Genomic DNA, 60,948 nt, shown 5'->3' with positions numbered 1-60,948 from the left:
TTGGCACTCCAAAGGAAACCCCTACATTTTTGTGCACATAGGTTCTTTTCTTTTTCTTTTTGATGTCTTTGGGGGTATAGACTCAGTAGTGTTATTGCATGCACAGTTTAGTGATTTGGGGGGTATTGTTTCAATTTGCTTTGGAATGGCTGCATCAATTCACAACTCCACCAATAGTACATTAATGTACTTTATTCCCCTCCTCCCAAGCCCCTCCACCATAGCCGATTTTGCCGGTCTTTGTGAAATGATTCTTAGGCTTGCTTTAATTTGAATTTCTCTAAGTACTAATGATTTGGAGTATTGTTTCATGTGGATTTTGATAGCTTGGATTTCTTCCTTTGAGAATTTGCTTTTGATCATTTATCAATAGGAAATGATTCGTTCTTATAAATTTAGATTCCTTTGTAAACGATAGGTTTTCAATACAGCTTATTTTAGAAACGTCACATTTTTTATAGTCAAGTTATAAAAGGGTTAAATAAAGGGTGAATGGGGGTGGGGTGGGTGGAAATAAGAGGGCTTCCTTCCTGCCTCCATTAAATTAATAAACCCAGGGGGCAAACTCTGCCCACCGTAAGGATGAGAGGAACTTGAACTTCAACGGCAAATTGTTTAAAGGTTTTTTTTTTCCCCAAACAAAGATGGCTGACTATACAAACCAAGCAAACCTTCTCCTAACCAATCAAAGATGGCTACCATATCTGATACCATTTGATGGAATTTTTGCCCAAGTCCAAGATGGCGGGAGCCGCCCTCAACCGCCAAAGGGACGGTCGCGGGCCGCGGTTTGGGTCAACAGTGTCACATGACATATTCCTAGCCGGAAGTTGAGGGAAAGGCGCCGCTGGCTGAAGCGCCTGCGCATTAGGGTAAAGACGCTGGGAGGCAGGAGGGGACTTAGGCTCGTCCTCAAGAGTTGGGACCGTTAAAAAGGCCGCCACGGAGCCCGCCGGAGCTAACGCTGCTGCTGCTGCTGCCCGGGTCGGAACCGCCGGGCCGCAGCCGGCGGTGATGCCGCGAAGGAAGGTGAGAGAAAACTGGGTACTTGGCGGGCTCTTGAGGACAGCTTGGTGCGCTGCATGAACTCTGGTCCCGCCCCGTAGCGGCAGCATCCCCTCCTTCTGCACTGCACAGTCCAGCTGTGGAGCTACTTTCTCTGCCCGAGTCCGGCAGGAAAATGCGGGCAAGATACGGGCCTCGGCCTTGGCTTGCACTATTCCCGTTTTCTGGTTGGTTAGAACGGGGGCCTTTTCTGAATTTCAATTGGTCACTCGGATGCGGAGAGCCGCATTCATTGGCTGACCACGCCGCCCGTCTGGGCCCAACGGTCACCTCCCCGCGTGCGGGGGTGGCTGCCGGTCCGGCCCTAGTAGGCCCCGACTGGCTGGTGGCAGCGATTCCTCTTCCACTGATTGGTTGATTCCGGCAGTCTGTCTCGCGGGGCCACGCCCCTTGATTAGCTGCGTGGGGTTGCCTATTGGCTGGGAGGACTTCCTTTCCTCTCTTCCGCTTTGGCGATTGGTGGGGGGCGGGGCTTATTGAGCCTTCATCCTTTCCCAGGTGGAAGACATAACAAAGCGACTGGGTTCTAGGTTGGGGTGAGAATCTGCCCCCCAGGAGAGTGCCCCGCCCTCCCCAGGATGTGGATGCCAAGACTCTTGGCAGCAGCCTAGGCGGGAGTGCTTATTACAGTATTGGGGGTGGGGGAGCAAAACTCCCAAACTCCAGGTTACCTCTTTCTTGGAAAATTGACTAGTAGAGTTAAAGTTTTAGCTCAACGCGTTCATCGTCCTGGTCATCATCACCATCACCATCCTTATCATCATCATTGCTAGCATTTATCTAATTATTTAAGCCTTGTGAAGTACTTTACGACTATCTCATTGGATTCTTACTATAACCCTGGGAGATAGACGCTATTATTCCCATTTGACAGATGAGGAATCTGAGGCAGATAAAGGTAGAAAGACTTGTTCAGGGTCGTACAGCTAGGTTGCGACTGGATTTGAATTCAGTTTTTCCTGACTTCAGGCCCAGCACTCTTACCACTGCACTTTACCACCCAATTTTATTCTACACGTGAAAAGCTGAGTGCCAGAGAGACTAATTTGACTGAAGTCACACATTAGGTACTTCCTGACCCAAAACTGCCTCACTTAACCTCTGGATGTGTTGCCCTGAAAGCATTCTAGGCAGGTGATGGATTCTGCAATTTTTCTTTACGAAATTTTTTACAAGTATATTTGAGTTTAAAAATACTACCATCTTAGAGTTTGAAGGGAAATTTGAGGTGGTTGTCAGCCTTATAGATCATCAAATTTTTGAGTGTCCTTTGATTTGGTGGCAAGTTGGAAAAAGATCGATAGCTTCTTAGGTATTTAATTGTTGAGATCATTGATCCATGTGAGTGCGTGTCTGGTGTGGAGGCAAATATGGTGTTAGTTCTCTTAGTAAAATAGCAATCTATCTTGAAGAGCCTTTTGCTCATGAAGATATTTAGAAAATGCTAATTAAGGGAGGTGAAAAAGGTGCTTTGAGCACCTTTTAACCTTTATGTGGTGAAGCTTCAAGGGGAGAGAGTATGGGGAGGGCAAAGGAATTTCCCTATTTAATTTGGCTTGCGTTCTTTCCCTTGAAATGCTCTTCTACAGAGCATGGGCTCTCATATATTTGAGTTAATGTCTGTTTCCTTTCAAATGTGACAGATGTTTAGAGAGAGTGAGAGATTCCATCATGACACTGTAACATTGGGACTTAAACAAAAGCTGTTTTTAGAGGCACAAGGGAAAGAACCTGGCACTAATTCCTCTTCTCAAACCTGACCCTGTGAGTTCTTGGTCACATCAATCCAGCCTTTTGAAGTTGGTAGTTTTTATTTTCAGAATGTGAAACTGATGGTAAAGTTGCTCAGATCTTCCCAGGGATTTCTTAAAACAGAGTCAGTGATACTGCAATCACAATTTATTTACCTTAGGACTAAATAAAGGACCATGTATTGTTTAAATGAAATATACTAATTTCAGGGAAGTTGACTGTGGGCTGATAAGAGTATTGCTCATAACCTGAGCTTTGATTTTTATATACTTAAAGTAACTATAATATCACATACTGTTTTACTTCTGTTATTAATGCAAATTTAAAGAATAAATGCTCCCTTGCTAATGTCTGGATCTGTGATATTACAGAGGAATGCAGGCAGTAGTTCTGATGGAACCGAAGATTCCGATTTCTCTACAGACATTGAGCATACAGATAGTTCGGAAAGTGATGGGACATCCCGGCGATCTGCTCGAGTTACCCGCTCCTCAGCTAGGCTGAGTCAGAGTTCTCAAGGTAAAGAGCATTGCTTTTCCTGACCACCTCTGGGAAGATGGGTGGCTAGCTGGTTATGATAGTGCTGGCCCAGTGCCAAAGGAACTTCTTCCTTTACTTAACAGGAATCACTGAGTGTGCTATAATGCAGTGGTAAATTACTGTTCAAAAAAATCAAGTCATTAAAAGGGATACTTTTGGGGAAATTCTTTTGCTAATAGTTTTATCCGTCAAGGGACAATCTATAGCTATTGTCTGTTCTAATATATAAAGTGGAAACATTGACTTTTTGACTTGCCCATGGCATCAGTGATTTTAATCTCATTTAGACCATTTCTCCCTCTTCAAGATGGATACCTAATAGATATATTCTTGTAGAACTATTATGCAATGGCACTTTTTCTACAGAATGGAATAGACACACATAATTGTGAGTATGTGTATCTTTTCTGTGGTCAGCTCTGATCATCCATTCCTTTTGTCTTGACCTAGAACTAACTTGGGGGAGGGGAGGAGGGAGGAAGGGGCAGATAGCACAAAAGTAAGGTCTTTTGGTTTGGAGACTAGATTGTGATTTGAGCAGTTTAAAGATAGTACCTTCTGGTTTCGTTAATCTGAATGTGCTACTTTATGGGAAATATCTTCTCATCAGACACGATAATAGGTTTCAAGACTCTTCACAATTGCTACCTTGACTTCACTTTTGTGTTTTTGTTTCCAGCTGAAGTTTATTTCCTTCCTCCTCTGATTTGACTTGTTCCCAAAATGCATGGATCATAAAATGACCTGGTGTTCTTGGAGAGGCCATTGCCCTTGTTCAGGGCAGTTGGCAGTTCACCAGAAGCTGTGGGCATTAAACAACAACAACAGCACAATGACTATGAGATCAAGGCCTCTTCCTAGTTTTACCCCCTGGGGACCACATCATAGTTTTTCTCCTTGAAACATAGGGCTTTGCAGTTTTCCTTTCCCCTTACTTTGGAAAGTTGGGGACCTGCAAAAAAATTGTGGCATTTCTACCTCATATTTCTTTAGCAAGCTTAAAATATATTTAAATCCTGGGTGTGTTTTTCCTCATGACAGGTTTAGACTTTCAGGGTTTTAGTGTCAAGTTGGAGACACATGGGATAATCCAGTTCTGAATGCTCCAGGGCAGGTTTTACTATTCATCAGGATTTAAGTGCTTTCATGTCTATGGTGCTGTGTGAGACACTGTCTGAAAAAAATTAAATAGCTACAGCCCTTGATGTCTGTAAATCCATTAGATTGATGATGTTTGAAAGAATGTCCAAGAGGCTAAGAGCATAGTTGACTTTGGTATAAGAAAATATTTGTACATTATAACTTATGTAGGTGGACTGCCACTTTATGTGAGGTGGGACCAGATGTTTTGGGGCCTGTGGTTGTTTATTTATTTTCCAACTAATAAGCATTTATTGCCTCAGTCTTGAGTTAGGCACTGCATATACCAAGATAAAATTAAATAATTCTTGCTTTCGAGGAGCATTCATTCTATTGAGGGAGACCATATATGTAAATATATCTTTTTTTTTTTTTTTAAATAGGGTAGATTTCTTAAGGTGGGGAGGACAATTGGGGGAAATTAGGAAGAAAAGATAACATGTTGAAGGTGTTGCTTGAGCTGAATCTTTTCATTTACTTATCCATTTTTAAACATTCATCTTTTAAATTTTTAGCTCCAAGTTCTCTCCTACCCTCCAACCTATGTTTATTTGTTGATTTGGGCCCAACTAATAACTTGTGGAAAGAAATGGAACCTACATCAAATTAATTTGGTTTTGATTAGGAGGAATCATGGGGATTTCTTTCTTTAGTGATTTCTCTGATTTTTTTTTAAATGGTCCCAGATTCTAGTCCAGTTCGTAACTTGCAGTCATTTGGCTCTGAAGAACCAGCCTATTCTACTAGAAGAGTGACCCGTAGTCAACAGCAGCCCACGCCTGTAACACCCAAAAAGTACCCACTCCGGCAGACCCGCTCATCTGGCTCAGAAACTGAGCAAGTGGTTGATTTTTCAGATCGAGGTGAGTAGGAAAAGATATAGCTCAGGGCATTTGCAAAGGAACTGGTGAGCTTTTCCTTGAAAAGGAAGTGTTAAGTGTTATCCTTAAATGGATAGCTGGGAATAGCATGATATTGGCTATGGTGAAGAATATGGCTATTTACCAGGTGTCCTGCCTTCCCCTACCTGCAGTTTAGCTCTGGATAAGTTTTGAGCTCCAGAGTTTTTGTGGCCATCCAGCTTATTCCAGTCTGAGAGATCTCAGGAAGATCAGGTTGTTTCACTGGCCATCTGGAGTTTGGTGGCTTTACATAGGGTGCACTCGGGAGACTGGTGCCAACTCAATCTTCTAGAATCCATTCACATGAGGATTACAGTTTCACTGAATGTCTGTGTTGAAACTTATGGATGAATGTTTTCCATCAGCAGTAGGGCATATCAGTTCATTGTGATAGTGACTTTTCTGTCTAACTGGAGGCCTTGGGAGTAAGTTGGACATTTGGGTTGATGCAGACCATGCCCTGTTTTCCCCCCACCAAGAAGTTCCCTATAAACCAATCTTCTGTTCTGAGTGGTTTCTGCTTGTAAAGGTAGTTGATTGAATTTATCTTCTTTCTTGTGCATATTATATTGGAAGGAGAGAGTAGACTAGCAGTAGGTTGTTTTTTTTTAAAACTTCTAACCAACTTCACTTATCTTTGGTTTTTGTGGATGGGGAAGGAGCCAGATAAATAAAATGCATAAGTTTCTAAAACTAAATTTTAGCCACTGGTTAAAGCTGCTCACCAGAAAAGATGACTTTGGTTTCTTTTTTATTTTCCCCTTTCCATCCTAATGATCTGTGAAATAGTCAAAGGGTGAAGTCACAGAATCAGTTGATGTACTGATATATCAGCATCTGCATAGCTGAATGTAGGTTTTAGTTTTGACATTGTGCTATAAAAACTTACTACCTGTTTTTCCATTAGATACTAAGAACACAGCAGATCATGATGAGTCTCCACCTCGAACTCCTACTGGCAATGCACCCTCTTCTGAGTCTGATATAGACATCTCCAGTCCCAATGTGTCCCATGATGAAAGTATTGCCAAGGACATGTCTATGAAGGATTCTGGCAGTGACCTGTCTCATCGCCCTAAGCGCCGACGGTTCCACGAAAGCTACAATTTCAATATGAAGTGCCCAACACCAGGCTGTAACTCTCTAGGTCAGTTCATACCAATCCCGGGTTTCCTTGTGTGTTACTAGTCTTTCTCCTCTTTGGGTGAAGATGAGCCAGATATTTTATCTCTTGTCTTGATCCAAACTCTTGGACTTTTCAGTGGCCATATGCTGATCAAATCAAGTTATGTTGAATGACTTAGTATAATGACTGTTTCTCTAGTCCTTAGTCCGTCTCCCATGTAACAGTACTTTATAAATCTGGTAAAATTAAATTTGCTACTGTAAATTAGTGCAGGAATACGTTTCTTCTGGCCTTTGTCTGTAACACATTTTGTGCCTCTGCAGTACACAAAACTTTTCATTGTGGCAACAGCATAAGTGCCAGGAGTGGTTCTCTAATGAAATCGCAATCCAATTGCTCTGGGTGAAAGGACAGATAAGAAAAGCAGACTCTTTTAAGAGGCAGCAGAAGTCAGCAAAGGCAGGAGAGAGCTGTGATTCCAGAGACAAAAAAAAATGTCGTTTACTTGATTTTCCCTGTCAGGGTAAAATTTGACCTCAGGGTGTGTTGGATCTTGCTATTTTTGTTTAGTCATATAAAAAGATAAAAGGATAGACTTATAAAATAATAGAAAGTTTCTGCATATGTTTTCTTGCTTTGTAGAATTAGGAGTCAAGAGATTTGACTTTATATTATCTGCTTAAGTGAACTGTCCCACAGATGCAGAAGGAAATTAAGGAGCCTTACAGTTGTAGGTTATTGTTCAGATTCAGGCTTTGATTATATCTACCAAGTTCAGTATAAGAGTCGCTGCTTTTTGAAGGAAGATAGATAGTTAAAAGCAGAGGGTGTAGAATTTGCCGTGCTGCTTCAGTGTCTTGGATTTGACTTCATAGTTACCTTCTAACTCCAAATCTGTGACCCATTTATCTGGTTTCTTGTTCTTAGTAGTTTGGTGCTTGATACGTTAGGATAATGGTTCTTAGAATTTTTTCAGAAATGTGAACTATTTTATTGAGGCAAAATTCCCCAGGACCATCATTCCCACCTAGTTCCACTTGCTACTTCAAAACAAAACAAAAAAATAGCATTCACTGGAATGAATGGAAAGAATGATCATGCTTTTTTTGAGAAATGCCAATGAGATGTTTTTAATTATCGTAAGTAAACCATCACATGTAAGTAACCAAAGTGTAAATATTAACATATTACAAATTGTAATATTGTAAAAGATAATCCCATAGGTCACACTTAGAGGACCTCTCTATAGGAAAGTGAGATAACCCTCTCTTTACCATACTTTAATGAAAAGAATTGCTCCCTGGGTCCTGAAAGTATTTAGGTTTGCATCCAGTAATTTGGAATTTTTTGAACATACTGCTTCTGGCCACATATTCAGGTGAGGTCTTTTCATTTGACAGAATTAGGGATAAATTTGAATTCACTGCTTTGTGGGGAGGGAATCCCACAACTTTAGCTCCACATTTGATTCAGATTTACTGATGATTTCGGATGACTGAATTTACCTTTTAAGTATTTATTTGTGAGCTTCTTTGGTGCCAAACAAATGAAACGCCTTCTTTTTCCCTTCTCAGGGAGGCAAAGATGTCTTTCCTTTCTACATAAAGCATCCTTTTTTCAGAATTAAAATTAAAATTGATTTTTTTCCACAGGGCACCTAACAGGGAAGCATGAAAGACACTTCTCCATATCTGGATGCCCACTCTATCATAATCTTTCAGCTGATGAATGCAAGGTAATTTGCTTCTCTGTTACAGAGTATCAGTGTCTAGCATTCAAGTGAACTTGCACATCACAGGTTGCTGGGAAAGCCCTCTTTCCAATTTCATTTGCTTAATAATTTGCACATGCATCAGCTGATTGGAGTAATTTGTGCATCAGATTGTACTCTAAAATGTGCTCTTTACCCTTCCTAGCTACCTACAGTTGATACTTGCTAAATTTTCTGAGAACATCCTTCCCCAGCTACCCGTAGGTACTTGGTTAAAACTTTGAAGTTTTCTGTGTGCTTAGGAATTGCTGCTGCTTCTCAAAATGTAGTTAAAGAACTTTGGTTGGGGCATCGGAGTTTGGCATTTCCAATATAATAGCTACCATTTATATAGTGCTTTCAGGTTTGCAAAGTGCTTTACATAGGTTACCTCACAACAATCCCATAAACTGAAAACATTTGAAAATGCTTAACTATCAGCCTGGGTCCTGAATGGGTTCCTTTTGAAGTATCTGGGTAGATCAGCGCAGCTGGTTAGATTATTGGGTTCTAACCCAGGAGCCTGAGGTCACTTCTTTGATCTTCTTCTGATGAAATTAATTTCAGTTATTGACTGTAAACTGCACCGTTAACTCTAACCTACTGCTTGACATATTTTTTGCCCTTGGTTACAAGTAAAGGTGTAAAATTTCTAAAAATTTTAAAGCCTTTTTATTAACATGAAAAAACAAATTAGGGGAAATTTAAAAATACATTTTTGTTCCCTCTATAGATTAATTTTGTTAGTTTAGAGGCATGAAGTGTATTATATGTGACCAACTTCTTATGCTTTAAAAGTTACTGTTAATAGAATGGAAGGAAGGAGAAAAAGAAGGAAATAAGAATATTTTTTTCAGTTTATTTATTTTTAGTTTTCAGCATTCACTTCCATAAGTTTTAAATTTTTCTCCCCTCCTTCCCTATCCCTCTGCAAGATGGCATCCAACACGTGCTCTACACATACATTCCTATTAAACACATTTTCACATTAGTCATGTTGCATGGAAGAATTATAGTGAATGGGAGAAACTATGAGAAAGAAAAACAAAACAAAAAGGAAAATAGTCTGGTTCACTTTGTATTCCAACTCCCTAGTTCTTTTTCTGAATATGGATGGTATTTTCCATCATGAGTCCTTTGGAATTGTTTTAGGTCCTTGCATTGCCGAGAAGGGCTGTCTATCAAAAGTCAGTCATTACATACTGTGACTGTTTCTGTGAACAATGTTTCCCTGGTTCTGCTCACTTCACTCAGCATCAGTTCATATAAGTTTCTCCAGTATTTTCTGAAGTCCACCTGTTCATCATTTCTTATAGCACAATAGTATTCCATTACATTCATATATCGCAACTTGTTCAGCCATTCCCCAATTGACAGGCATCCTCTCAGTTTCCAGTTCTTGGCCACCACAAAAAGAGCTGCTATAAATATTTTTTTTCACATGTGGGCTTTTTTTCCCATTTTAATAATCTCTTTGGGATACAACCCTAGAAGGGATATTGCTGGGTCAAAGGGTATGTACATTTTTATAGCCCTTTGGGAATGGTTTCAAATTGATCTCCAGAATGGTTGGATCAGCTCACAGCTCCACCAACAATGAATTAGTGTCCCAACTCTCCCACATGTTCTCCAGCATTTATAATCATTTTTCTGTTTTGTCATGTTAATCAATCTCTGATGGGTGTGATGTGGCACCTCAGAGTTGAAGCAAGCACCTATTAAATGCTTATGTGCCAGGCACTGGGGATACAGATATAAGCAAAAAGGTTGTTTCTGTCCTCAAGGAGCTTCCATTCCAATAGGGGGAAACAGCACACAAAAGGGAGCCTAGGGAATGCAGGGTGGGAGCATGGTTCTGTTGTCCAGATGAACAATCTCGATCTCTTCACAAAATGGAGGCTCCAGGAGTAGCTCACCAATGTGGGGAGGGTGAGTCTTCCATGGTGAGGGGAAGCATGGTAGTTTGGGGATAAGGAGACTCTAAGCATTGAAGAAAGTTCCACAGTGAGCTAACACTAGAAAGGGCATAGGTCAGAAGTCTGGAACAGGATTCCTGGGTAGGGATTTACCCTTTTGTTTTATCATTGTATTGCTTAGTGCCTGATGTGAAGTAGGTGTTTAATAAATACTTGCTCGCTGACTTTTGAGATTTTTAATAAAACAGAACAGTTCTTTTCAGCTTCTTGGTAACTCACATTCATGGAGTGCCAGAGAAAACTTGAGTTTTAATTTCGAATTTGAAACTGGTTCCATTAGATCTTTTGACTGAGAAGGACAGGAAGCCCTTTGCTGCTAATCTTGACACATACATCAATGTCTATTTTACTTTGAGACCTAGTTAGAAAAATGAGAATAGATTCACTGTCCTCTTGGTCAAAAGTTGATGGGAAAATGATCTTTACGAGTAAAGGAGGCATGGGGTCCTTTTTGTGAAGATGTAGCATCCCCTTAGAGGCAGGCACTCTAAGTACACTGCTGTTATTGTTCAGTTGTTTTCAGTCATGTCAGAATCTTCATGACCCCATTTGGTGTTTTCTTGGCAAAGATACTGGAGTAGTTTGCCATTTCCTTCTCCAGTTCACTTGACACATGAGGAAACTGAGGTAAACAGGGTTAAGTGACTTGCCCAGGGTCACAAAATTAGACAGTGTCTGAGGCTAGATTTGAACTCAGGAATATGAGTCTTCATGACTCCAGGCCTGGCACTCTGTCCACTGTGCCACCTATCTGCCCCTCACCTTTACTGAAATCCAATTTAGGCATGAAAGGAATCCCCATGATAACTGACATACCCAACAAGTAGTCAGCCAGTCTGTTGGAAGACTTTCAAGGAGTGGGAAACCAGTACCTCTCAAGGCATCCTATTCCCCTTTTGTACAGATCTATTTCTTACAGGTTGTTTTTTACCAGCATCCCAGCTTCCTTTTACCCATTTGCAGCTCCCACCCATGGCTTTTTTGCCTGCCTCCTGGGGCCTCTTCCAAATGTTAACCTTCAAATACTTGAACACATTTGTCATGTTCCTCCCGAGTCAACCCTTCTTTCTAAAGGTTAAACATGTCTGATGCCTTCAGCTGTTCTTTATCTGACCTGGACTCAGGACCCTTCAAGACTTACAGTGATCTGATACTAGAAATAATGTTACATAAAAACATAAGGGAGGCAGAATAGTGGAATGAATCCTGAATTTGGACTCAGAGGACTTTGGTTTTAAATCCCTGCCATGCCACCCACGACTTGCCCAAAGCTGGGCCAACATCTCTGGGCTTCAGTTTCTGTACCTATAAAAGGAAAGGGTTGAATTAGATGATTTGAAACCCCTTGTGGCTCTTAAGTATTCTAGCCTTCCTATTGGGAAGGTTTCCAAAATTATTTGGGAGGCAGTAAAGGCTATATAATAACATAAAAATCTTCCCTGAAACATTTTCTTCATTCTCCATTTCCCCCCCTCCCCTCCTTGTTGTCTCCTCTTTTCCCTGTCAATCTATTCCAGATATTTTTGGCTCTTCTGTTGGAAGGGAAGTAAGAAAAAATTGGAAAAAAAAGGTTTTTCTCCTTGAATTTTCCTGGGGATATTTTTTTCTCAACATCTGTAGGATATTAGAGAAGGGAATGGGTATATGCATATGGCTGAGTATTCCCTATTCCAATCACTGGGGTGGTGGGTGCAGGGATGTAAGACCAGCTTAAGCAGGTAGCCACATTGCAAGTTGATGGCTCCTGGCTTTTTGATGGAAAGGGCATTAGACCACGATTCAGAGGACACGATTTACTGTTGAGTCTTTCTAGTTAGCTGTGTGACTGTGCTCTAATCATTTTACCCCTTTGGTCTTCAGCTCTTCTGTCTGGAAAATAAAAGAGGCCCTTGCCCTGCAGAATTCACAAGCATATGATAACGATAAAATTAGATAATAGAATTGAAAACACTTTGAAAGTAAAAGTGTTATGTAAATTTAGGATTATTATTAAAATTTATTTCTATACTTCAGATGATTTGTAGTCTGAACTTTTTATAACGCCTACTCTCACAGTATGCATAATGGTAGTCGGGGGTTTTTTTCCCTTCCAGGTAAGAGCACAGAGCAGGGATAAGCAGATAGAAGAGAGAATGCTATCCCACAGGCAAGATGACAACAATAGGCATGCAACCAGGCACCAGGTGAGTGCCTTACTAGCGTAATGGCCACTCGTGATTTTGTGACACTTCCTAGGTCTCCTTTGGAGCTTAATATTTGCAGCTAGGTATGGGCCTTGCCTACATTAGATGCAGTTTATATGTTTGATGAACAAGGTACTGCCCTTGTCCATTGCTTCCTATGTGCTTATATTTGATTGGCTTCCAACCCTTTGCTACAGATTTGTTTTAGAAAGAGCTTTGTAAACTGTAAAGCACTGTATAAATGCCAGCTGTCAGTTCTCTACCTCACGAGGCCATTGTGAGAAAAACTGCACTTTAGCTTGGGAGCTTTCTTTGACTGGTAGAATCCATGAGGTAGGAATGTAATTCCATTTTCTTTAGTGCCTTAGACTTTAGAAGTACTTTATATGACCTCATCTGATTTGTATAGAAACTTTATAGAGTAACTAATGTAGTAGTGTTGTTGTCCTAGTTTTCTAGATGAAAGCATAGATGGCAGATTTTTTCAGCAAACGTTTATTAATCTGTATAGAACTGGGAATACAGAGATGAAAATGAGGCATGTCCTGCCTTTGAAGACCTTGGAGTTTAGTAGTGGAGATGAGACCTATATGTAAATAACTAATGCATGCTAGAAAAAGATTAAGTGTATAAGAAAACTAAAAAGCAAGAACAAAAGCAGTCAGAGGAGAGCTGGATCACTTCTAACTGGGAACATTAAGAAAGGTTTCACACAAGACGTGATATCTGAGCTATACTTTGAAGGAAGGGAAGGATGTCAATAAGCAGAGATGATTGGGGTTCTGGGGGTGAGGGGTTAGGAAAGGATGTGTTGGATTTGTTTCAGGCATGGAATCAGAGTATGAAAAAGGTACAGAGGCTAAAGAGGGAAGGGAAGTATGTGATAGGGACAAATAGCCTGGCATGACTGATGTAATGAAGGGTGCAGTGCAGGAGGAGGGTACTATGAGGTAGACCTGAAGGAATAGTTTTGAGCTTGATTGGAGAAGGCCAGGCTGAAGAGTCCGTATTTTGTTCACTAGGCCATAGAGAGATTAGAAGGTTTTTGAACAAGGAAGTAAAATTATCAGCGAGATTAAAATACATAAAATACAGTTATCCTTTCCACATCACAACTTTCCCCATTACAGTTGCAATGTATCGTGGGTCAGCATAAGAAATTAAATCAGTTTTTTTGGGGTTTTGCAGAAGCTGTAGACACAAAAAAACAGATGACAGAGAAAGTTTAGAATCTCAGAAATATGTAAGATATGTGTATGGTATTGTGTAATATCAACATATTTTATCTTTTAATACCACAATAATTCAGACTTCTGATATAAAGGGAGGGCCAAAAAATTTAACATAGATTTTCCAGATTGTGGGGGCACCATGCCCCTATCCCCCATGATGTGGAGGGGATAACTACATTGTAAAATTACTCTGGTATTGACATAAAGGATATAATGTTGAGGTAAGGGATTGGAAATAGGAAGACCAGTTAGACTGCTCTTACAATTAATTTGAGAAGTGAGGATGATCTAAACTAGGATGGTTGAAACAAAATACAAGTGCTAATGTAGGTAGATTTGACAGGATTGCAGGAAGGATAGCGAAAGGGAGGCAGAAGTCAGAGATGGCCCCAAAGTTCTGAGGAAAATTGTGATGAATACAACAGATGTATGAAGTTAGGAGGGAATATTTTGAATGGAAGATGGCATCTTTTGGCCATATTGAATTTAAGGTATCACTAGGAAGTTCACCTGGAAATATCCATCAAGTACTTGGAAAATTACAGCTGAAGACAGAGATTTGGGAGTCATCTTCATACAAAGGGTGATGATTGAAACTGTGGGAGTGAATTAGATCCAACCAAAGGAGAAACTAGAGAGAAGAAGAACAGAGACCACACTTATCAGAGAGTTAGCTGGAGAGCCAGGAGTAAGTAATATTGAGGTCATGGGAAGAAAAGGTGATTATTTGATCATAGCTGGGAATGAAGTCCAGGATTGTTCTAAATGATAGTAGAGGAAGAATGAGAGGGTGTGTGTGTGTGTGTGTGTGTGTGTGTGTGTGTGTGTGTGTGTGTGTGCATCTGTATCTGTATATGTGTGCATATGTATGTTTATTATGTATGTGCATATCTATCTATCTGTGTGTGTGTGTGTGTGTGTGTGTGTGTGTGTGTGTGTTGTGTGCATATGCACAGGTACACCAGTTTAGAATTTTAAAATTTGCCACAGAGATCCACATAGTAACTGTTCTATACACAGTTATCCCCTTGGTTGGATACCACCTCAGTGTATTCCATATCTTCATGGTATAGTGTGATTCCGAATTTGAATTTGTTTAACTTCAGAGTTTTCTTCTGCTCCTTTCTAGGCACCAACAGAAAGACAGCTTCGGTATAAGGAGAAGGTGGCTGAGCTCAGGAAGAAGAGGAACTCTGGACTGAGCAAAGAGCAAAAAGAGAAATATATGGTAAGATATTAAATGCGTTATTTTACTAAAACTTTGTGAGCACATTTGATATCTTTGGGTCTAGGCTTCCCTTGCTTTAATGTATTTTCTTTTTGAAATTACCTAAAAGTGTGTGGATGCAATGCCACTGAAACTCAGCAGAAGTTACTATTATACTCAATACTAGGGCTGCTGATGGTGGGAAAGAAGGTGAGTGGGACACAATGTGAAAATGGTGTTTGGATCTTATGAACTGTGAATGATCAGTGTAAGTCATTGCTAGCATTAAAAAAAATCCTTTCTTGACTGTGTCATTCTCTTAAGCTATTGTCCTCTATCTCTTATTTTCACAGCCAAAGTTCTTGAAGAAGCTGTCCCAACTCATTGCTATCACTTGTTCTCTCACTCTGTCCTCAACACTAGGCAGTCTTCTTTCCCATCTCATCATTCAACTGAACCAGCTCACTCCAAATTACCAGTGATCTCACACCAAATCCTATGGCTTTTCTCAATCCTCATCCTTCTTGATCTCACTGCAGATTTTGACAATGTCGACCACCTCTCCTCCTGGATACTCCCTTCTCCCTAGGTTTTCATGACACTGCTCTCTCTTGATTTTGCTCCTTGGTCTCTTTTGCTGGGTTATCCATGTGCTGCCCTCTAACCTCAAGTCTCTGCCTTAGGTGCTTTCTCTTTTTATCTCTGTACTTTCTTGTTTGGTAACTCAGTTATGTCTATGCAGATGATTTCCATAGTTGTGTTTTCACCTCTAGTTTTTCTCTTTAGCTCCACTTCCATATCACTATCTGACCATTGGACATAAATATTCTATTTATTCTAAGTAGCTCAAACTTAGCGATCCAAAACAGAATTCATTATTTTCCTCCTTCCCCAAAGTTCTTCTTCTGCCCCAGTTCCTTATTGTGATCAAGGGCACCACCATCCTGTGGTTGTCCAGGTTCATAAGCTTGGAGTCCTCTTCAGTCCCTCACTTAATATATGTCAGTTGCTAAAGCTTGATTCCACCTTTACAGCATCTTGGTTATCTTTTCCCTCTTGAATGGACACTCTCAACTTTCACCTAGGCTACTGTAGTAGCCTTCTAATTACTTTTCCTATCTCAGTTGTGTCTCTTTTTTCTAATTCATCTTTCACACAACTGCCAGATTGTTGTTCCTAAAGCATAAGTCTGCTCCATCAACACTCAAGTTGGCTTCCCATTAGCTTTAACATCAAATACAAACACTGTCCTTTGTTAGTTAAAGCCCTTCACACCATGGCTTCAACACACACACTCTTCTTTCTCTTGTCTGTGAATCTTTGCACAGGTGTTCGCTCATGTTTGAGACACACTCCCTTCTCACCAGTGCTTTTTAGAATCCCTGGTTCCTTTCAGAGCTCAGCTCATGAACTGTTGTTATGTGAGGCCTTTTCTGATCTCTCCCCCACGACTGCCTCTGAGGTCTGTCTTCTCCAGAATCACTTAGGGGGGTGACATAGCTAGCTCATGGTGTAAAATCATAAGGCCCTTGAAAAATAGAAAGTTCGATTATTTATGACTGTGGCAGACTTGGATTGAGAAGGCTTGTGGGTCCAAGGACTAGAAACCTGAAGGTGTCATGCTGTCATCTGGTGTCTTCTAGGAGCACAGACAGACCTATGGAAGCACCCGGGAACCTCTTCTGGAAAACCTGACCAGCGAATATGACTTGGACCTTTTCCGAAGGGCACAAGCTCGAGCTTCAGAGGATTTGGTGAGTCTTGTAACCCCCTGGTAGCCCCCTAGGAAATCGAATGGCCACTAAGGGAAGGGAAGGGTACTTGGAAACGTTGATGAGTGAAGAGAGGCTTATTTAATCCAAAGCCGAAACAGACGTTCATATTCTGATTTTCCTCCTTTGGCAAAGAAATACATTTCTTATTAAAATAAAAATTTTGTTGTTCACTACTGAATCTACTGTTGCCACAGAATTATATATTTCCAAGGTACTGTTTTGTTAAGATTTCCATTAATATTCCTTTCACAATTTAGTTTTGATGCCCTCAGTAGAATTTTTAGCAGTTTTAAGAAAATTCTGATAATTAATTTTTGTGGGAGATTAAAAATATATACTTTAAAAAGTAGGTGTGTTCCAACAGTTCCAGCTTCACTTTAGTGTGAAGTAAATTCCCTTTTCCTGTTGTCTTCATGGGGATGAGGGATAGTGGGAGGAATTTCCTAATAGACTCTGCTGAAAATGTAAAGAAGACAGCTTTGTGTTAGCAGCCACATTGCTGGGAAAGGCTTCCTTACTTGCCTTCTTGTTCACGTTTCAACACTTTGGCATCTGGAAGCCAGTCCTATGGCTTGGTAGTTACCTGCTATGATCCTAGAAGTAGGAGCATATCATGGGAGCATCCCGACCATGGCTGTACAATGGTCCTTCCAGAACTTCACATTCTTGCCTCACTTCAGCATCTGTGTTTTCCATTCCCTCGCCTTCTCCATCACCCCAACCTGGAGAATGCTACAGGTTCCCCAACTCTTAAGAATTGCATATCTGGAGCTAGAAGTGACCTTAGAGATGATCTAGACCGATTCCTTCATTCTACAGTTGAGGAAGTTGAGGCCCATAGAGGTGAAATTATTTAGGTTGCAGAGGTAGTAAAGAGCCTCTGGAGTCAGAAGGCTAGTCACATCTCTGACATTTATTAGCTTTTCAACCTTGGTCAGTCATTTAGGCTCCCTGAGCCTTAGTTTCCTCATCTATAAAATGAAGAGGTTGGATCAGATGACCTCTGAGGTCCCTTCTAGCTCTAGATTTTTGAGCCTGTGAGTAAGTAGCAGAGCTCAGGTTTCATGACTCCAAAGCACCTCATTCAACTCCTGTCACTTTAGTATTTAAGTCAGACTGTGACAGTGAAGTCTAGTGGGGAGTTTTTCTATCTAAAATGTTATAAATATCCACATGAGAAGGGGCCTTAGAGCATTTTGTTGATGAGGAAATAGAGGTCCAGAAAGATTAAGTGATTTATGTAAAGCCCTACAGCTAGCTGGGAGCAAAAAGTTATTCAAATTCAGATCACCTGATTCCCAGTCCAGTCCTCTCTACTGTATCATAGCTACTGTAATTTAGCTGAAAATTACTTGGGAACTTAAGTAAAGTAAGTCATTTCCCTGTTTTGTCCTTGTTAAAAACTTGATACATGAAGTTGATTCAAAATGATTCTTGTACTTAGGGCTGTTCTTAAATATGGGGCAATATGATTGACATCTGACCATAGTCCCAAAGCTTTTCCCTTAAATTTTTTGTTTTAATGAGGAAGGGATTCTGTTCTGCTAGTCTCAAGTTTTTTATCTAGTTCATCATGTCAGTGTTAGGATCATCTTATAGGACTGGAAGTTATCTCCTGGTAAGAATTAGTTTCTGAGCTCTGGAGTCTCTAAGTACAATCAAGGAAGTGTCTAGAACTAACTTTCACCTTCTACTCTCCCTACTCTTCCTACTCTCCTAGATCTGGGACCTAGTTATTGGCTTGGAATTAGGTAAAATGCCATCATAACGACACCAAAAGGATTATTTCCAAATGCCATTTCTTCATCTGCTTACAAAAAGATTTCTCTAACCTTATGTTAGCACTTTTCCTTTAACAACTGTGTGATTATAGACAGTGTATGTCAACAATGAGGAGCATCACTGAACCAATGGTAGTTCACTTTTGTACCTCTTTAGTGATACTGTCAAGTACCCTTTTCCTGTTCTATCTTAAGCAATAAAAGCTATCCAAACTCTTAAACCAACACATCAAAATACGTTACGAAAATACCTTGGGTTGAAGAGGCACAAAGAAGTACTTAGGGGGCGGGGAGAATGTGCATGTATACCAGCCATTTCACTTTCCCCCCAAAGGAATAGGGGTATTTCTTGCTTTCTGACTCACTGCAAAGAGATTGGGTCTTATTAATTGGGAATGTCACTAATAGAAAAAAATATATAACATTCCAAATAGAAGCAGTTTTAGAGGACCAAATCATAATTTTAATGTGATTTTAATTTGTATTAATAAGATTGATTTAATAACTTGTGCCATTATAATTCTGTACTTATCAGAAGAAGTAGGGAAGGAGGCATTTCTTCTCGGGAATTTTCTTTCTAGATGCGTGTCAGTTAATCCTTTAAATTTGCATTTCCCCAAATTAATTTTAGTGTAAAATTCTTTTAGGCTTAAAATATATTGAAAAAATTTAAATTTAATGTATGCCCCTGGACTAGAGGCTTGGGTGGGGTAGGAGTGGGGAAGGGAAAGAAAGGATGCCAAGAGAAATACCTCTTCTCATTGCACTGGGAGAGAAAGATACTTTTTTAGTAGGTGGAACTCTGAATGTATTTTTCTATAGAAAGTATTATGCTTTGTTTTAAATACCAATGGTAAAATAGTATTTTTAGGATCTTACTATACTTTATGGATGTTTTACATTTTGACCAGTATGTTTCTGTAGGAAAATGCCTTCTAAAGTTTACATATATCAGATTGCTTATCCTCAGGGGAGCTGGGGGAAGTAGAGGGAGGAGGAAGAGACGGATAGAATTTGGAACTTAGAACTTAAAAAAACTGGAATGTAAAAATTGTTTTTACATGTAATTGGTGAAAAACGTTATTAAAAAAAACGTTTATATGCTAACAAATTTACCTACAGCTTTTTGGAACACAGCCTTTTGTAAGATGGGGACCATTCCTCTTTCCTGTGTTTAATTATCTTTGATATTCTTCCTTCATGATTCAGGATTTTTATGAACCATCAAAGCTGGGCACATCCAGTGATGCCTTTGGGGGGTATTACTAGCTAGCTCTGTAGGGCCACTTGTCCCTGAATGGAGGTGTCTGTGTCCTTATGAGTTGGAGTGTTCTTGTGGTGCTGCAGGGACTGTAAGTGTGCAGGACTGGACCTTTCCCTTTAGAGGGTCCCATACTGCTGTGTAATGGTGTGTTAGTGTTCCTCTTTTTCTTCTGTCATGATCATCTCTTGCTCGTTGTCTTTTCTGTCATTATCGGTCATTGCTCATTGTCTTTTTCTAGATCTGTTTGTTATTGTCCTAATGACATTGATTATCTGGATACTATTCTCATGGCGTACTACTTTTTTTTCAGTGTTACAGAGAACATATTTTAATTTTCTTTTTTCCCCAAATTTATTAATTTATTTGTTTTTAGTTTTCAACACACTTCCATAAATTCCAAATTTTCTTCCCTTCCCTCTCCAAGATGGCATGCAATCTTCTATGAGTTCTACACATACATTCCTATTAAATACATTTTCACATTAGTCATGTTGCATAGAAGAATTAAAATGAATGGGAGAAACCAGGAGAGAAATAAAACAGAACAAAACGTAACAAAGGAAAAAATAGTCTGCTTCATTCTGCATTCTAACTCCATAGTTCTTTCTTTGGATGTGGATGGCATTTTGCATCATGAGTCCTTTGGAAGTGTTTTAGGTCCTTGCATTGCTGCGAAGGGCTAAGTCTATCAGAAACAGTCCTTGCACACTGTGGCTGTTACTGTGTACAATGTTCTCCTGATTCTGCTCCCTTCACTCAGCATCAGTTCATATAAGTCTTCCCAAAGGCCTACTATGTCTGCTCTCGGTCACACTCTTCCTTTTTTTTTTATTATAGAAGATTTTTTAATTTAAAATTTCATTTTTATTTTTAGTGATTTTTTTCTTCTCCATTCTCTCCCTCATTGAACAAAAAAGACCAGAAAAGTAAAACCTTCATAACACATACATATAGTCCAGCAAAATAAATTTCTGCACTGGTCACATCCAAAAATGTAACTCATTCTGCATGTTAAATCCATCACCTCTCTGGAAAAAGATGTGTATCGTGATTATCTTCAGCCCTCTGGAATCATGGTTTGCCTAGGACAGTAATTTACAAAGGAGTGGTCCATCTCTGCAAGGATCAGTAACCTCCATATTGGGATTTCCCCATAAGGGTGAAATCACAGGTCCAAACCAAAACAGACACACATGGGCAGTTTTTCTCTTTTCCAGCACTAAAAAATAAACATTAAGCTGTTAAAGGAAAGGTGCTCATTTTCTAAGGCTTTACTCTCTAGGACTGGAACTCCCACAGCTCACCTTTTACTTCTTTTGCTTTCCTTTTCATATTGACCTTAACATACAGATGGGTGGACCTGAGAGTTATTTTTTACAGTCAGTTCTCAAGTAATTGGGGGTAATTCAACAACCAAGAATCCAGAATCATTTTAGGTTTTGGATTAGTTGGTGATCTTTTAGTCATTGGACCTTCTTTTATATTTCATTTTGGTTCATTTCATCTGGTTCACAGTAATACAAGGACCTTTCATTCCGATGCCCAGGGAATGTTAGATTGAAATAAAATACTTGTAGTGATATAAATGGAAAGATGATATCCACATGCCATATGTGTATAGTCAGCCAATTACGTTTGTCCACGTCAACGAATCTGTCTGCACTTACCAAACGGCCACTTAATATAGGCAGCATAGGCACAGCGTTAAGTGTAGTTATGTGGTTGTAGGCTTTCTGATATTGATGATTACGATGATGTTGAATTCCAATCTTCCTCTGGCTTCCCTTTCCTTGTTTGGTACAGGAGAAGTTGCGGCTGCAGGGCCAAATCACAGAGGGCAGCAATATGATTAAAACAATCGCCTTTGGCCGATACGAGTTAGATACTTGGTACCACTCACCCTACCCAGAAGAGTACGCACGCCTGGGACGGCTCTACATGTGCGAATTCTGTCTCAAATACATGAAGAGCCAAACAATACTTCGTCGACACATGGTAAACCTCTTTATGACCAATCTATAAACTTTGGTTGTGGTTTCTGGGGACTGTATTACAGACTGTAGGTGCATTAGAGCCAACTTTAAATTATTTATGTTAATAAAAGGTCTGGACATTTGAAATCTACAGATAATATAATATGTAGCTAATAAGACCCCAGGAGTATGCCGTTTGTAACATAGTTGCCAATGAGTAGTGCCTGAGGAAACTGTTTACTCTCCTCATAATCTACAATTGTTTATTTTCCTTTCCTGATCTGATTATTTTCCCTTTTTTCTCTCCTTACACACACACACAGACATACATGGGCACAGTTACTTTGCTTGGTTCAGTTAGTGGCACTCAGGTTCTTTAAGGTTTGTAAAGCACTTCCTATATTTATCTCACTTGTGTCCTTTCAACAGTCCTGCAAGCTAGGTGCTGTTATTATCCTCATTTTCCAGATGAGGAGGCCAAGGAGGTGAGATTAAATGATTTGTCCACAATATCTGATATGCTTACCGAATTTACCTGAGGCAGGACTCCTGACTCCAACCAAGTCTAGTGGAGTCTAGTGTTCTGTTCACTAATCCACTTAACAAGTGAAGGAAGGCATTGAACCGGAAGCATCTCTGTCTCCCACTTCTATTGTTCACACACAGTTGAATATTAAAAATTGGGTCAGATTGTGGGAAAACTGTGAAATCAGCATAATGTGTTTTATTCTCCCCTGCCTCTTTTTATACATCTTCTTCCTTAAAAATAGGAAAGGATTTGGTATCATTTATATTTTGACTGAATATCATACATGACTACATTAACTCAGGTATCTGTATTTTTTTAACTTCTCATCTCTAATTCCAGGATAGAATGTTTTGTCTTTTCAAAAAGAAATTTTTAAATGTTTTAATTGCTACCTTATGTTGCAACACATCTGTCTCTTCCTAATAATCTATCTGTAGTACTTGCCCACAAAAAACGTAAGACCTTCTAATGTAGCAATTGCAATTGATAGCATAGGTAACACTTCCTTTTAAAGAAATTTCCAACAACACAGAGAGTTGTGGGAACTGTTGTTTGAGGAGGCTCTTCTTATTTCTGAAATTATATTTTATATATATATATATTTACATATATTATATATACCCTTTGTATTGTCCTGACAATAAACCTGTTTTACATAATTAAAGTATCTCATGGGTGGGAGAAGGAGGTTGAATGGGGTGGGCAGTACCCTCCTTTGACATTTCTCATCTGCCCCTAAAACACTCCCAGATGATGGCGATCCAGGCTGCTTCTCATGATGTCCTCTCTCCTGGTTGTCACCCACACCTCTTCCCCCCTACCCCCCTCCTCCAAACCCCTTCTTCAGTGTGATGATAATATTATGGCCCTTTTTCTCCCTCTCTCTGACTAGATAATCCAGAGCCTCATAGCTCAGTTCTTGGACTATGAAGGAGGCTGACAATAGCCTACAGGGAAGAGGATATATGAGCAGAAGTAACCTTGGGTTTGGAACCAGAATATTAGAACTGGAGGAAACATGAGATGTCATTTAGGCCAGCCCCCTCATTTTATAGTTGAGGAACTAGGGAGAAAGGCTGTGATTTTTCCCAGAGTCATAGCAGGTAGAAGAACTAACAGCTGGCCAAACTGAGACTAGAAGCCAGATGATCTGTCCCCCAGTCTAGTGTTCTTTCCTCTCTTCCATGCTATACAAAAATAAGGGCACAGTGCTTTATTTTGCAGAAAGAATGCCTTTTCCTTTTAATGTCAAGCTCCTCTAGTATATTTTAAAATGGGACTCAACTTTAAAAATTCTATTCCTACTTAACCTTTTTAGACCCAGTATCTATGGTACCCAAACTATGTGGTTAGGGTTGTTGAATGTTGGACTCAGGATAAGAAAAGAGGAGAGCTAGTGCCCCCTAGTGGTCAGGGGCACTCCTAAGTATTTCCAAACTAGTTTCCAAGTATGGGATTGTCATCTTTTCTGAGAGCCACAAGAAGGACTTGCTTTTAATTCTTCTTGTGACCAAGATGGGTTTTTTCTTTTAATAATTACATGATTACCTTCTGACTTAGTTTCCTCGTTGAAAAATGGGGAACCTGCCTCCTCAGGTGGGCATGAGAAGTTGCTGGTAAAGGTGATAGTAAAGTACTTGGCAGTTTTAAAGTGCCAGAGCTAAGCTGCTTATGCATTTCCTATTGGCAGGAGGGATCTTACATTATTCTGGGGGTATTTAGCTGTTATTTACATAGTGGGTGATTTTAATCTCCTGTGATGGAAATGGTGCCAGAAAGCTTAGTCTATGTTGCAGCAAAAATAGAAGGGGTTTGTAGTAACTTCAGGAGCTGTTACCTTAAAAGAGAGCTCTTCTCTTGTGGGGCAGTCAGTGTTCTCCTAAAGCTGCCTTCCAGCCTTAACTCTCAGTCAATTCAACTAATCAGCCTCAGTGTTCCCTTTAAACTTGGAGGGGCAGTGTAGTTCTAATGGGAATTTCTTTTTTCTTATAGGCAAAATGCGTATGGAAGCATCCACCAGGAGATGAGATCTATCGTAAAGGCTCCATTTCTGTGTTTGAAGTTGATGGCAAGAAGAACAAGGTAAAAGAGGAGATAATGCACCCCCCAGACAGAGAAGAGACTCTGATACTCTGACTCTCTCCCCATGAACACAATAGTATACCACACCAAAGACCTACTTCAGTTGTTGTAGAACATATCAGTAGTTATGGAAGTAGGCTGGGCTGGTGTGGGCAGGCTTCTCCAAATGGTCACCCTTCTTTCTCTTGTTTTATATCTTTGACCTTAATACTTTCCCTTTGCCCTCAAGGTTACCAAATATTAGAGATTCTGAGCCTGTTTTTTACTGTATCTTCTTGTCTGAATCAACAAGCATTTGCTAAGTGTCTGTTATGTGCTAGGTGCTAGAGATACAAAGCCAAACATGAAACACTTCCTACTCCCAAGGACCTTACAGTCTTTCAGGGGAATGTAAGTAGGATGTATAGAAAATAAATCCAGGATAGTTAGGGAGAGAAGACACTAGCAATTGGTAGATGGAAAGATTAAGAAAAGGCTTCTTTTAACAGATAGTACCTGAGTTGTATCTTTAAGCAAGTGAGAAATTCAGTAATTTAGAGGTAAGGGAGAAAGACTTGCATTCCAGGCATGTCTGATGGCTACAAAGGCTTGGAGATGGGGAACAGAGACAAAGCCAGTTTGGTTGGACTCTAGAGTGTAGAAAAGGGACTAATAAATAATGAAGCCAGAAAGATAGGTTGGGAACAGGTTGTGGGGGGGTTTAAAAGTCAAACTGGAGTTTATATGGAATTATAGAGGTAATAGGGAACCTCTGGTGTTTACTGAGTAAGGGAGGTGTGGGGTTAGTTCTATGATTATGGAACATCACTTTGGTAGCAGTGAGAAGAATGAATTGAACTGGGAAGACTGGAGATAGGGAGGCCATTGCAGTAATCTAAGTGGAGGTAATGAGAACCTGAACAAAGATGGTGACCATGTGAGGAAAGAGAACCAGTTGGATACTAAAGATGGTGTAGAGGTAGAAATGGTAAGAGATTGGATGTATAGAGTGAGTGAGGAGGATAACATTGACTTTGGTAGAGGAATTGTTTGGTGGGGGAAAACATGAATTCCGTTCTGGTTATTTTGAGTGTGAGACATGGATCTCAGAGATAATCTAATCTGAAATTTCCTCTGGGCAATTAGAGATATGGAACTAGAGCTCAGGAAAGAGTCTGGGACTGGATATATGAAGATCTCTTTTGTGATGGCATTCCTAGCTTGTGGCTCTCTCCTTCTCACCATGTTGATCATGCTTTGGACCTTCTACCCCAATAGCAGGCACTTCCTGGACATGTGACCAGGATGTCCATCTTCCTGTTTCATTAGGCATAACTGAAGCAGTTGGGTCTTAGCTTCAGTCTTGATGAGTCATAGTCCCTCTTATCTCTCTCTGCTTTCAGATATATTGCCAAAATCTCTGCCTGCTGGCCAAACTCTTCCTGGACCATAAGACGCTGTATTATGATGTGGAGCCCTTCCTCTTCTATGTCATGACGGAAGCTGACAACACTGGCTGTCACCTGATTGGGTACTTCTCCAAGGTTAGGAGTATTTCTGACTTGGTATGAATTATGCGTCTAATTATTGGGAGAAGGTATCTGATGTTAACCATATATCATTTACTAAATCTTGGAATTGTGGAACTATCTCAGGATCTGTCACAACTCTTCCTACAGAGACATACCAGAGGTTGTGTAGTAAAAATGTCCATTTCTTTATTAGGACCCTCACATTCCCTCATTTCAGGATGTGCTTGCCAGGGTTACCTGGACCAGGGCTACTGCTTGGTAACTAACAAGTGCATATCTTTGTGGGGAAGGAGTTGGTGGGGAGGGAACATCTCTTCAATCTTTGCTCTCCCTGTGGTCTTAGCTTGAGAGCTGCCATCCAGTTCCTGAGCTGGACTGCCCTAGACTTCTTTGTGACAGTGTTATCGTTTTCTTAGGGGGCATAAACCAAATGCAGCCTTCAAACATTTGGATTTCCCAGTTTCGAGGGAAATCCAGGCTACAGGAATTACTGTCTGTATCGCCCTCTCCCTGGTAGGCTGCCTCCTTTTGAAGCTACTCTTTAATGAGGGTAGCTAGCTGACTCATCAGTCTGCACGGCTTCACCCCCACTCACTACATGATGCAAAAGGGCCAGAGTCAGCCCTTTTTTGATGATGGAGCTGAAGCCTTAAGTCTCCAACCACTGGAAACCCCTGGATTAATGACTTGTGCCATCATGGAATGGGCTAGCCAACTAGCCGGGTAACAGGCCTTGCTCTTCCTTGGTGAACATTGTTTCCCTCATGCGTATGGCATGGCAGACTTGAGCCAACTTGCTGACTCCTTTAGTTTTAGACTCCTGTAATTTTCTGATATATTTCCTCTTGATTTCAGGAAAAAAATTCATTCCTCAATTACAATGTTTCCTGCATTCTCACCATGCCTCAGTACATGCGACAAGGCTATGGCAAGATGCTCATTGACTTCAGTAAGTGTGTGCATGCGTGCGTGCTTGTGTGTGTTTCCTGGATTCATGGTAACGCTGAAATGTCCGTCCACGTAGCACATACTGAGCACATATTGTGTTGAGACCTGGCTGTAGTTAAGATCAAAGGCTGGAGGAGACAGGCATCACAGGGAACTTTTAGAACTAGAAGAGACTTTTGAGATCATTTTTTCCAACACTCTCGGTTTCACTACTGTTTTCAGGATCTTCCCAATGTGATGGAGACAGGATACACACAGGAGTGTTAAAATAGGGATGTCCATTGTGAGAGATTTTTGTGGTATCTAGTTATTTGATGAACACTCGACCTTTATGCATAGAGGTGGGGAAGGCAGGAATATTGGAAAAGTACCCTACAAAGAATATGTGCTGTCACCTGTTCCTTGGGGACATTGGAGTGGGCTCATCCTTCGTCAGCATTCATGCTGTTGTAACCTTGTTTCCAAAGGCAGCTGGTTACTGGGCTCTGGTATTTTACTGATAAAAGCTAATGTTTACATAGTGCTTTAAAGCTTGTCAAATACTTTACATCTGTCATCTCATTTGGTGCTGCAGCTCTGTGAGGTGGGTACTGTTATCATCCTCATTTCACAGACGTGGAAACAGATCTGAGAGCTGTTGAGATGAGAGGTATTAGGTGACTTGTCCAGGGCCATGCAGCTAGTTGTGCTCAGGGGAGGCGATAGTGGCATTTTTGGCCTACTATAACTCTTGGTTAGATATACTAATTAGTATTTAAACATAATAGTGTATAATACTCACTGCCCACCAAGTTGTTTTCTTTGGTCAGAAATGTAGGTACTTGTAATTGGCTAACCAGGGCCTGATTGTTTTATCTCTGTCCAAGTGGAAGAGTCAGAAAGATGGTTCCCTGCTCCCCCACCCCCAGTGAGGGGTTGGGTTGACTGTATTTATTATTCATAAATTTGTTCCAAGGCATCATGTTATCTCTTGTGTCACCACTGGGGAATTCAGGTCTAGGAAGTCAGTCAATGAAGATTTTGCTTTCCTTGGCAGGTTATTTGCTCTCCAAAGTAGAAGAAAAGGTTGGCTCCCCAGAACGCCCACTGTCTGATTTGGGCCTCATCAGCTACCGGAGTTACTGGAAAGAAGTGCTGCTTCGATATTTACATAATTTTCAAGGCAAAGAAATCTCTATAAAAGGTAGGCTTCTGGAATGTGTGAAGTTCTAAGGCAGCAGAGGTTAGTGACTGACAGCAGAGTTGTCCTAATCTTTATCTAACAGGCATGTGACCCTAGGAAGGTCACGGATTCCACTGTGTTTGAGTCTCCCTTAAAGCAAGGAAGGTGAGGTAAGCACTGAGCATATGGGATCTTAGCTTTGTAATAGAGGGAGCCTTTCAGGCTATCCAGTTCAGCCTCCGCCCGGGCCCTTGCAGCTTTATAAACTTGTAAAGTTAAGGGCCAACATTTGGAGTTCTCTGTGAAGGTTGTTGGTTGCATGAGCTGCTTTTCCACATCTGGATGGCCAGCCACTTGTGTACATCATGCTTTCAAAGCCTCCAGAAGGTAGATTTTTCTTCCTGTTGTTCAGATCTGCTAACACAGTCTTCTGTAGCACTTGACTGCATGAACTATGTGCTAATTGTGGTGAAAAAATAGAGTACAGTAGTCCCCGGATAGTGATGCTAAGGTTGAGATACCTCACTTGTTGCCTTTCACTTGTAGCCCGCTCTTTCCTGTACCAGCTTTCAGAACTCACATGAAGGCCACAACTTTCTGTTCTTCAGACATGTTGGAATTCAGTATGAAAGGCATGATTCTGAGTCCAGTTGAATGACATTTGAGGTGTAAGGAAGGAAGGGATGGTGATGATGATAGTGGTCCTCCTCTCTCTGTGCTCATGTCCTTGATGGAACCTTATGTTACAGAGATCAGCCAGGAGACTGCTGTGAACCCTGTGGACATTGTGAGTACTCTGCAGGCCCTTCAGATGCTCAAGTACTGGAAAGGGAAACACCTGGTTCTAAAAAGACAGGTAAGAATTTGTTCTTTTCACCTGCTTGGGTGGAGCAGTCTGTATCTTGGGATTCAGCGGGACAAGTTGTGGAATTTTACCTGACAATAGCTGGATTTGTCCTTAGGAGAGACATAGAAATTCTTTCAGTCTTCGTTTCTTTAGCTTACTACAGTTCTTGACTTTTGCCTCCTCCCTTTTTGTTAGGCCCCTCTGTGTGTTGACCAGTGTGAGTTACACAGCTCCAGGCTATGCTTTGGGAGAATTTCTATCTCATAGGGATAGGAAACTTTGCTGTTGAATGATGGCATCTTTTGACAGGGAATCTGTCTGCCATGGACCCTTGGTCTCTTAGAGATGGTTTAGTTTGCTGTCCTTACTCATCCATGACTTTTAATTTAGTATGAAAGGTGACTGATTTTTTTTTATCTGTCTTCATTGAGGTCAGAACATGAAAAAATGGTTTTAGATTACAAGAGAGAATCTAATTATACTTAGGGGACTTCTGGTTGATTTTTCTCCTCAAGTTTTGAATAAGCTTTGGAATGGGAAGTGGAGGGAGTGAAGAGACCTAGGTTTTTGTCTCACTGGATTCTATTAGTGACCAGCTTCTGTGAAACCTTTTGACTTATTAGTAAGGTGGGGATGATACTGTACCAACCCCACAGAATTGTTGTGAGAATCAGATAAAGATGAAGGTTGTGAAAGTGCTGCACAAAGCAGAAAGTCTGAACACATGTTGAGTATCGGGATCCTTTTAGAGGCGGTTTCTGAACTGTGGGTGCTGTACGTGGGAAGCCCTTGGTGACCCTGTTTCTTTCTGTTCTTTACTTCTCTCAGGACTTGATCGATGAGTGGATAGCCAAAGAGGCAAAGAGATCCAACACCAATAAGACCATGGATCCCAGCTGTTTGAAATGGACCCCTCCCAAAGGAACTTAAACTGGCTGTGGATCCCTGAGCCAGCGAACCCCCGCAGTAGGAAGCCCCCTTGGGATGTCTGTCCATTTCTGTTGCTGTTGTGATTGGCATGTACAGTATCCTTTGGGAAGGTCATTCCCCCTTGGGACTGTCTTGGCTCCAACCCTTTGTGTAAAATGCAGACGCTGGTTCTGAGGAACTATTGTTTCGGCCTCAGTGAGGTTGCCTGGAATGCATCTGTATTGGACTCGATTGAAGCTCCCACATAAGCACTGACCCAAGGAGTTCGGATGCGGTACTGTACCTGTCCAGTCACTGGTTCCCCCCTCATGTTTCAAGCCTTACAGGGTTGTGTTGTGTCCTTTAAACTGTCTGTAATAGTTCCCCTTCAGGTTGATGAGCAGGATCACTCCTGTTCCCTTTTGAACCTGGTTACTCCCACCTTCACCTTGACGGTTCCCCAGTCTCTCAGAGGGTCAGGAAGGAGGTGAAGATGCAGAGTGTGGGGGAGATGGCCACGGTTAAGTCATGTTGCATTTTCACCCTGTTTTTGACCTTCTTAGCTCTTTTGTTTTGATTTAAGGACTTCTAACACACTTCCACCTCCCCCCCTTTTAAGAAATCCCTATCAGGCTGACCAGGGCTGGGGGTTAGTTTAAGCACCAGTGCAAGATGGAGGAGAGGACGAGTTTAGCAGCGCGTGGTGATTTTGTGCTCTAATTTGGGACCACTTCCAGGGAAGGTAACTTGTTTTGATGAAGGGGAGGGAACGTTGGCCTCCCTACCACACTGTCAGGGAAGTTCCCTGGGACAAAGAGCAGAAACAATGGCCTTTCCAGACCTTGCCCTCTTTCATGCTGGCAGTCCCCAAGACCATTTCCAGTGCTCATTTTTCATGTCATGTCTTAGCTTATTCTTTCTATTCCGCACTTCTTTTCCCCTCCAGTACCATTCAGGCCCAGGACAGTCCTTTGCCCATCTTTGTAGGGTCATAGCAAATGCTGGTGGGAGCACGTGCAAAACATACTTCCTTTCACACTGGTTGCATTAACTTTGTCACAACAACCACAGAGGAGGAGAAAATGACTAAACAATCATTTGTCTGCTGCCGCCATTGTGGCCGTGCCAGTCAAAGTAATAGCAGCCTCCTCTAGCATATGGCGAGTTTGCTCCTCTGGCGGCAGCACCTCATACTCTTTGAGAACAGAAGCGCTTTTACCCCTTCCCAGATGCTACCCTCCCCAGCCTTACCTTCCTTCCCCTGCTCTTTCTCTGGTCTACAGTTCACTTCTGTTTTTGATGTTGTTAAAGTGATTCGGGGAGAGGATGAGACATTCTGGCTCACTTCTCACCAGTCTCCATATGTGCTATCTCAGAGCAGCCTTTGATGTTTGACATGTCCCCCTTGCCAACTTGGTCTCCTGCAATACTGTTGTCTTGATGTGGAGCCCTCACCACAACCCCTAACCTGTGGTCAGTCGTGCCTTGCTCCTGTCACTTCTATACACTATTTATAATCACCGTGGGTTTGTGGGGGGCTGGTTTCAAGCATGCTCAGTGGCGGCTCCCCTCCCTTCCCTCCCAGCCCCAAACTTCCCTGTCACTGTAGAATGTCAATTACTGAAGCAAGCTGGCTGGGGATTTTCTCCTGAGGGGTATAGGTCTTATACAGAAGCTGAACCCTTTTCCACATGTGGTAGAATGTGCAGTTCTGTATCTATTTCTCAATAAAGCATGTTCTCTGCTCAAAAGTCTTCTTTCTTTTTGAGGCTTTCATATGGGCTGGTTGGGGATCACTGATGTGTTATGTATTGAAGGTGATGGTACTTGGTCTCCTGTTGGCAGAGCACACACTTTCAGTTGTTTTTCCAGTGGTAGAGGTTGTGCCAAGGACTATGTATCCTCTCACCTAGCTTTCTACATCTGGGAGATGTCTGACAAGGGTGGAAGAATCAAGTCTATGACCATGAAAACAAGTTTTTGTGTTTTTCTTTTTCCCTGTGTGACTGACTTCTATAGGAAATGAACCATGACTTGAGCACCATGCCCTAATGATCTTGAGATAAAACTCCTTGTGACCAGTGGGGTAAGATTTGTTTTTAGTTCTTTGATTTCTGCCCTCATCATTGAAATTCACTAGTTTAATCTGGGTGGAAATAGGGTGAATAGGTCCTACCCATCCTACCACTTTGCTCACAGAAGCATGGATTTAGAGCTGAGTAGAAGAAATTCAGGACATCTAGTCCAACTGCTTTCATTTTGTAGATGGGAAGCCCAAAGAGAGGTGATTTACTCATGGTCACACCAGTAGAAAGTGGCAGAGTTGAGAATGAACCCATGGCTCCAGGCTTCTGGTGCTCTTTCCACTTAAGTGCCTTCTATTTCTCTATCCATTTTGTCTAGGGTTGGGAGGATTAAATGAGACAATAATTGTAAAGTGCTTAGCGCAGCGTCTGGTACATAGTAAACGATATATACGTGTTAGCAGTTGTGGTTATTATCGTTGCCTCTCTCTCCTGGAAAAGACAAAAGATGTTACTAGCACTCCCCCTTTCCAACAAGTATGGGCATTTTGTTTCTTCTTTAAATGTGTAGCTGATATGGGCCAGGAAGATTCTGTTGATGCTAGGATGTGGGGCAATGTTTGAAAAATAAGAGTCTTTCTGCCATTGTTCTGTATGCTGTGCCTCTAGGCCTCCTGTATCTGTCCCTAAACAAGGTTTTTCTATTTTTCATAGCCTCTTTAGGGTGGGGATTTCATCTCCTTCTGTCATCTTCAAAGCTGGACACCGTTTTCACTTCTGCATGAGAGAATAACTCTTTCTCAAATAAAGAATCAGTAATTTGAATTTCACAGGTCATGAAATGTTACAGCTGGAAGAGACTTAAAAAAATCATCTAGTCCAACTCCACTTTATATATGAGCAAATAGGTCCAGAGAAGGGAAATGCCTTTCTCAAGACACATAGCTAATAAATGGCAAAATCAGGGCTCAAGTTTTCTGAGTCTTTGTGATTACAAGTTCAGAGCTTTTTCCAATACACCAGAATTCAAGGACTGTTAAGGTGAGATTTTTAAGTTAGACCTATTAACAAAATTGTCTATCTTAGGAGGAAGGCAAGCTGTTTGGATTCTGTGATGGGTCTTCCCATTTGTCCTTTGCTATGTAATACTACACAGAGTCCCATTCTCCAAAACAGATCACTGGTTTTTAGTGCTTGGACTTAATGGAGCAAAGGAAAGTGATATATTCAGCAAATAGAGAAACATTCTCTTTTTCTTCCTTTCTGGCCTTCCATTTCTTCGCTCTTTCCTCTTTCTCCCTCCATCCCTCCTTTCCCTTTCTCCCTCCATCCCTCCTTTCCCTTTCTCCCTTTCTCCCTTCCTTCCTTCCTTCCTTCCTTCCTTCCTTCCTTCCTTCCTTCCTTCCTTCCTTCCTTCCTTCCTTCCTTCCCTACATCTATTCATTCATTTATTTGTTTGTTTATTTCCCTGGGCTAAGTAGCATTTTTTTAGGTCTTAACCTTTTTTATGTCATCAGTCCCTTTGGCAGATTTATGAAGCCCATGTACCCTTTCTTAGAATACCATTATAATTCATAATTGAAATTCACCTCCATTTCAGAGCTGAGACTAAAGATGTAATTTTTTTTCCCCATCCAAATTAATAGGCCCCTTGAAATCTATTCATGAACCCTCAAGGTAAGGGAACCCTGGACTAGAGCTGGGAGACAGGATACCTCTGCCACCAACTTTGTGATCTTGAGTAAATCAATTAATTCCCATGGACCATAGTTTTCCCAAATTTCTTGAACTTGGTTTGGTCATTGAAGCTAACATGGGAGAAAATAAGAGTGAGCTGCCTCAAAGGAGGAGGATGAGATGAGTTGCCCTTTGCTAGATGGTGGCTTTGACCTAACATCTATAGATTTAGTATAGTTGTGTAGGAAGGGAAGGCTGGTTGTGCTAGGCCCCCATACTTCTTTCTTCTGGTCTAACCCCTTCATTTTCCGGATCAGGAAACAGGCCACAGGACTTTCCCAAGGTCTCACAGGCAGTAAATGGTAGAGAACCTGAACCCAGGACCTCTGACTAGAGCCAGAAGAGCTCTTTACCTCTTCTTCCCCATTTAAGAGGGATTAAGTATATGACCATAGGAGCAAAACTGGAGCTTGAACAGACCTTATGGGTGATCTGATCCAGCCTAATCATTTTGTAAGAGGAGGGGAACCTGAGAGGCCCAGAGTTAGAGCCAAGATTTGGACTCAGCTTTGGAGACCCCAACTTCACTCAAACTCAGTATTCTTTCCTCTGCACTGGGATGCCAGGAAACAGTACTAAATCATTGGGTTTTTTTGGTTTTTACCATGTTATGTGGGTTTGGATGGCCCACTTCATAGTACATCCTGTATTCTTGGTCTTAGTGCTACATGTCATTCCTAAGTGAGTACAGGAAAAGAATAAAAAAATAAGTACCATCCCTTAAAGTTCACTCAGGAGCAGACCTTTAAAGTTGTCTGTCTTAGGAGGAAGGCAAAGTGTGATGCAGTGAGAAGATGCTGGTTTTGGAGTTAGGATCTGGGTTCGAATTTCAGCTCTCCCATAGACAACATTTTGGGCCTCAGTTTTCTCCTCTGTAAAATGAGAGATTTGGACAAGATGTCTCTGTAAAGGTCCTCTCCATTTCTAAATACTATTATGATAGTGTGCTTGTTTTAAAAGGTAACTTTGATTCTTTAATTCTCTTGACTACTGGGAATAGTTAGGATTGTAGATTCAGAGCTGAACAGTAGTGTCATCAAGTCCAACCCCCTCATTTCAGAGCCAAGGAAACAGCCAAGAGAGATTAAATGCTTTATTTAAGGTCACACAGGTAAGTGGCAAAACTGAAATCTGAACCTTTGGTGCTAAATCTAGGGCTCGTTTTCGCTAGTTTTTACTACCCTCCAATAGCTATTTCTTGAAAAATTATCAAGTTGGAAGACAAATGGCAGTGGCACTAAGTTTTTCAGGGAGGCTCCAGTTATAAGAGCTTTGTCTAATTGAAAAAGTGCTAAGCAAGGAGGCAGGAATCACCTGCATTTCAATCCTGCCTTTGCTACCCTTTGGCCTTGGGCTGGTCATTGAAACTGTAACATGGTGGAAATAAAATTTGGAAATTTTGCCAAGCAATGGACTCTCGGCAAGTGCTAGAGTTTGTTAGCCTAGAAATTACAAGATGGGAACTATGGAGTTTTAATACTGAAAAAACAAACAAACCCCAACAGAGCTCTTACATCTCCTCCAGCCTCCCTCTTCCATGTACCACGTTGCCTAAGCCAGACTTGAAAGGAAGGAGTCTCCATGACCTCCTCCAGATTCTTGCCACTAGGGGCAATCCTATTGTCCGAATTCTCTGGTATCCTTTAGCAAGTGCTAATGAAGGTACACAGATGCCCTGAGAAAAGGAAGAAATGAGTACACCATGGCAAAAATGTTCTTTGTAGAGACTCCCTGCCCCTTTCCACCTTGTGCAATCTGTATGCCAAAGCTTAACGCTGTGGTGTCACCCTTTGTTTATTTGTGCCCAAGAATGGAGAAAATAGCTCAGGCTCTTGCACAACTTGAACTCCACTGCTTCTCCCAAATGTCCTAAGATCAAATATAGACAACTTCAGCCCGACAAGCAACTCGCCTCCCAGGCAGCCAGCAGTGGGTCTTGCCAAGTGTGCGGTCATTTTTAGTTCTGTATTTGTGGCTGAAAGCATCTTGCTTCGCTTTCCTCGTATACCAAAGCTCTCCTAAATCTCCAGCTCTTAGTTTATGGAAATGCATGTGGAAACGTCAAGACTGGCTTCCATTTGCTGGCCACCTGTGATGGGAGACAAGGTGTGTCCAGAGTTGGCTCAGCTCAAGGCTTTTGCACCTTGCCAGTAAGAAGACAAGGCCTGTACCCCAGCCCACCCGCTCTGCTCCTGCCAGACGCAGCTGCTCAAAGCTTCCTTTGTCTGACTGTCCCTCTTCTATCTCTTACCTTGTACTAAGCTGTGTCTCAGCCCAGAAACACCCCTCCCAATCTGCTCCAGGGAACAATTCTTGTTTCTAGTTCCCATCCCTCTAGTAGGGAAACCTTCCAGATGAGAGGTGACTAGTTTCTAGCCCCGTGGGTTTTTGTGTTTGTTTTCTGGTTTAGAACTTCCCTAGCTACTCCTTCCCCCTTTGCTCTGGAAGTCATTAAAGCAAAATGGCAGAATAGCCATTCATTCTTAAGACTCTGCTTTGATCATATTCTGTTTCTTTGCTCAAAGACCCGTGATGATTTCCCATTGCCCGTTGGCTCAAGTCCAAAGTTCTTATCCTAGCATTCAAATACAAGGTCTTCTGTAATCCAGTCCCATGTAACATTTTGTATATATAAAGTTTCAAAAGTTTCTTCTATTCAGTCTTATTTCATATTGCTGGTGTTGAGTTCTTTCAGTTGTGTCTGACTTTTCGTGACCCCATTTGGGGTTTTCTTGGCAAAGATATTGGAGTAGTTTGCCATTTTCTTCTCCAGCTCATTTGACAGGTGAGGAAACTGACGCAAACAAGGTTAAGTGACTTGCCCAGGGTCACACAGCAAGTGTCTGAGGCCAGGTTTGAACTTAGGAAGATGAACCTTCCTGACTCCAGGCCTGGTGCTCTACCCATTTTGCCATCTAGCTACCCATCTTATTTTATATTCCACAAAATTTACTTCTGTAATATGAAGCAAGTTTACTCACTTTAAAACCCAGTTCAAATCTCCTCTCTTACACATTTCTCCCCAATAACTCCTCCTGTGGACTCCCTACAACACTATCTGTTTAATACATGAAACATAATAAACGTAAAGAATGATTTATTTTTTTTCATTTTTGCACTTTATTTTATCCTGCCACATTTCATTCTCTATCTTCCACCTTTTCTCCCTAACTAAGCCCTTCAAAGTCAGAGTCCACTTTCTGCATCTTTTGTATTCACTCTCCACACACCAATGCCTACTAAGCAGGGAATATTTATGGAACTGGTCTTAGTATCATCTTCCATAGGCCAAAATAATGCTCGTGATCCTCTTCAGCAGGTCATGCTTTGAGTGTCTCCCTAGTAGTAGGGACAGATGATACTGTGCCACTCCACTTTGACCCAGGCCCTCTTGGGATCTACAGCACATTTGAGATGGCTAGTTAGGATTAGGGTTCCAGGTTGGGATTTCTCTGAAGTTAACTGGCCCAGTCAGGAGTTATACCCAAGATCTCCCTGGTGCCCTAGGCCCTATACCTAACTGCCTAAGTAAACCAGCCCCCTCTCTACAGACTGGGTGCCAGTCAACTAAAATGTCTTGGTTTGAAGGAGAGGCCATTCAGAGACCTTAGAGAATAATGCTAAGGCTGGAGGGAGACATCATTAACCACCCCTCAGATAGATGCCTAAGTGGATTGGGATTCCTCTTCCAACCTTTGTGTATCTTTTCCAACCATCTCAATATTGGGGGAGAGGGAAGGCCAAGCTATGAATGTAACTATATCCTACCCCAGGATGCATGGTAATAAAAGAAGGTTCTGGATATCTTGAGTCCAAGGGCACAAGTCTATAGATGTCTCAGGACAGGGAGCAGTAGAGCACCTGAATTGCTTTCTCATGGGGTCAATGAGGTGACCTGCCAACTGTGGGGAGGGCAGGGCCTCTGGCTGTCCTGTGTCCTCCCTCATGTATTTTATTCCTTCTTGCTTCTGCACTGTTGTTTACACTATTCCTGGCACATGAACTGCCTTTTATCATCACTGATCCATGTCCTTCCCTTTCTTCCAAATCTGACTTAAGATTCTCCCCTTCCTAGCAAATCTTCCCTGTTTCACCTCACCCAGACACTCAAGACCTTAACATCCGTGCACTCAGTTTGTGACCTACCCTTTTGCTCCTGCTGATTCATATATGTTGCTTTATGTATAACGTATTTTTGAGTTGTTTCATGTGTATAGTTTCCCATTAGACTGACAGTTCTGCAGACAGGGCCTGTCACCTCACCTTAGCCCCTGAGTTTGGGGGCAGTCTTGCTTACCAGACTAGGGGTTCCATGAAGGTGGAGATAGGAGGAGGGAGGGCTGGGCTCCCTGATCAGATTTGGAATGCTCCTTTGAGGGTGATGATCATACAGTAATTCTCTTTTTACAGTGCTTACCCCAGGCTCACAACTAACCAAGCTCACCTAGACTTGTAAGGCAGACACTTAAATGTTTACTAACTTCTTTGGGCTTTAGTTCTTCATTTGTAAAATAAGGGGATTCAGATAGATGACTTCTAGGGTTCCTTTTAGCCTTAAGTCTGTGGTCATTCATGACTCTGCCAAGTCACTGAGTAGTATCCAGGATGTCCGGACCATTTGAACTTCCTCTCTTCCTTTTTTCTTGGAAACAGAATTGAGGCTCCATTGCTTTTAGGTGGGGAGTGGGAGGTGAGAACAGTGACAATGGAGCGAGTTGGCAGAGAGAGCCAGGTTTTGGTGGTAATGCTTGGCAAACAAACCCAACCCCCCCAGATTTCATGCCTGAGGGAGAAGCCCCCCAGGGTTTTTGAAAGAAAAAAAGCAGACTGTCCAACAAGATGTCAACACATTTTAACATAGCAGCAATTTGACAGGAGAGTACCATATACTCAAAAAAGACACAGTCAGTTTGGTATCAGTGCAAGGCCGGGGTCAAATGCCAGTGGGAGATTATATTTGGGGATTCTGGGAGGCTAGCAAACACATGGATAAAAGGTTGGCCTCATAAGATATGATCTTCAGGTGGTTGGGGGATTTGGATAGAGGGAGCTCTCATTCTTGGTAGTGTGGGGTCAGGGTTCCCACTCTGACACTCTGTTCTTATCCTCCCAATCCACAGAGAGGGCTGAAAACGAAAAAAAATTGAAAAAAGATTGAGAGTCTGGAATCATAGAATTTCAGAGGCAGAAAGACTTGAGAGATGATCTTGGTCAACTCCCCCATTTTACAGATGAGGAACATGGGGGGTTAAGGAAGTTGTGTGTATTGTTCAAGGTCACAAAAAAGAAAATGGCAGAGTGTACATCTCCTCACTTCTTAGTTCAGGGCTCTTTCCCTATAACCCTGTGTCAACTCCAGAGTTTTTGAACTGTAGGCTTATATGGTGGTTTTCATCTGTCCATATCTAATGTGAAATTTCAAGTTTCTGGGCAACAGGGACTCCACTAAAACTCTGTAGTCGACTCAGTTATACAAAGAACTAATAGAATAGAGGGGAAGTGGTGGCTCCAGAGGATCCCCAAACACTGGTTAATCCCCCAAGTCCCTTGTCTTTAGGTTTGAGATGTCAGAGTCTTGGGTTACATTATTCCAGTTATGACATTTGATGATTTCTCTCTAAGTATAAAATTAATATTAGAGTATTTTATTCTTCTAATAGATTTACCTTACTAAAGATGTTTGCCTTAGGTCACTTTGACAAAGTCCCAGGACAGGATTCAAACCAAAATCTTCCTAATTCTATGTCCAACATGTCAGCTAATTCTGCTCAAGGTCTTGGCAGGTGATGCCTCCTGCCAGAGATACCTGCATTTCCTGGGGAACCCTAGAGAGCCAAAAGAAAGAATCTCTAATGGTGAAATTTCAGGCTCTGAAATAGGCAACAGCAGAGACCTTTTTGGATATCCTGAGGATTCTTTTTTCAAATATCAATAATACTCCTGACTTGTGTATGGTGCTTTAGAATTTACAAAGCCTCTTTACACACTTTTATGTGATCAGGTTTTTGAAACAGTCCTGTGAGGTGGACAGGACAGGCATTTGTCAAAATACTTTTTGGTCCTGAGCTGGGACTTCATTGTAAGGGACTTCCAGTTTGGAAACTGCAGGGGCTTAACTGTAACTTACGGTTTTAAGTTAATTGCCAATAGCAGCTAAGAGGTTAAATAGCACACTCATGGTCACACAACTATTACACGTCAGAAGCAGAGTTTGAACATAGGTCTTCTGATTTGAAAGCTAGCTCTCCATTGCACCATGACGCCTCTCGGGATAGGCTGTATTAGCCTCATTTTACAGATGAGTGGAACTTGAGGCTCAGACAAGTGAAGTGATTCTCTCACAGATTGTGAGCTGATCTTAGAGTTGGGATTGGAAGGTAGACAAATCATGTTCCTGGTGCTACTACTGGGCCCACTTACTCTCTTCTCTCACCTACTCACTCCCATACCTCATTTACCATTGGAAAGGGTCCAAGGAGGGTCTCACAGAGGGAAACAAGGTCAGAGCTTGAATGGGAGCTGCTTACTCCAGGAATAATAATAACAATATAATATTTACATGATTCTTCCTATGTCCTAGGCACTGTGCTAAGCACTTTATATTTAGGATCTCCTTTGGTCCTCACAACAATCCTGGGAGGTATCCCTATTTATCCCTGTTTTACAGATGAAGAAACGGAGGTAGCACATGTCTGAGCCATCAGACATCGTTCAGCATCCTGGATTTGTTGGAATTTACCCACCTGACTTGGAGGGGTAGATGTCCTACCTGGTCAAGGGGTGCCATTTCCTTGGGTTGATAAAACTTTGGTCCTTTTTTTATTGAGATGCATTGGGGATCAGCTAGGGAGTGTCACCCACCTTGGTTAGTTGATCTCCCCATGAGGCCTATAAACGTGTCTCCTTGGTTCCCTAATGTGAAGGTGGGGAAGTAAAGAGAGAAAAGGAGAGACAGAAAGACTGCTTTTGTCTTAAGAGTCATGACAGGGCTGGAGACCTGTGTCTTCTAAAAAGTTACTTGTTGGTTCTCCAGCATTTGAGAAAGGGAATTGTGGCTTTGTTGATCATTCATGGTTACTATTCTTTTAAAAAAAATTTATTTTAAAAAATTATATATTATATAATATATTTAATAAACAAAAAATCTTTTATTTCCTTCTTCCCATCTCCCCATCATTGCATGTTTACTTTTCAAATCCCAGGTGACAAGCCTCCTCAATTACCCAGCCTATCTGTAGCAGGACTGAATTTTCTTCTCCCTCCTTTTCTCCCCACCTTTCTCTCATCTCATTTGACCCTGTGAAATAGGTATTGTTATCCCCATTTTACAGATGAGAAAAATACGACTAAAGAGGTTGGGTGCCTTGCCAAAGATCACATAGATTATGTTTGGGATAAGCATTCAGTCTCATCTCTTTCCTGATACCAGGTACATACAACACACTTTTCACTACACCACATCGATCTTGTCTTAACCCCATCCATTGTTACCCATTGACTAAACCCAACTTCTCTAGGGGAAGGTAGCTTGTGGCCAAGACTGCCCTGCTCTACCCACTGTACAGCAGACCTTCCTGGCTGGCTGCCCTGGCCTCTGGCAGCATGCTTCTCCTCTATTCCTATATATTTTGGGCAGGGAGACTTTTGGAAAGAGGTATTGAGGGGAATAGAATAAGCATCACTTACCTTTGCTCTCCCTTGACTGGGTCAGTGACTTCCCTGGGAGTAAAGAGAGAAAAACAAACTTCAGATTTTTTCACTCTCCCCCATGAAGGTTATATGTGGGATGAGAAGTGGAGTAGGTGAGGAAGGGGGTCTCAGTGTCTCCTTTAATTCCCAGCCCAGAGTCCCAATTACAAGGACTCTGATTGTGAATAATTATTTATATGTGGATTATTTGATTTTAAGATAGAAGGAACCTTGGAGAAGCATTGTACTATGTAATGGAAACCATGCTGGACAGGGCATCAGAAAGACCTGGGTTCAATTCCTGCCTCTGAAACTTAAAAGCTAGGTAGTTAGGTGGTATAGTGAATAGAGTACTGGGCCTAGAGTCAGGAGGATCTGAATTCAAATCCAACTTCAGACACTTACTAGTTGTGTGACCCTAGGCAAGACACAACAATAATTGCCTCAAAAAAGAAAAAACTTGCAAGCTGTGTGACCATAGGTAAATCACACCTCTGTAAACTTCTGTAAACTGTAGAATAGGGAAGGTGATAATACCTGTGGTACCTACCCCACAGGATTGTAAGGCTCAAATGAGATTTTTGAAAAGCCCTTTGCAAATTGAAGAGGGCTATAGGAATGTTGGTTTTTATTTAGAAATTGAAGTCCCCCTTTTCAGATGCCAGAAATAATGTAGAGGAAAAGATGCTTCCTGGAGAGATGAGAAATTTGGGTTCTAGATCTGATTCTGCCACTAACTAGCTGTATAACCTTGGGCAGGCAAGTCATCTTTTGTCTCTGGGCCTGAGTTATTTTATGTGTCAAATAGGGATGATAATACCACTATGGCCTGAAGGTAGGAGACTGGACTAAGTTAGCTTATTGAAAGCTCTTCTAGTTCTAAGATCTGTGATATGAAAGGGTTTAACTTTCTAAGGTTGACTTTCCTTTAGTATGTGAAGTGACAAGCAAGAACAGCCTCGGGGAGTAAGAGGCACATTTTAAGGTCTGTCTGAGTGAAACAGACTTAGTGCCTACAGGCTCAGAGCATCACAGAATCAGAGGTGGAAAAGACTTTAGAAGTCATACCATTTTATGTATATATGTATCTATCTATCTATTCAGGGAATGTATCTATCTAGGGAATGAATTTCTCTCTCTTCAATCTAGTCTAATCTAATCTATCCAGGGAATGGATCTATCTGTCTGTCTATCAATCATCTATGTATGTATGTATGTATGTATGTATGTATGTATGTATGTATGTATGTATGTATCTATCTATCTATCTATCTATCTATCTATCTATCTATCTATCTATCTATCTATCTATCTATCTATCTATCTATCATCTATCCAGGGAATGAATCTGTCTGTCTGTCTGTCTATCTATCTATCTATCTATCTATCTATCTATCTATCTATCTATCTATCTATCCATCCATCCACCCATCCATCTATCTATTTATCATCTATTCAGGGAATGAATCTATCTGTGTATCTATCTGTCTGTCTAGGAACGAATCAATCTTTCTGTCTATCTGTACATTAATTCATTTCTTTACTTATCTCCTAATTAACTAATTCATCCATTTATTTATTTATTACGAGTGATGACACCGAAATCCTCAGAGAGGTTAGGTGACTTTGCTGACATCACAAAGGCAGCATAAGTAAGTGGGAGAAGCATCATTAGAACACAAGTCCCTCTTCTGCCACACATAGTGTGTGCTACTTAGATGTCTTTTATTTAATAAAATTGAAGGAAGATTTGCTGTTGAATATAAAGAGGTCTTTGATGGAATCCTAAAGCCAGTATAGAGCACTGATTAATTTTTAGTCACCACTTTGGATTTTTAGTGTTATTACTCCCCAATATAATCCAAGTCAGTCAGTCAACAGGTATTTATTAAGCACTTAGTTACTAGCTGTGTGACCCTGGGCAAATCACTTAACCCTGTTTGCCTCAGTTTCCTCATTTGTAAAATGAGCCGGAGAAGGAAATGGCAAACCACTCCAGTATCTCTGCTAAGAAAGTCCCAAATGGGGTCACAAAGAGTCAGACACAACTGAAATGACTGAACAACAACAAATATACCAGGACTGCGTAAAATTGGTGATACTGTGGTCTGGGCCAGGAAAGTCAAACATAGACCCTGGAAACAGATTAAAATGTCATTGGGAAATATTTAACAAAGTAACTAAAAATACAGCAGAATATAGATAACATCAATATGTGGTTGTATAAGTCATTATGTGATCCATGGGAGTCTTTGAGTGTCCTCCGCTTCTGTTTGAGTTTGACAGCCCTGGTTTGAGGAAATTACAGTGCTTAGTGGGGACTCAGCCCATGGGATTCAGACAATTGTCTGTTGTTTTGAGTGTTAAGAATGAGAAGACTGGAGCGAGATGGGAGGTGGCCTTGAGAGTCCTGGTTCCTTTTACATGCCTTTTCTTGTCCCAGAATCCCTTAATCCAAGCAGAATTCACTCTCTACAGATTTAGAGAACTAGTCCTGAATGGTCCCTTTCTCACCTTCCTCCCCACCCGCCAATGTCCTGGCCCACTCACCTCTTGCCCGTTTCCCCATCAGTGCGTAGAACTGGCCTGTCTTTCCTCTTTTTATCTCCTGCACCAGTGGCTGGAGGAAGATCCTTGGCAACTCTCCTTCCTAGAAAAGCCAGAAGGGAATTGAGGGTAAAGAAACAGTAATAACTAGAGTTCCCATAAGCACTTTAAAATGTATAAACCCACGTTCTAGGCATTTTCTTATTTCAGCATCACATACCCTGAGAGCCAGGAACCACAGGTAATATTATTATCCCCATTTTACAGCTATTCTGTTTGTTTTTTTAACCTGTGATTTCATTGATATAGGGATTTCCTGGTGAGGAAATTCCTTCTACCAAGGCAGGTTGGCACTTTTCTATAATTTATGGTCTTAGAGAGTTACCTAAAACACAGAGAGATTAAATGACTTGCCCCAGGGTCACATAACCATTGAACCCAGGTCTTTTTGATGGCCAAGTCCAGTCAGTATTGTAACCACTAGTTAAGAGGCCTCAGTGGTGAAGCCCTATGACATTAGGGCTCTAAGACCAACCAATTGTGTGAATGTCTCCAACCTTGACAAAGAAGAAGTTAAGGAGTGTAGTTTGGCATGATCTTCCCCTCCCACTGCTCCCCCAGCTGATTTCCTCTCTATTATCTTCATCATCCCTCATACTCCCATGTTCCTGTTTCTGTTGCCATAGTTAGGTGATCCAGACAGGGCTTACCCTTCCCTACAGGGACCCACATTAAGGATACAGGATGAGGGGGTCTGGGATATTGCCAGGAACATAGAAACAGCTGTTCTGTTGCTTGATGGATCCCAAAGCCTTGCTTCAAATTCTAGTTTCTCTTCCCTGATGGGTGATGGGGCCCAAATTCTTCATCATCTCAGAGGTTCTCCACCTTACCAAGAGGGGACTGATCACCTTTAGGGAGAGAGAATGTGAGCAAGGTCCATGCAAGCCATTTATCAGCCTTAGGCTAATAGGCCATGGAAAGAACCCCATTTGGAATGGGAACTTAAATCCCAGCTGTGTTCTGGAGAAATTGTTCAGTTTTTGTGAGTCAAGTCAAAAAGCAGTTATTAAGTGATTGCTGTGTTCTGATTGTACTGTGCTAAGTGTCAGAGATACAAGAAAAAAAGAAAGATGGTCCCTGCCTTCAAGGAACTAATGGGGGAAGATGCCACATGAATGGAAGCTGAAAAGGCCCAGGGAGAGAAGGTGCCCATACCAGGCATGGTGGAGAAAGAAGTGCAGGGATTCAGCAGTAGAGAGGGAGTGACCCAGTGGGCTTCATTTTCTTCATCTGTAAAAATGAGAGAGTTGGTTGGACAGCTTCTTAAGTTCTAGCTCTAAAAGCCCTGAAATTCCTCATAACTTGCCCTACCTAATGAGGTGGGAACCTCCTCTGAGACAAGGGTTGATGGCCCCTAGAAGTGAGTTTAGGGGAGGGAGATGGATATGATGGGAAAGCCTGTGCCAGAAGTGTATCAGGGAAACACATAGAGAGAGATGTCATTGACCAATGGGGAATCACATCAGGATGGGGGCGGGGGAGGTAGGTTATGTAAACCACCTTTGATTTTCAAAGCCTGTCTTTTTCGGAGCAGTCTTGAGGATGAGGAAGTGGGCTGATTCAGTCACTTCCAATCAGTCTCCTCCTCCTAAAGAAGGTCAGCCCCAATTCATCTGTCTCCAGGGCTATAGTTTCTCAGCCAGACAGGGAACCTGAAAAGTCACTTTGGAGATTTGGACCCACTTGTGAAAAGCTCTTTGCAAACCACTTAACCCAGGGAAAAGACTAACCCTTGAAAGGCAAGCTTAGAAAATGGAGTGGTTTGTTCCAGTGTGAATACCAGGTAGTTCCATGAGTCTTCAGTTCTATGTCTCAGAAAAAATCTGCTAACTGGTGAAATAATGGGATTTTAGGACTGGAAGTAACCTTAGAGACCATCTAATCCACTCCATCCACTTTCCAGAGGCAGAAATTAAAGCCAAGAGAAATTGACTTGCTCAAGGTCATCTGGCTAATGAATATCAGAGCCCAGGATTTGAACCTGGTCTTCTGACTCCGAAACTGCAATGCTCCTTAAAAATTTTTAAAAATAAATTTTTCTGTTGCTTTTGTTTTTACATCATACATTTCTGTATATACTTGCCCCCACATAATAATAACAACAATAACAAATCTTTATGAAAATGAAAAACAAATAAATCCAGCTGACACAGTGACCTCATCAGACAATTTATGCAGAATTATGCAAATGTAACCCCACTCTTTACTACTATTTAGGGTATTGCTTCCATAGCTCTTCTCTGGAGCCCAAACTGGTCAGTATAATTACCTGGCATTTCCCTTTGTTTCAGTGTTCTTTTTTATTTACCTTATTATGCTTGCTGACTTTTTATCCTTCCTGTTTCCCTGTAGGACTACAGAGAAGTCATCCTTCCAGGGAAGGAGCCCTGGGTTGCCTCTTCAGCTCCCCACTATCCGTGGATAAACAACCTACTGTCTAAGTCCTTCATCAAGGCTGACTTTAGTTCCTCCCACTGTGGTCCAAGTCCCAAAACCAAGAAGGAGAAAAAGAATTGAGACTGGATTAAACTGTAGCATAAGATGCTGATACTGAGGAATCACTTCCTTGATTCCTCATGTTGGCCAAGTCTACAGACTTAGTTGTTTGTTTATTAATTTATTTAAGTCATTGACGATCAACTCTCCATCTGGACTTTGAGGGCTCACCACAGCAAATAGAGAGCCACATCCTTCTCCAGCTGGCCTCCACCCTGCTTCTCAGCATGTTGCTGGGTATCATCAGGGCTGTGAGTGTGTTGTATCTGAGAGAATCATGGAGCCACAGAACATCTGGGCTGGAAGGGCCCATGGGGATCACCAAGTCCAAGAACTTCCTTTTACAGATGAAGAAACTGAGACCCAGAAAGAGAAGTGACTCACTTCCTAATCACACAGATGAGCAACAGAGCTGGGATTTGAGCCCAGGTCTCTTAAATCCGTGGCCTCAACACTTAACTAGCTGCATGACTCTGGTCAAGTCACTTAACCTTGTTTGCTTCAGTTCCCTCATCTGTCAAATGAGCTGGAGAAGGAAATGGCAAACCACTCCAGTATCTCTGCCAAGAAAATCCCAAATGGAGTCATGAAAAGTTGGACATGACTGAAAAATGACTGAAGTAAGAACTCTTAACACTTGGTCCAATGTTCTTCCACACTGCTTCTATGGGGAATATGGCCTCCTCCAAAGTATTCCGGCTTAAAAAGTTAGAATGAGGGTGGCTTCTTGCTGCTTGAGCTGGCCTCAGTTTTACTACCCTATGTGCAAATATTCCAAGATACAGGTCTTAGATAGTGGTTCTTCTAGACTTTCCTGCCCTGCTCCTCACTTCTCTTGACCTCTAGGAAACTCTCCCTGACTCACACTCCCTAGAATATACCCTCCCCAAACAAGCCCAGAGTCTGGACTCTTATTATTCATCGGCTTTTGCCTTCGCCTGCCCTGGGGGAGCAACAGAATCCCACCTCTTCTTTTTTGTGGCTTTACTCAAAATGACCAGTGGAGGGTGTTTAGTCTGAAGGTTGGTGGGAGATAATAGGCAATTAATCAGTTCAAGAAATAAAACATTGAAGTTTTTACTTCAGATGATGAAAAATTGTTCCTCTGCTGAAAGCTTTCCTCTTTAGGGGAGATACCTACCATACCTTCATCACAAACTTAACCTCACACACGTATACATGCTCAGAAGCTGTATGATTGGGAAGAAAGAGCACTGTATTCAGTCAGGGGACTTACATTTGAATCCTAGGTCTATCACTTAGTACCAGTGTGATGCTGGGCAAATCATTACTGATCTAGGATCCAATTTCCTCATTCGTAAAATAAGAAAGTTCAATTTGATGGTCTCACAGGTTCCTAAATGATCCTATGATTTCTGAGTACATACACACACACACACACACACACACACACACACACACACTCACACACTCACACACTCACTCTTACATCTATACCTGTAGCAGCAACACAACACCAGCATCCAGATACATCATATACATTCACACATATACACATAAACTTCCTTGAAGTATCATTGAAATATAAAGGGCTTGCTCTCCCAGCCCACTGTAAACAAATCTTGAGGTGAGGGCTGAATTCCTCTAAACCAGGCGTTCTGAATCTTTTCTGTGTGCCACAGATACCTTTGACAGTCTGGTGAAGCCTGTGGATACCTCAGAATCATGTTTTTAAACAAGGGAAGGAAATGGATAAATTTCAGGTTAGTGAGACTAAAGATGTACATTTTTTTCCCATCTAAGTTCACAAGCCCCCTAAAATCTATCCATGGCATCCCTTGAGGGCCCCTGAATCCAGATGTTAAGAGCTCCTGCCCTAGGGTTCTGTCTTATGAATCTATTGAAAGAACACAGACAGCTCCTAGATCCCCAGACAGGTTAGAGTCCCATTCAGCTATTCTTAGCATGGTTTTTGTGAACTTGTTTTCTTTTTAAAAATTAGAGAACTATTTGTTTTTCTTTGTAATCCTGGGTGTTTTACTTTATGCATTTCCAAACATTCTGAGATGTCTATAGGCTTCACCAGACTGCCAAAGGAGTCCATGACAAAGAAAAGGTTCAGAATCCTTGCTCCTCTTGGGCATAAAATAGAACAGTGATGAAAGAGTAAAAGCCCTTAAGTCAGGGGAAGTCCTCCCCTTGCTTGCCCCCCCATGGATCCTCAGATTATTCTCACGGATGGCACTCCTGGTTTGGGAACATAGGAAATGGGATGATGGGCAGGGCTCCCCCTCATTGCCCCTCCTCACTCCATGGCATCTATTAACACCTCTTGCCTACTTCTGACTTCAAGGATCCCCAGCACGAGGTCACCATTACCTGGCCCTAGTACCCAAACCCAACCCTCTTTCCTGACAGTACCTTCAGGCTCAAGATCAACCAGGGCTCATCTTCAGAGTAAAAGGCAGGCTCCTCTGTCTCAGAACCAACCATCTTCAGAGACAGACACATTAGGAGAAGCATGGCAAAGCAGGAGGGCATGGTGACTGACATTCGATTCTTTTGCTCAATCTGGGACCTCAGTTCCACCCTAGGGATGTCCCTTCTTCCTCTAGGCTCTGGGCTGTTTGGCTGAATGTCCAAGAATGGGCACAAGAGGGAAAGTTCTTCCCTGAACCTCTCAGTGGGTTGAATGGTTCACCCAACTCTGGGGTTCTCAGTCTCCTGATCTTTCTTTGCTCTATTTATCTGACAAGCTGGTGACCAATCTCTTAGCAGCTTCCCTCCCAAAGTAAAGTGAGACCAATGATTGCAAAGAAAGATGCCCAAGAAGGAGGGATTTGGTTTTGTAAATGGGGAGGTTGTCTTCCAATTCTACCAATATAATTAGATCACCTAGGGTATTGATATCAGCTTAGCTGGCTAATACAAATTCCCAGAATGGCACTCCTTCTACCCATTGGCTAGGTTCCTCTTTAGGCTCACAATGAAGTACTGTCTGTAGCTTGGGTTTGAAAAAGAACCTTACTGAGAGACTGGAATAGCAGGCCAGCCTCCCTGGGCTTACATTTCCTCACCTGTAAAATAGGGAGAGTGTCGAGGTTGTCAAATGTATTCTGGGACTTCATCGTGCTGCCTCAGAAGGGTAACCCAGTAGTAGCAAGGGGGAACAAGATGAAGTCACAACATATAACACAAATGACAGCTTCCAATTCTGACTTGAGACCCTCTAGCTCTGCTATTTAGTGCCCTGATCCTTAATATGATCCCCTTCCCCCAACTCTGACATTGAGCTCCCATCTTAGATGCTGAGCCCTTCCACTCCAGATGCTGAGCACCCATCATTGACATTGACAATGACAAAAAACCTTTATCCTTGACACTGAGTCCTCTCCCAGACACTGAACTCCAATCTGTGCCAATGTGTTTCTCAGTCCTTGGTACTAATCCCCAGCCATGAAAATAAACTCTATCCCTGATACTGAGTCTCCATCCCTTATACTAGGCATCCCCTCCTTAACATTAATACTGAGTTCCCCATAACCTAACACTGAACCCTCTTCCAGGCATTGAGGCCCCATCCATGCCAATAAGCTCCCTAGTCCTGACATCAAGAATCTCATCCCTAACATTAATATTGCACCCCCCCATATCTGACACTGAACCCCTTTCTAGATGCTGAACTTTCTGACCCTGAGCACATTGCACCTTCTGCAGCCATCTGGGTTTGAGGATATTTGAAAGTATGGAAGTCTAAAGTGTTGCGAAGAAATCCCAAGGAGTTTTCAGTTGGACTGGAGAAACAAGACTAAGGTATGTGAATCAACTGTGAAGAACACAAACCAGAATTCATTAATCTGGTACAGAATATGGGGAATATTCTGGAGGGGAGTGGGCAAGGGTGTGTTGGAGCCAACTCTAACTAGCTCTCAAGTTTTTTGTTCGGTCATTTTCAGTCATGTCTGACTCTTTGTGACTCCATCTGAGGTATTCTTGGCAAAGATTCCAGAGTGTTTGTCATTTCCTTCTCAAGCTCATTTGACAGATGAGGAAACTGAGGCAGACAGGGTTAAGTGATTTGCCTAAGTCTCAGCCAGTAAGTTTCTGAGGCCAGATTTGAACTCAGGAAGATGAGTCTTTATGAAAAGATGAGTCCACTTTATCCCATACTTTATCTACTTCAGCACCTAGCTGCCCCTAATTAGGTCAATTAGGGAGGCTTGAAAGGATTGCCTTGAGGTAGTACAGATTCCATTTGACCTCAGATAACATGTACATATGTATGTAGTGGATCTGTTGAGGTTTAGGGGTGCTGGAACCCCGAAATAATGATGTGCTGGTCCTGCTTCCAGTGAATTCAACCCAAGCCTTCTTTCAACCAGAACAAGATTTTTTAGAACACTGATCAGGGTAGGCATAATTCTAAAACTCTGTTCTTTGGTAGACTAGACTATTTTTATAGGAAAAAGATCTGAGTGGGAGTGGCCTTCTAGAAGGCTGGGGTGACTGGAAAGTAACAGAGAAGGACTGGTGTCCTCGGCGAACACCAAGGACCTGGATCACGTGGCCATGGGAGAATGGGGTCTAGATAGGATCAAGGGAGGGAAGTAGCAGACAATCTTGAGGTAACAGACACTGTAGGGTTGAGCTAGGTTAGGGATAACAGAGAATTGGGAGACTGGGTGTAGGCCACAATAAAAGGTCAGTTGAGAGGATTACTGGGATGGGTTGATGCCTCAGGTGAACTCCAGAGACTTACCCCATGAGAATATTCGAGGAGAGTTCAAGGGGATTCCAGGCCCATAACCCGTCAGATCCAGAATATGGGGTTTCATGACTTTCTTCAGCTCCTTTCAGCAAAATGGGAGTAGGAATTGAGGAGGCAGATGCAGGGGAACAGTCTAAGGTTTGAGATTGGCAAGGTGACCATCCCTGTGTGTGACTGTGTGCAGTGAAGGAGTAGATCATGGAAGATGAGAATGAGGAACTGAGAGGCTTTTATATTTGAGAGAACATCAACAAATACATTAAGGAATTGGACTGTGAGCTGGGTACTGAAAAGGCTGACCTGGGATTTGGTGTTTCCTGGAATGAACCAGGCTCTAGAACTCAAGTACTAGAAGATGGAAGGAACACAATAGGAAAAGTTCTGAAATGAAGAGAATTTTGTTAATGATAAAACAGGAATTCCAGAGGGCACAGTAGAAATCATGGGAAGAGCAAAAATGGAACATGAAAGCAGTAAGATTGAGATAAATAAGAATGAAAGAGCAGGAAATGGGGATTGGACAAGGGGAATAGTTTACCTTCAGGTAGCCTGGATACAGTATCCTTGGCAATAGAAGAGTAAAGGGTAGTCAAAGTTTTTTAGCTTATAGATACAGTAGCAACTGTTCCCTCTCAGTTCTGCAGATGAGTGGACCACTCAGAGTCTGAGCTACACCTTATGGAATCTGGTGCTATTATCAAAGTCTGTTTCTAGTATGGGGAGGAAAATCTCGTCTTCCCATTTTCTTGTCCTCCATTCTACTGTCTCTGTCTCATTTCTCCTTCAAATATTACAGCACAGCTTACCTTTTTAGTCGCACTCCCTACCCCCACCTTCAGCTTACTTTTTTTGTGTTGCCTTCCCCCATTAGAGTACAAGCTTCTTGAGAAAGGGACTCTCTTTTTGCTTGTATTTTTACCTCCAGCTTTAAGTACGGTGCTTGGCACATAGTAAGCCTTTAATATATGCTTGTTGATTTGTTGACATACATAGATATGCTCTTTCTCTACATTGTCGATGAGTTGGATAGATGGATGTAGAAATGTTATCCTTGTTTAAACTTATAGTTGACACCAAGCTGGGAGGGATGACCAACCATAGAATTTGTTGTTGTTGTTCAGTCTTGTCCAATACTCTGTGACCTCATTTTGGGGTTTTCTTGGTAAAGATACTGGAGTGGTTTGCTATTTCCTTCTCTAGCTCATTTTATAGGTGAGGAAACTCATTTGTTAAGGTTAAGGGTTAAGTAACTTGGCAAGGGTCATTCAGCTAGTAAGTGTCTGAGGCTGGATTTGAACTCAGGAAGATGAGTCTTCCTGAATCCAAGCATAGTGCTCAATCCACTGAGCCATCAAAAATATGTTTTTACCTAGAATAATAGGGTGAATTGAGTAAGATGAAAATGAAAAGAGAAATGAAAAATCCTGTGCTCTGGTTTAAAAAAAATCAACTGCATTAGTACAATATGAGAGTTAGATAATAGTTTTCATGAAAAAAGATAAGGGAATTTTAGTGATTTGCAAACTCTCAGTCAGTCCCATGACATGTCATCCAAAAATAGCTAACAGTCTTCGGCTACCTTACTAGAGACAATCTGTACATAATGAAATGGTCCTCTGTACTCTTCTCAGGTTAGACCACATCTAGGATATTGTATTCAGTCCTGGACATCACATGCTAGGGAAGGATATTGATAAACTGACATCCAGAGTGGGGGACCAAGATAATAAGAGGAATGGAAACTATGAATTTTTTGAAATGATGAAGGGTGTTTAACGCACTGAAAAAGAAAAGATTTAAGGGGGACCTGATGATTGTCATCAAGAGATTGAAGTGCTGTCGTGTGGAAAAGGGATTCATTTTATTCTTCTTGGCCACAGAAGCCAGACCAAGAGATAATTATTAGAGACTTTGGAGAAGATTATTGGTCTGCATAAGTTCTTAACAATTCCGAGCTGCCCCAAAGTTGGAATGGGCTGATTCCAGATGTAGTGAGTTCCTCATGACTAGAGGTCTTTTAATGAAAGATGGCTTGGATTTCTTAAAGAGGGATAATTCTGAGGACAATTCTGCTCAAGTGTAAATTAGAATAAATGATCTCTGGAAGGCCAACTCAGATTCTGTGATTCTATGTCCCCCTCCTCCTGGATCTGACATGGAGCACCTATTCAAGCACAACTTAAGACTAAGTGACCTCGGATATCCCAACTCAGATTCTGTATTTCTTCTTTTCTCTCATCTGACTAGGAGCTTCCTAAAGGTAGGAACAATGTCTCCTATGGTGCTCTCTGCGATATCTAGACCCCCAACAAAGGACTCTGATCCTCGATCAGCTTGGATGGGGTGGAAAGGAAAGGACAGTGATAGAAAATTCTTTCCTGAAAGAGACTGGAGGTGTACTGCTCTTGGGGGTATATTCACAGATCGTTGGTCCCTTTGCGCCTAGGATTACTCCTCCTGACTTCATGGGAGGGAGCCTGGTTGATTTGGCCTCTTCTGTTTCTTTAGTGTGGGGCAGGATGTGGTGGGGACGCCCATGCAGACGCCCCCTGGGCTGGGGACCGGGGTGGAGGCTGCAAGGAGCTAGAGGGATGTGGAGACGAGTTAAAAGGGAAGGCGCCAGAAAGGAAGGGAGGGGAAAACCCAAGCCAGGAGTGCGGGAAAGGAGAGAGGGAGGAGAGGCCAGAAGGAGAGAGGAAGGAGGGAAGCAAGACGAGGACAGAGGGAGGCGGGGAGGTCGCACGGGATGGAAACTGCGGCTATTTCCGTCGCTTCCACCTCGGTTGTGGTCTTGGCCAGAGTTTCCAGCTTTCTAAACCCATCCTGGGCGGCCGAGCCTTCGGCCAGTCCTCTCTGCCCTCTGCCACCAGGGCGCTGCCCCCGGCCAACCGCACCTCGCCGGGGCAGGAAAGACAAAGCTGGGCCGGCTGTAGTAGAGTCGGCGCCGCTCTGTGATTACCGCAGCCCGCTGCTGGCCCCTTCCCGCCCACGCCCTGGGCGCTGAGGCTGGCAGCAGAGGGCAGGCCGGGCAAGGGTCAAGGATTCAGACGAGGGCATAAGCCTCCGTGCCCACGAAGCCGACAGGGAGTGAGGGGAAGAGCGTGCAAATGAGAGAAACTAGAGGCGGAGGATCTTCTCTCCACCTCCAAGTGCCCAGTCTGTCGGTCCCTTAATTAAAAGGCGACAGATTCCCCCGATGCAAAAATTGGGAAATAGGGGCTCCACACCCCAGGAATATCCTATCTCTCTCCGGAGGGAGGAGGCAAAAGGAAAGAAGAGGAAGCATGAGGAGAAGGAAAAGAAAGAGTAGGGAGAAGAAGAGGGGAGGCGGAGCTTTATCTACTTTCCCACTCCTACCCCTTCCAGCCCCAGAACAGATGGAGAGGGGAGGTCCAAACTAGGAAAGGTGAATGAAGCCTGGGAGTCAGAGATGAGAACCAATCAGAAAAGGGAGGATGAGACCAGTGATGAAATTCCCCAGGAAAATGGAAATGCAAGAAATGTGACTTTAGTTGACAAATATACATGGCCTTACTGAACAGTGTAAGTGAAGGAAAGAAAAAGAAAGAGGGAGAAATGGATGAAGGAAGAAACAGAGGGAGAGAGTAAGAAACAAAAGGAGAGAGAAATAAAGACAGAGGAATGAAAAATGAAAAAATAGGGAGGAGAGAGGGAGAAGTAAAAGATGAGGGCAACGAGAATTCCTTGGCACCTGATGTGTGTCTCAAAACCCTCCAGAGAGATTCTCAGAAAGGGGCTTGGATCTGATCCACAACTGAGGCATTTTGAGCTTTTCACTGGCAGAGGGGTGTCCTTTTCTCTATGGAATCTCTATGGGGATAAGAGATCCACTGGCCTTTGGACCTTTATGTTCTGAATGCAGTAAGTTCAGGAGGCAGAAAACTTAAAAAAAGAAAAAAAAAGATGTTACCACCCAGATCTTTTAAGGTCATATGCATTTAGGAAATGCTTTAGGAAAACAAACATACTCCCATCAAACCCATAGTTTGGAGAAGGAAACTGAGCCACCTGTCCCTTCCCTAGACACTGGATTTTAATGGGTTCCTAATCCATACTTCATCTTATCCATTTCTTTCGTGAATCACCCATAGAGTATCTATCTAAATCATTTGAGGCCTTTTATCCTCCTAGCAATTCACTACTAGGCAATCCTTGATTATTCCCACGTGGACCCAAAGTCATGTTTCATTGAAGACTGGCCTTTGGACCCAGTACTCTTTGTGGTTACCTACCTTTGGCATCTGATGGTCTCTGCTGGGGGAGTTTAAACTCATTCTATTATCAAACTAAGTCACATAGGGCTGATTCAGTGACTTCCCCATCGACTGGAAGCTCCCTGAGGATGGATGTAGGGATCTGTCCTCTGAAGAGAAGGAACAGTTTGAGAAAAACCTGAGAAAACATATGAACTGATGGATAGCAGGACAGAACCAGGAGAACAATTGGTACAATAGCAACATTGCAAAGGCCAATAACTCTGAAGGAATCTTAAGAACTCTGATCAACACAGTGACCAGCCCTGATTCCAGACAACTTACAATAAAACATGCTACCCATCTCCTCACAGAAAGGTGATGGTCTCTGGGTGCAGAATGAGACAGGGGTTTTTGAACTTGCCCAGTGCTAAAATTTGTTTTGCTTTACTCTGCACGTTTGTGACAAGGGTTCTGTTTTTCTTTCTTTTTTATTTTTTCAAGAGAAGGAGGAAGTGGGAAGGAGAGAAAACAAATGCCTGTTAACTGAAAACAAATTCATTCCTCAAGGAAGGAGAGGGGAAATGACATGGGGGTTGGTAGGTAGCAGCCATGGGAATCTGGATAGTGGAAGGAGTGAAGGTCAAAGGAGAGGATATCACTGAGCAAAGATGGGGAGGGAGAGACCTGGAAGAGGCAGTTTGGAGTGAGGAGCATGCCTACCCCTCCTCCCAGCCCACTATGTTGGAAGCATGAGGAAAAGCACAGCCAGTACAGGGGGAAGTTGCCTAGGGATGCATTGTCTTCAGGAGAGAGCTACGTTGCCATGACTGCAAGGAAATGGAAGGAACGTGAGCAGAATGCAGTTTCTTAATTTCAGAGCAAATTTTAGACTCACTGTTTGTTATCTCATTGGTTTTCCTCCATCAATATATTAAGCATTCCTTACACCATCCACATCAGTCTGGGGACTCTCCAGGGTGTCTGTTCTCAGATTCGGAGCTTGAAGGAGGCAGGCACCATACTATTGCTGCTTAGACAGATTTTTTTTTCCCCTGAAGGATGAGTTCTTTGTATCCCCAGATTATGTGTATTTCAATAAAGGCTTCATGATTGTGACCTCATTAGCTAAGAAAGGAAAGCTTAAACTAGAAAAGTCTGCTGTTTTCTTCCCAGGATATTGGTCAGAGAAGGCTAATAACTAATTAAAAAGATAATTATAATGTGTTGTGCCTGGTTGATGACAAGGACCCTTCTGACCCTCTGCTGTTAGTCTGAAAGTGGTGGGGAGCCAAACACTTCCCCAAGCTCTCCTGGTTCCTCCCAGCAATAACACATGGGGGACACAATTAGCTTGCTGCTAGGGGCACAGTCTCTATCAGAAACAGTAGTGTAGCAGAATGCTTTGTTAGGATGTAGAACCTAGACTTCATTGACAATCTTCTCTAACCAGTGGACTCTCTGGAACTGAAGAGAATGGATCCTCTTCTCACAAACCCCTTATAGTTTCTCAGGTATTTTTTTTGTCCCATCCTCTATACTCTGCTCCCCGGGCAACCAGCTGTCTGAGGCTGGCCTTTAGGAATTAACACCCAACAACACAGGGATAGAGAAAGAAGTTGGATCTCTGATTTTGCTAGGATAGGGAACTCCCTGGTAAGGAAACTCCCTGTACTATCTTCTATCCTCATTGATCATTGTGTTCTCCCTCCTAAATTCTTCCAGTCAACCAAATCAGCCTTCTTTCTCTTCCTTACTCTTGATACCCCATGTCAATTCAATTCAGTAAATATCTATTGAGTGCCTCCTATGTGCCAGGCACTGTGCTAAGCACCAGGGATATGAAAAAGAGGCAAAAGATCTCAAGGAACTTGCAATCTAATGGGAGAGACAACATGCAAACAAATCTATGCAAAGTTCTCTGTGCCTGGGATGCAGTCCCTTCCTCCTCTGCCTTCTAGAGTCCCTGTCTTCTTTAAAGATGCTGCTCAAACACCAAGCTTTCCCCAATCTCTCCCCCCAACTGCTAGTGTCTTCTCTCCAGAGCTACTTTGTATTTGGTTTGTTTATATTTGCATTTATTAACTTTCTATTAATGCTGTACATAATTTTGTCAATACTTGTCTTCCTCATTAGCTCCTTTCACGCGAGGATTGTTTCATCATTTATAATATAAATTTATACTTGTATCCCTAACACCTAGTATAATACCTAGCACATTGTAGGTGCTTCATAAATATTTGTTGATTGATTGCACATACCCATCATCCTAACCACATCAGGCAAATATCTTATTCCTTCAATCTGGGTTGGCTCAAACAAATGCTGGTTTAACAAAAGGAGGAGCAGGTGAGGTAGGTGTAACAAAAGGTACTGTCTTTTGTGAATTTTAGAGATAAACTGGACATCAAACTGAACTATTCTCTTCCTTTCCTCATCTCTTCATTAGCCATTATCTATCTTGTGTGTACATAGCAGTTTGCATGTTATCTCCACTATTAGAATGTGAGTTCCTTGAGAGCAGGGACCATATTTTGCCTTTCTCTGTATCAGAAGCTCTTAATACAGTGCCTGGCACATAGTAGGTGCTTAATAAAGACTTGTTGACTGACTCTGAGTGAGGGAAAAAAATCTTTATTTGAATGTGATAAGTTTAAAAAAAAGTATTTTCCCATTGGGGGTCAAAGAAGGGATAGTACCTAGTTATTAGTCATTAAGAAATTAAATGGAAGAAGGAAAAGAAGGAGGAAGAGGAGGAGAAGAAAATAAGGGGGAGAAGAAGAAGGAGAAGGAGGAAGAGGAGAAGAAGAAGAAAATAATGGGGAGAAGAAGGAGGAAGAAGAGGAGAAGAAGAAAAGAAGAAGAAAGGAAGGAGGAGAAGTAGAAGAAAAGGGGGAGAAGAAGAAAAGAATGGGGAGAAGAAGAAGGAGGAGAAGGAGAAGAAGAAGAAGGAGAAGAAGAGCAAAGCAGTAATAAGGGATTATAATAATGTGTAATTATTAATGTAATAAATCATGATGTGGCAACTCTTTGAACCAAGATAACCAAGAAGGCTCAGGGCCAAGATCAGGATGCTGGCTCCCTCTACTTGGGGTTTGGAGATAAGGGAAGCGTAGGAAGTAAAAGCCATGAACCAAAGTCTAGGTTGCCAAAATCATTTACAGTAGAAGGTAAGCTTCTTGAGGGCAGAGACTGATTCACTTTTGTCTTTGTGTGGCACAGAGAAAAGTATTTAATTTTTAAGAAAATCTTGTTGAAAAATTGCTGAAGTCTCAAGGAAGCTAACTGGGTCATGAAGACCTTTAGTGACCCCCGCCCCCCAAAGTGTTGGCTATGTCTCAGTTTCCTCATCTGTAAAATGAGCAGAGAAGGAAATGGCAAACCACTCCAGTATCTTTACCAAGAAACCCCCCCATGGGGTCACAAAGAGTCATACATGACAGAAAACGAATGAACAACAACATGCCATGGTGGTATACAGCTTCTACTGTTAGGGAGGTTATAATCTTCATTTAGTTCATGCTTCACAGCCTCCTCGCTGAAACCTGTTATCCAAGACCCACTTTTTTCAGACTTTCCTTCTGCATTCTCAATAACCCCAATCCTTTTAGCTCAAACATCCTTATTCATTGAGTTTTTTTCTTCCAGTGCTGTGAGATGTTGGACCCTTTTCTTTTTCTTCCCCATGAAATGAGGGGGTTGGATTAGATAAACCCTAAGAGTCCTTCCAGTTCTGACATTGTCAGTTCTCAGCTCAGCTGTGACCAATAGTTCTCTGTCCTTTTAGAGGGTCTTTTGTTGAGAAAGCAGACTAAAACTTGATTTATCAGAAAATATATCAGACAAAAATCACATAAATGCTAAAACCCAATTGGAGATCGAGGAATCTCCATTATCTGTGAATGTCTGTCAATTTGTTTTTGTCTGAAAACTAGGTTTTACTTTTGACCTGAACAAGGGTAAGGTGATCTCGAGACCAAGGTCAGCTCTGAGCTTTGCTAAGAATTCTGGGAAGTGAATACTGGCAATAATTACAAGATAAATAAAAAATCACTGAGATGCAAGGAAGAGCTGTGTGTGTGTGTGTGTGTGTGTGCGCGCGCATGTGTGTGTGCACGCATGTGTGTGTATGTAGGGACAAAGTTTTTTTTGGAGGGGAGGAAATAATAATGCTGCAACCCCCCCCCCCCCTGCCAAAAAAAGAAAGGAGTATTTTTTTAAATACCCAGAAGAGAGTAGAAGGGAAGTTCAGAAAGGGAACAGCAATGAAAGCAACTTTAGAACGATTGTATTAAATGTATTATATACTTGAAAAACAAAGTAAAACCCAAGCTGTAGGTATAAAGATTTCTGCCTTTATATACAATCATCTTTTTCTGTTTTCTTTGCATGTAGAAAGATCATGGTTGTCAAGTTAATCATAATAAGAAAGAAAATTCGTATAAAGAAAAACCCATTTTTTAATTAAATTTTTTCTTTAAAAAAGATCTTGGCATAGAGGGGAGAATGGCATGAACATTGCCAGAAATGGTATTGGTTAATTTTGCTTAATTGCTTTCTCTGTTCTAAGAGAACGTTTGATTGGAGATGTGAAATGGGGAGCCAGGGAGGGGGTTTTATATCCAGAGAACACTGTGATGTAAAACACAGAAGACATCAGTAAAACTGATTTTTTAAATAATGGGTGCTGGGATCTTACTATCGATTCTTCTAGTCTTGTACATTGTTAAATGCTAGCGGTCCAATGCTATGGTATTTTATCTTTGTATCTCCAGAGCTGAGGCATATGCCTTACATATTGTTGTTGAGTTGTTTTTCAGTCGTGTCTCTTCCTGATCCCATTTGAGGTTTCCTTGGCAGAGATACTGGACTGGTTTGCCATTTCTTTCTGTGGCTCATTTTACAGATTGAGGAACTGAGGCATGAAGTGACTTGCCCAGGGTCACACAGCTAGTAAGTGTCTGTGGCCATACATTAATAAATGTTTGCTGAACTGATTTGAACTGTTGGTGGCTGGCTAGCACTGGACTCAGTCAGTAGACCTGGGTTGTTCCTGACTCCCACTTTCTTAACACATGAAATAAGTGATTGTAAATTTTGTCCTACCTATTTCACAGGGTTGATTTACATTGTGAACTTTAAGGTACCATCTGGATGTGAATTATTAATAGTATTAATATTTTCTGTGTAGATTATCTGTGACCTCCTCCTTCTCCTCTCCACTACGCAGCTGGGTCTTGGTACTGGGTGTGTATGTGTGTGTTTATGTGTGTGACTCATTCCAAAGCCAAATAGAATCATTTTCGGATTATATGCTTTTGGATTATTTACTTTTAAGAAATGATGATTATCTGACCCTCCTTTGGCCATAAGCCAGAGAGTCAAGAGTTGTCTCTGTTTGCTGATGATTGAGTTGTCTGCATCTCTTTCTCAAATGGAAATCACTTTAGTATCCCCCTAAGTATGCAGCAGGAGGGAAATAGGTTAGTTTTAATCAGGCCCTAGTGCTCTGTGAATAGGAAACTTGATCCCCTGAATGGGTGCCTAAGGGAGGCTGCAGAATTTCTTTTTATAGAGCTCTAAGAGCAGAAGAGAAGATGATAGTCTGTGGGCCAGTGGAGGCTTGGGTTGGCCCTGAGGCAAGAGGATGGCCAAACTGATTTGGACATGAATCTTCGAGTCTCCAGAACCTAAGGGCAGGTGGGTAAGGACAATGTTGAGGCTTGAAAAGACTACCAAAGCCAAGGGGAAGGAGAAAGGATGCCCAGGCATGGAGAAAGGGGGGAAACTTGGCA

The 60,948-nt window shown here is 41.9% G+C and overlaps 2 protein-coding genes across 4 annotated transcripts; one reads left to right on the top strand and one right to left on the bottom strand.

Moving 5' to 3' along the window:
* The first annotated feature begins 816 nt into the window (after positions 1 to 816).
* Positions 817 to 31,405, top strand: KAT7 (lysine acetyltransferase 7). 2 transcript variants are annotated; one of them, XM_072646099.1, is made up of 15 exons: positions 817 to 1,029; positions 3,189 to 3,336; positions 5,184 to 5,360; positions 6,307 to 6,546; positions 8,178 to 8,260; positions 12,345 to 12,434; positions 14,796 to 14,894; positions 16,517 to 16,627; positions 21,497 to 21,688; positions 24,188 to 24,277; positions 25,660 to 25,800; positions 26,644 to 26,737; positions 27,773 to 27,919; positions 28,648 to 28,754; positions 29,574 to 31,405. In XM_072646099.1, the coding sequence occupies exons 1-15, from the start codon at positions 1,015 to 1,017 to the stop codon at positions 29,673 to 29,675; spliced, it is 1,836 nt and encodes a 611-aa protein (XP_072502200.1). In that variant the 5' UTR covers positions 817 to 1,014; the 3' UTR covers positions 29,676 to 31,405. The 2 variants fall into 2 exon arrangements, with proteins under 2 accessions (XP_072502200.1, XP_072502201.1); XM_072646100.1 differs by lacking the exon at positions 12,345 to 12,434.
* Positions 31,406 to 38,250: 6,845 nt separating this feature from the next.
* Positions 38,251 to 49,011, bottom strand: TAC4 (tachykinin precursor 4). 2 transcript variants are annotated; one of them, XM_072646101.1, is made up of 5 exons: positions 48,593 to 49,011; positions 43,655 to 43,754; positions 41,102 to 41,134; positions 40,277 to 40,327; positions 38,251 to 38,541 (listed from the first exon to the last, which is right to left on the bottom strand). In XM_072646101.1, exons 1-5 carry the CDS (start codon positions 48,722 to 48,724, stop codon positions 38,489 to 38,491), a joined length of 369 nt encoding a protein of 122 aa, XP_072502202.1. In that variant the 5' UTR covers positions 48,725 to 49,011; the 3' UTR covers positions 38,251 to 38,488. The 2 variants fall into 2 exon arrangements, with proteins under 2 accessions (XP_072502202.1, XP_072502203.1); XM_072646102.1 differs by lacking the exon at positions 40,277 to 40,327 and having other exon boundaries at positions 48,593 to 49,001.
* Positions 49,012 to 60,948: the final 11,937 nt, after the last annotated feature.

Source organism: Notamacropus eugenii, chromosome 2 (genome assembly GCF_028372415.1).
Source record: "Notamacropus eugenii isolate mMacEug1 chromosome 2, mMacEug1.pri_v2, whole genome shotgun sequence".
Classification (NCBI taxonomy): domain Eukaryota; kingdom Metazoa; phylum Chordata; class Mammalia; order Diprotodontia; family Macropodidae; genus Notamacropus; species Notamacropus eugenii.
This window is presented reverse-complemented; position numbering and strand designations above follow the sequence as displayed.

Bases quoted from the DNA above. Each gene is read 5' to 3' on its own strand.
- TAC4 (XM_072646101.1), bottom strand. From the start codon at position 48,724: ATGTCAGTCACCATGCCCTCCTGCTTTGCCATGCTTCTCCTAATGTGT. The intron at 40,328-41,101 runs GTAAGTGATGCT...CCTTCACATTAG, and splicing joins CCAGTCAAGGGAGAGCAAAG to GGAACCAAGGAGACACGTTT. The intron at 38,542-40,276 runs GTGGGTGACACT...TTTCGTTTTCAG, and splicing joins GGGGAGATCAACTAACCAAG to CCCTCTCTGTGGATTGGGAG.
- KAT7 (XM_072646099.1), top strand. The intron at 14,895-16,516 runs GTAAGATATTAA...GGTGTCTTCTAG, and splicing joins AGCAAAAAGAGAAATATATG to GAGCACAGACAGACCTATGG. The intron at 26,738-27,772 runs GTAAGTGTGTGC...TTTCCTTGGCAG, and splicing joins CAAGATGCTCATTGACTTCA to GTTATTTGCTCTCCAAAGTA.